Source organism: Esox lucius, chromosome 3 (assembly GCF_011004845.1).
Source record: "Esox lucius isolate fEsoLuc1 chromosome 3, fEsoLuc1.pri, whole genome shotgun sequence".
NCBI lineage: Eukaryota > Metazoa > Chordata > Actinopteri > Esociformes > Esocidae > Esox > Esox lucius.
Window position 1 is genome coordinate 9515644 of NC_047571.1, and position 72089 is coordinate 9587732.

Here is a 72089-nt window from a genome sequence, read left to right on the forward strand (position 1 = left end):
AGGACAAATAATACTTGCATGTCATTATAAAACAGAAAATCCAAGCCCATATCTATTCTGGTACAAACAAGGAGCAAATGACTACCCAAATTACATGCTTATGCGATTCAAATTTGGAACTGGGGACAATGCAACTGAGTTTAGAGACAGATTTCATGCTGATCTAGACACAGAGAAAAAATCAGTCCCCTTGACGATCCAGAGACTGCAGCTGTCTGACTCTGCTGTGTACTACTGTGCTCTGAGGCCCACTGTGACAACAGGATATACAACCCCATACAAAAATGTACATCAGCCATGTCACTACAGTAGTATAGAGAATCAGGCAAGCTGAACTTTCATAGTGTTTGAAATAAGCAGGGCGGTTCATCTCAAACTGACACACAAAAGAATATAGAGACAGTGAAGATGGAGGATTCATTCAGTGTACTGACCATGCATATTTTTTCTGCAGGTAAACAACTTTTAACCATTTAAATAGTTTTTTGCACAGAGTATTACACATTTTTACGCAATGAAACAACCTGGATTCATGCTCACAATAAAAATGTGACATTTGATTATAGATAAAAATTTTGTAACTTCTCTCAATGTTGTAACTCGCTCCTCCTAATAATGACTTATCATTTTATATGTATTAGGGAATACACTTTAAAACACCATATGATATATACAATAGCATATAGACTTGTTTACATCATGTTTTTCTGAACCTTTATATCATGTTTTTCAAGAATTGAAAAACTGTGGGGGAATTTCTCTTCCGGATGATCTAGAAAAGGCTCAGCTTATAAAGGTTAAGTAAAATGAATTAAAATACCTAATTGTAACTGTTAAAATATGTTCATTATGTCCTCAGTTGCATATTAATAATGTAATCCAGTACTGTTCTGTATTGTGCATGAGCCACAAGGGGGCACTAAGGTGCAGGCTAAAGAGGACGCGTTTGCATTATTGTTTGTTTGTCCCAAATGTTTTACCCTAATGAAAACTGAAGGCTGTCTGACCATGAGACTGATGTGTCTGCAGCTCGTGAAATAAATAAGCCGAAAACGGCTAAAGATGGCTCATCTCTATCGTCCACTCTTTTCCACCGAATGCAACGTATGCTGCAGTAATATAGTCGCATAACTCAACAGTAACCCCTTCAGAAAGAGCAACCTCTACCTTTACTGGTACCAGCAATACCCCATTTCAGATACCTCAGTACTGTATAAAGGTGCTAGAGGCAAATGGGTTGACAAATCAATATGAACGGTTAACATCCAGAATTTTTAAAACATTTGTGATAAAACAAGCAACTCTGATGTAGTTTTCCAACGCTGTGGATGGCAGAACAAAAACTGAAGTACAGATTAGTGAGTTAATTCCTTGCCTTCAGAAGGTACTTTTAAAATGAGTGTTTTATATTTTGCTGATAGGTGGAGCTGTTAAGAGAACTGGAGACACCCTAAGAGGCTGGATGGTCCCTCCAGAGTGCAGTCAATGTAAACCTGTCTCTCTAACACCAACCATGCTGGGCTATTTCACTTTACTTTTCTTAACATTTATGCAGGTATGTGAAATACATTCATCTTTAATACTAATTTATCAATGTGTAACTTCTCATTTGTATTTACTGCAGGTGACCGTTATGAAGATGGAATTATCTCCAACAATCTTGAGGAGCAGATCATTCCTGGTGGTCGTTGCAAGCTTTCCTGCAACTACACAGTATCTGGAGGAGGAAGTGTCTTATGGTATCACCAATATCCCAGATCTTCTCCCAATTTCCTACTCCTTATCTCAGTGTATTCAGCATCTGCTGACACAATAGTCACTACCATTCCACCATATTCTCGACCAGCAGTTAGCGTTGATAAAGCGGTCAAATGTGTGGATCTGGAGATCTCCTTGATGAAGTGAAAGACTCTGCTCTTTACTACTGTACCCTGGAACACTGTTCAAAAAATATCCAACTTCTGCACTGCACTGTACTGTTTTATCAACCCCAGTGACACATTGCAGTGAATTAATTGCTTTAAAATTACAGTACAACTTTGTTTGACTAAACATTGTCAGTAGGGGGAGCGTCAGTATAAAACTTAAGATTGGATTCAGAATCAAGTTATGAGACGTGATACTACCAGGAAGTGAGTTATCAGTTGATGTTGAGCATTTAGTCAGTAACTGGTATTCATGCTTCACAACTTGTCATCTACAATGTTGTTCTCTTTACTTTTACTATATTTAGAGATGATAGGTAAGTAATTACATTTTCACTTAAGACATGTTTTCTTTTTAAACTGCATTCAACATGGATTAAATATTTAATATGGGTATACAGTAGTGTATAAAATACTGTCCTTTACAGGTCTCAGTTCAGAACAGGTAATTACACCCTACACTGATGTACAACTGGCTACAGAAAAGGACAGAGTTAAACTCTCATGCAACTACACCTCTGGAGACACACTTCAATGGTATCGTCAATTTCCCCAGTCAGCACCACAGTTATTAATTATGGAACATATACCTTCTCAAACTGAAGGGATCACTCTAAACAATGACAAAAATGCCAAACGTCTGGATCTGGAGATCTCCTCTGCTGAAGTGACAGACTCTGCCCTGTACTACTGTGCAATGAGGCCCACAGTGACAGGAAACCCAGACTCACTGTAAAAAAACCTATAACATCTGATGAAGGGAAGGAGGTTATCAACAGGAATAAGAATATTTAAAATACCTAATTTTAGCCACAGCCCAAACCCTAGCTTCATGCCCAAACACAAGTAACACCTACCCACATTTAGTCAACATTCCAGATCAGCAAAACACCTATAGATTTACACCTCCTCATTCTAAAATCCTTGAGTCTGAGAATCTTGGTCAGATTGTACAGGTCATGAATAATGGCTCATAAAAGTTATAATTATTTATTAACTTGGCTTACCCAGTAATTTTACCCAACCACCCCTGACATATATATATAATGGGGTGTCCAGGTCAGTCTACTGATATTAGTTTGTGTTTCATGTTCAGATGATGTTACCAATTGTGTCCTAAATAAACCAAGGCCTCAATATTGTCAACTTTCATTGTTGCTCATCAAGATAGTTTTTAAGAATAATGAACACAATTTAAAGACGCGTCAACCATGAAGAAACAACATCCTCAGAAACAAGTCACAGATATGTAACATATCTACTGTATGTTGAGGACGGAATGAAGAGCTGTAAATGATGTAAAAACAGGCAGAAGCTTTCAGAGCTCCAGTTTGCCTCTCTTTTTCTAATATGGTGTTGCTGGATTTAATGTTGTTCCTGATCATAGTTATAGGTAGGTCAAACAAACATTTTGAGTAAAATGAACAGTTTTGTTTTATTATATAAACTACTGACATCATTACTCTCAAATTCCAAATACAAATATTTTCATTTAGAATATCTATTTGCAGAAAATAACAACTGGTCAAAATAACCAGTTGCCTGGAAGATGAAGGTGGAAGAAGATGGCCAGGAGATTGAGGTTGAAGAAGCCGGCGAAGTTGGGACCACCAGCGCCCATTTCCCCCATAGAATTTCATTTTATTGAACAGGACAGGTCTATAAAACAGTTAAAATCTCTTGCAACCAAACCTCTGCATGCATTTCCTCAATGGTATCGACAATAAATCCTATGAGCATCACAGCCTGCAAAAGGGATCAATCTACCACATGACAAATGTGTGGATATTCTGAGCCTCCTCTGTTTTAATGTGCTGTGAGGCCCATGTGGACAGGAAACTCAGAGACACTGCACAAAAATGTTTAACATCTGAAGAAAGAAAGCTTTGAAACAGGCACATGAATGGATTATGTGCAAAACATTCAATCCCAGTCCTCCAACCATAACCCTAAACTGGAATGAACTCCCCAGAATTATTTCAAACTGTTACTTCATGAAGCTGTATACTGTAATTTGAATGTAGCAAATCTCTTAAAAACTAATTACTGCATCAACTCTATGATGTGAGGATTAAATACCTCACACAGGATCCAGTATTGTTGTTTACAACCATGTGACTTTGACAGTGCAGTACATGTACTGTAAGTGGAGCTGCAGCATTTATCCAATCAGGAACACTGAAATGTTTCTGCAGAGAGATAATCAGCCATGCTTGTTTAGTGTCAGTCTTTTTTAATGTATCCAGCTATGTGGATGCTTCATTTATTTTCTCTGTCCTTGTTAGTGAGTTCTGTATTTCATTTCCCAGTTTAATCCAATCGCTATAATAAATGCGACATACTTTCAAGAAAGAAAGAGAACAAAAGCTGATTGACGGACAAATTCTTGGCAGAATTAACTAATTTATAAACATTGATGCAATATCAGAGGCTGTGAACCCCTTATGTGATTATAGACCTTTTTGGCATTAACCATGAAAGTTTGAATCAGAACCAGTCTTTTTGATCTGATGTAACAGGTTCATAGTTACCAAATCCATATGTTGATTTAGAGGAATCAAAAACTAAATGAAAAAGGAATTAGTGCAGGTGGAGAAATTGGACAACCCCAAGTGGCAATGGGTCGACTGGTCTCCTCTGGACCTGGAAGAAAACACATCAGAGGAGCATGAGGTAGACTAGGAGACTTCTCATCAATGAAGGAGCTTAAACTGGGACGGAAATGGGTCTTCAAACAAGACAACGACCCAAATCATTCAAACATATCCACCCAATAATGACTCAGACAAAAGAAGATCCCAATACCACTGAAACCCAACTCATTAGGCTGAGTTCTGTAAGGAAGAGAGAGCAACAATCCCTCAAAAATGTTGGTTGGTTAGAGGTTATAGGAGATATTTACTCCAAGTTATTGCTTCTCAGGTGATTACATATGTGTGCACACATGAAAGCAGAATGAAATAAACCACAAAACTATTTAAAAAAAGGTAACCCTTTGTATATAAACACTTAACTTGAAATAATGAATAGCAACGGTGGTGGCAGACTTTCAGAATGTTTTTATAGACCATTTAACGAATAAACAATATAAATGTGCAACAAATTTTATAACTAATCCATATCTTCTGTACACAGATTAACTTCATTATTACACAAAACTCTCATCCACTACAAATGATGAGCAGGTGTCTCCTCCTCTTAAAGGAGGTGATAGTTTCATAAACAAAACATGTCCCACATTGTACATACACAGCCTGAATATCACATATCAAAACCCACTGTATAACAGACCAATAAAACCTCTGTCCAGGCTGTATCCTGTCAGATAGACCATGATATTGATCACTTCACTCATACAGTTTTCAGTACTACTTGGTAAGTAAGTCTTATATCTTGTATATGAATGTATTCTGAACATTTTCAAATGTTTAAAACAGCATGTAGGTCAAAAGGTTTGTTATTTTTGGTGTTGTTTCTCTACAGGACTGATTGATGGGGATAGTATTACACCTGGAAATAATGAAGTGATCAGTTCAGAAGGAGAATCTGTGAATCTGAACTGTACATATGAAACAACATACACACCTTACCTTTACTGGTTCCGTCATTATCCCAACCAGGCACCTCAGTTTATACTGTGGAAAGGAGCCAGATCATCTTCGGCTGAACACATCCCTGATAAGAGATATAAATCCACGACAACTGCTACATTAACTGAACTGGTCATCCAACAACTAACCCTGTCAGACACAGCTCTCTACTACTGTGCTCTCAGGGATCACAGTGATACAAAGTCTATAAGAGGCAGAACAAAAACCTACAGACCAAAATACTTTGTTGTGGTGGGGATAAAAATGTAACACTAAACCACAATTTGATATCTTATGTCAGAGGTTTGGATCAGAGAATTGTGGTCACACCTGTATTGTGTGCACATCACATACCAGGAACTTTTCCATCTTTAAATACTGTACAGTGAGAACAAATCTCCAGTTCATGGACAAGGTCTCACAATGTACTAGAGTCCTAGACGGGCATTACAATATTGGGCTGCCTCTCAGGAAAGGGGTTATTAACATGGTTATTAACATAAACAACCACAACGATGTGGAACAGCATGCTCTTATCCTGAGAAGGAAGTTCAACATGATCCCGTTGTGTCATACAGAGGTTTCTCGATTTTTGAGTGACATCACTGAAATGTTTGGTACATACCACATTTTTGGTGAATCATTCAGCAAAGAAGATCCTGTTGGTATTTGATTGTGGGGCATTATTCTAAGGTACCACATTGTCAGATCCCACAATTATAGATGACAGTTGAGCCAATTCACCAATTGGTACAGGGACAAGATCTAACCAATACCCTGATAAATATGATCACTAGATTCAGACAAGATCTAGTTGCTTCTGATGTGGAAGCCATTTTGCACCAAGTCAAGGTGCCTGTCAAAGATTCTGACCTTCTCAGTTTTCTCTGGTTTCCAAATGATGACATCAGTTACACCAACAAGTAATAGTTAGTGGAACACTTATAAGGGTCATTGATGAAGACACAATCCCTAGAGAAAATGCATTGAGAGAACATTGGGGGGTCCTATCAGACACTTTCATGTTCAGAAGAGCAGACTATTCTAAAATGTACATTAGTTCATGAAATTTCCATAACACTCCTTTAACTCATTCATTACAGTATCAAGGCAGATTGAATTCAAAAGGCTAAACATACATTGAAAACGGACCTATGGCCTAATGACAAAAGTTTTCTGTGTGTTGTGTCACTTTATAGCAGGTGTTTGCTCCTAGTATGTGTGCCTATAGTCTTTTTCAGTACTGGATTAAATGCCAGTATATTTCTGAAAAGCAAATTATTTTATTATGGAACTGGCAGAATTGGCAAAATTAACCAGTAGATGGAAGTCATGAGATGAAATGACCCACTTTCAGAACTAGTGCAAAATGTACAGTAGGTGTGGAAAGATCATGATGATGACAAGAAGCATCAAACCAACAGAAAATATACAGCTGTATTCCTCCATATATACCTCCATATTACTCATATATGGTTGGGCAGTCAAATACCCAGCCATATTTAATGAAGAGAGGTGGCGCTACAATGAGTGATCTGACATTACAGTATAGAAGATGCCTGAGGAAATGTCAGTGATATAATCTTACTTAACACCAGACTAATCCAAGTCAGTCAGGCCCCTTAAACATGTTTTATACAATTTTATTTATTTCAATGTTCATTGGTAAGTAAAAGGGTTTGGCTTTGCATAACAGAAATATACAGTATGTCCGTAAAGAATTACAGTATATCAATTACAATATGATTAATTTATAGCATGTTTACCATTACTCCAGGTATCAGTTATGAGGAGGACATTAATCCAGTCAGGACTGAAGAACATGTTTTTGAGGGGGATGTTGATACTCTGTCCTGCAACTACACTGGATCTTATGGTAATGATACTTTAATGTGGTACCAACAACACCCTGGATCAAAACCAGAATTCTTGCTCCTTGCCACCGAAGGAATGAAAGAACTAGATAGACTTTCTGTTAGAGTAAATGAAGAGAAGACCCATGTGGATCTGAAGATCTCCCCTGTTGAAGTGACAGACTCTGCTCTGTACTACTGTGCTCTTCAGCCCACAGTAACAGGAAACCCAGAAACACTGTACAACAACCAGACAACATAAGTTTCAAATCGGTGTCAAGAGGAGGGACTATGTAATATAAGACGCACATGAAGCCTTGGAGAGGTGATTGTACAGGAAGATTCTAGTCTGTCAGGTTTTTAAGATGTTTGTTGTATCTTTTATTCTCTTATCAGTTTTAAGTGAGTTATCACATGGTTTTAAATTGCTGCTCTCATTTTTAAAATGTATTTTATATTTAAAAAGTGAAATTTCAATCATTCATATAGCTGTGTATTCTGGTAAAATATTTTTGTAGAGTATCAATTATATTGACATGAGTATGCATTTTATAACTACCATAACTATTTACATTTTGATTGTCTCAACTTTGTTACAGAATACAGTTTGGGGGATTCAATAAATCCTTTGACAACTGATAAGCTGGTTCAAGAGGGAAGGAATGTAAATCTCTCCTGTAAATATTATGGCATTTGTACAGTGGTACTGCCAATATCCCAGATCCAGAACCTATTTTTTACTGTTCATCACAACAGATGGGCCTGTAGTTCCTGCTATTTCTCCATACCCACGTCTGAAAGTTACTATTAACAAAGATGAAAAACGTGTGGATCTGGAGATCTCCTCTGTTGATGTGACAGACTCTGCTCTGTACTACTGAGCTCTGAGGCCCACAGTGACAGAAAACACAGACACACTGTAGTCAGGAGGAGCCTAGTGTAACATAAGAGTCAATATGTGGAACTGACATGGTGACAGAGGAGGTGGTACTGTTATTAATGTATGTCTTAAGAAAACAACAAAAAAAGAGTGGCAGTGATGTCAACAAAGATGGTGCATTTGACCATTAAACATTTTCATTGTAAGATACGTTGTTATTTCAACTAACTGATATCCTACGTTAACTGAAGGTTTAGGGTTTAGCCTACTATGATGGCAATTCCATTGATCAGAACTCTTTAGGACTCTGTAGGTACAGAGACAAAATTCTGGGGCCAGTTGGAAATACATTCAATACTTACACAATAATTAGTGGGGGTAAGAATCTGCATGGTCATACTACAAAAACAACATATCCCCCATTGTGTCTTCCTCTATCCTGTCCTAAAACTCATTGATCTGCCTCTACCCCCATTCTAACAAAAAGTTTACAATTCATGAATTCAATAATTAAACCAGTAATTCCTTTATACATTTGTAAAACACAAAAACACAACAGCTCAGGAACTGCCGTAACACTACTCATCCAATATTATCTACACAGACACTCAACATTAGGGTGGAAACTCATGAGAATGGAGATGTAGTAAGAAAAAAGAGATGTAACTTCGCTTTGGCAGTTTACCTTCTTTTGTAGGCTATGACTATATTACATTGATATTCAGTCCTTATGGGACACAGCGTGTTTTCTTAACTTTAGAGACCATTCCCATGTGGCGTCTTCATTCCACCACTTATCATTTCCAGATGAGAGAGAAAACACAATAAGTCAACCTTTTGAAAGCAAACCATGAGACTACATTTAACCAGATTAGAAAATTAACATTGTACAAAATCCTATTTCATCAGTTGATTATTTTCACGTGTACCAGCTAACAGCACAACACGGGATTGCAAATTTCAGTTTTGTGGAGTCGGATCGTTGGCAAAGATAGAGTGGGCCATGGCAGAGAAACACATTAACGACGCAGTGAATGCGAACAGCTCAAGTGTACACCAAACAAAGCAAAACAAAAGTTGGCATTAAAAGAATTGCCATACAACAACCTCTGTAAACACGACCAAACATACATTTAACTGGGGAATACAAATGCTCCCAATGGGAAACCCAAGTACACAGGGAAAACCAAAAGGAAAAAAAATGCATTTAACTAAGTCTATCACTAACAAATATTAACCATTACCCTGGACTGGGGTCATGATACCTCCTATGTCCTTCGGGGACTAGGGAAAATAGCGTGACAGGGGCTATGTGGACAAGGAATAGCAATGCCTCTTGCTAAACATGGGAGTGAACCTCTGGGTTCATGGGAGTGAAACATCCACCAGACAAACAGCTAGACCGCATACCTGAACAACCCCACCACAACATCTGCCCATGAATCGTAATAATTGACAGACTGCACACTATACACTCACCTAAAGGATTATTAGGAACACCATACTAATACTGTGTTTGACCCCCTTTCGCCTTCAGAACTGCCTTAATTCTACGTGGCATTGATTCAACAAGCAGCTGAAAGCATTCTTTAGAAATGTTGGCCCATTAGATAGGATAGCATCTTGCAGTTGATGGAGATTTGTGGGATGCACATCCAGGGAACAAAGCTCCCGTTCCACCACATCCCAAAGATGCTCTATTGGGTTGAGATCTGGTGACTGTGGGGGCCATTTCAGTACAGTGAACTCATTGTCATGTTCAAGAAACCAATTTGAAATGATTCAAGTTTTGTGACATGGTGCATTATCCTGCTGGAAGTAGCCATCAGAGGATGGGTACATGGTGGTCATAAAGGGATGGACATGGTCAGAAACAATGCTCAGGTAGGCCGTGGCATTTAAACAATGCCCAATTGGCACTAAGGGGCCAAAAGTGTGCCAAGAAAACATCCCCCACACCATTACATCACCACCACCAGCCTGCACAGTGGTAACAAGGCATGATGGATCCATGTTCTCATTCTGTTTACGCCAAATTCTGACTCTATCATCTGAACGTCTCAACAGAAATCGAGACTCATCAGACAAGGCAACATTCTTCCAGTCTTCAACTGTCCAATTTTGGTGAGCTCGTGCAAATTGTAGCCTCTTTTCCCATTTGTAGTCGAGATGAGTGGTACCCGGTGGGGTCTTCTGCTGTTGTAGCCCATCCGCCTCAAGGTTGTGTGTGTTGTGGCTTCACAAATGCATTGCTGCATACGGCGGTTGTAACGAGTGGTAATATCAGTCAAAGTTGCTCTTCTATCAGCTTGAATCAGCCGGCCCATTCTCCTCTGACTTCTAGGATCAACAAGGCATTTTCGGCCACAGGACTGCCGCATACTGGATGTTTTTCCCTTTTCACACCATTCTTTGTAAACCCTAGAAATGGTTGTGCGTGAAAATCCAAGTAACTGAGCAGATTGTGAAATACTCAGACCGGCCCGTCTGGCACCAACCACAATGCCACGCCCAAAATTGCTTAAATCACCTTTCTTTCACATTATGACATTCAGTTTGGAGTTCAGGAGAATTTCTTGACCAGGACCACACCCCTAAATGCATTGAAGCAAGTGCCATGTGAATGGTTGATTAGATAATTGCATTAATGAGAAATTGGCCAACAACAGGCATGGACTTTGCAGGACAAGCATCGTCAGAATAACCGTAGCTGCACTTCCAATTAAGAACATTGAAAGAAATATAGGACAATACATAAACATGTCAAAGTCAAAGTCATCAAAAACTTGCATATATGGGAATACATGTTGACACGGTCAGATCATGTTAACTTGAAGACTACTACTGTACAATGACAACTGGCTAAATATTGTAAACACATATAATATATTACTCATCTTGTTGCATTTGGAAACCAGCTGGCATGGGGCTCACAGGTAAAGAAACATCAGTAAAAGCGTGGCTGCACTCCCAATGTAGCACCGCCAAAGAAATTTAAAGCAAAACATAGACAAGTCAACCTCAAAGTCGTCAAACACATACACTTGAAAGAATGCAAGTTGACGCAGTCAGATAAAATTAACTTGAAGACTATTACAGTATATTGACTACTTGCTCAAGTTTGTAAACACATGAATTTTTAGTACTTAACTTGTTGCAATTGGCCAACAACAGGCATGGACTTTGCAGGACAAGCATCGTCAGAATAACCGTAGCTGCACTTCCAATTAAGAACATTGAAAGAAATATAGGACAATACATAGACATGTCAAGGTCAAAGTCATCAAAAACATTGCATATGAGGGAATACATGTCGACACGGTCAGATCATGTTAACTTGAAGACTACTACTGTACAATGACAACTGGCTAAATATTGTAAAACAGATAATATATTACTTATCTTGTTGCATTTGGAAACCAGCTGGCATGGGGCTCACAGGTAAAGAAACATCAGTAAAAGCGTGGCTGCACTCCCAATGTAGCACCGCCAAAGAAATTTAAGGCAAAACATAGACAAGTCAAGCTCAAAGTCGTCAAACACATACATATGAGGGAATGCAAGTTGACGCAGTCAGATAAAATTAACTTGAAGACTATTACAGTATATTGACTACTTGCTCAAGTTTGTAAACACATGAATTTTTAGTACTTAACTTGTTGCAATTGGCCAACAACAGGCATGGACTTTGCAGGACAAGCATCGTCAGAATAACCGTAGCTGCACTTCCAATTAAGAACATTGAAAGAAATATAGGACAATACATAAACATGTCAAGGTCAAAGTCATCAAAAACTTGCATATATGGGAATACATGTTGACACGGTCAGATCATGTTAACTTGAAGACTACTACTGTACAATGACAACTGGCTAAATATTGTAAACACATATAATATATTACTCATCTTGTTGCATTTGGAAACCAGCTGGCATGGGGCTCGCAGGTAAAGAAACCTCAGTAAAAGCGTGGCTGCACTCCCAATGTAGCACCGCCAAAGAAATTTAAGGCAAAACATAGACAAGTCAAGCCTCAAAGTCGTCAAACACATACACTATGAAGGGAATGCACGTTGACGCCGTCAGATAAAATTAACTTGAAGACTATTACAGTATATTGACTACTGGCTCAAGTTTGTAAACACATGAATTTTTTGTACTTCACTTGTTGCAATTGGCCAACAACAGGCATGGACTTTGCAGGACAAGAATCGTCAGAATAACCGTAGCTGCACTTCCAATTAAGAACATTGAAAGAAATATAGGACATATACATAGACATGTCAAGGTCAAAGTCATCAAAAACATTGCATATGAGGGAATACAATGTTGACACGGTCAGATCATGTTAACTTGAAGACTACTACTGTACAATGACAACTGGCTAAATATTGTAAACACATATAATATATTACTCATCTTGTTGCATTTGGAAACCAGCTGGCATGGGGCTCACAGGTAAAGAAACATCAGTAAAAGCGTGGCTGCACTCCCAATGTAGCACCGCCAAAGAAATGTAAGGCAAAACATAGACAAGTCAAGCTCAAAGTCGTCAAACACATACATATGAGGGAATGCACGTTGACGCCGTCAGAGAATATTAACTTGAAGACTATTACAGTATATTGACTACTGGCTCAAGTTTGTAAACACAGGTAATTTTTTGTACTTCACTTGTTGCAATTGGCCAACAACAGGCATGGACTTTGCAGGACAAGAATCGTCAGAATAACCGTAGCTGCACTTCCAATTAAGAACATTGAAAGAAATATAGGACAATACATAGACAAGTCAAGGTCAAAGTCATCAAAAACATGCATATGATGGGAATACAATGTCGACACGGTCAGATCATGTTAACTTGAAGACTACTACTGTACAATGACAACTGGCTAAATATTGTAAAAACAGATAATATATTACTTATCTTGTTGCATTTGGAAACCAGCTGGCATGGGGCTCACAGGTAAAGAAACATCAGTAAAAGCGTGGCTGCACTCCCAATGTAGCACCGCCAAAGAAATGTAAGGCAAAACATAGACAAGTCAAGCTCAAAGTCGTCAAACACATACATATGAGGGAATGCACGTTGACGCCGTCAGAGAATATTAACTTGAAGACTATTACAGTAAATTGACTACTGGCTCAAGTTTGTAAACACATGTATTTTTAGTACTTAACTTGTTGCAATTGGCCAACAACAGGCATGGACTTTGCAGGACAAGCATCGTCAGAATAACCGTAGCTGCACTTCCAATTAAGAACATTGAAAGAAATATAGGACAATACATAAACATGTCAAGGTCAAAGTCATCAAAAACTTGCATATATGGGAATACATGTTGACACGGTCAGATCATGTTAACTTGAAGACTACTACTGTACAATGACAACTGGCTAAATATTGTAAACACAGATAATATATTACTTATCTTGTTGCATTTGGAAACCAGCTGGCATGGGGCTCACAGGTAAAGAAACATCAGTAAAAGCGTGGCTGCACTCCCAATGTAGCACCGCCAAAGAAATGTAAGGCAAAACATAGACAAGTCAAGCTCAAAGTCGTCAAACACATACATATGAGGGAATGCACGTTGACGCCGTCAGAGAATATTAACTTGAAGACTATTACAGTAAATTGACTACTGGCTCAAGTTTGTAAACACATGTATTTTTAGTACTTAACTTGTTGCAATTGGCCAACAACAGGCATGGACTTTGCAGGACAAGCATCGTCAGAATAACCGTAGCTGCACTTCCAATTAAGAACATTGAAAGAAATATAGGACAATACATAGACAAGTCAAGGTCAAAGTCATCAAAAACATGCATATGAGGGAATACAAGTCGACACGGTCAGATCATGTTAACTTGAAGACTACTACTGTACAATGACAACTGGCTAAATATTGTAAACACAGATAATATATTACTCATCTTGTTGCATTTGGAAACCAGCTGGCATGGGGCTCACAGGTAAAGAAACATCAGTAAAAGCGTGGCTGCACTTCCAATGTAGCACCGCCAAAGAAATTTAAGGCAAAACATAGACAAGTCAAGCTCAAAGTCGTCAAACACATACATATGAGGGAATGCACGTTGACGCCGTCAGAGAATATTAACTTGAAGACTATTACAGTAAATTGACTACTGGCTCAAGTTTGTAAACACATGAATTTTTAGTACTTAACTTGTTGCAATTGGCCAACAGCAGGCATGGACTTTGCAGGACAAGAATCGTCAGAATAACCGTAGCTGCACTTCTAATGAAGAACATTGAAAGAAATAAAGGAATATACATAGACAAGTCAAGGTCAAAGTCATCAAAAACATGCATATGAGGGAATACAAGTCGACACGGTCAGATCATGTTAACTTGAAGACTACTACTGTACAATGACAACTGGCTAAATATTGTAAACACATATAATATATTACTCATCTTGTTGCATTTGGAAACCAGCTGGCATGGGGCTCACAGGTAAAGAAACATCAGTAAAAGCGTGGCTGCACTCCAAATGTAGCACCGCCAAAGAAATGTAAGGCAAAACATAGACAAGTCAAGCTCAAAGTCGTCAAACACATACATATGAGGGAATGCACGTTGACGCCGTCAGAGAATATTAACTTGAAGACTATTACAGTAAATTGACTACTGGCTCAAGTTTGTAAACACATGAATTTTTAGTACGTAACTTGTTGCAATTGGACAACAGCAGGCATGGACTTTGCAGGACAAGAATCGTCAGAATAACCGTAGCTGCACTTCTAATGAAGAACATTGAAAGAAATAAAGAAATATACATAGACAAGTCAAGGTCAAAGTCATCAAAAACATGCATATGAGGGAATACAAGTCGACACGGTCAGATCATGTTAACTTGAAGACTACTACTGTACAATGACAACTGGCTAAATATTGTAAACACATATAATATATTACTCATCTTGTTGCATTTGGAAACCAGCTGGCATGGGGCTCACAGGTAAAGAAACATCAGTAAAAGCGTGGCTGCACTCCCAATGTAGCACCGCCAAAGAAATTTAAGGCAAAACATAGACAAGTCAAGCTCAAAGTCGTCAAACACATACATATGAGGGAATGCACGTTGACGCCGTCAGATAAAATTAACTTGAAGACTATTACAGTATATTGACTACTGGCTCAAGTTTGTAAACACATGAATTTTTAGTACTTCACTTGTTGCAATTGGCCAACAACAGGCATGGACTTTGCAGGACAAGCATCGTCAGAATAACCGTAGCTGCACTTCCAATTAAGAACATTGAAAGAAATATAGGACAATACATAAACATGTCAAGGTCAAAGTCATCAAAAACTTGCATATATGGGAATACATGTTGACACGGTCAGATCATGTTAACTTGAAGACTACTACTGTACAATGACAACTGGCTAAATATTGTAAAAACAGATAATATATTACTTATCTTGTTGCATTTGGAAACCAGCTGGCATGGGGCTCACAGGTAAAGAAACATCAGTAAAAGCGTGGCTGCACTCCCAATGTAGCACCGCCAAAGAAATGTAAGGCAAAACATAGACAAGTCAAGCTCAAAGTCGTCAACCAGATACATATGAGGGAATGCACGTTGACGCCGTCAGAGAATATTAACTTGAAGACTATTACAGTAAATTGACTACTGGCTCAAGTTTGTAAACACATGAATTTTTAGTACTTAACTTGTTGCAATTGGCCAACAACAGGCATGGACTTTGCAGGACAAGCATCGTCAGAATAACCGTAGCTGCACTTCCAATTAAGAACATTGAAAGAAATATAGGACAATACATAAACATGTCAAGGTCAAAGTCATCAAAAACTTGCATATATGGGAATACATGTTGACACGGTCAGATCATGTTAACTTGAAGACTACTACTGTACAATGACAAGAGGCTCAATATTGTCAACACAGATAATATATTACTTATCTTGTTGCATTTGGAAACCAGCTGGCATGGGGCTCACAGGTAAAGAAACATCAGTAAAAGCGTGGCTGCACTCCCAATGTAGCACCGCCAAAGAAATGTAAGGCAAAACATAGACAAGTCAAGCTCAAAGTCGTCAACCAGATACATATGAGGGAATGCAAGTTGAAGCCTTAAGAGAATATTAACTTGAAGACTATTACAGTAAATTGACTACTGGCTCAAGTTTGTAAATACATGTATTTTTAGTACTTAACTTGTTGCAATTGGCCAACAACAGGCATGGACTTTGCAGGACAAGCATCGTCAGAATAACCGTAGCTGCACTTCCAATTAAGAACATTGAAAGAAATATAGGACAATACATAGACATGTCAAGGTCAAAGTCATCAAAGACTTGCATATATGGGAATACATGTTGACACGGTCAGATCATGTTAACTTGAAGACTACTACTGTACAATGACAAGAGGCTCAATATTGTCAACACAGATAATATATTACTTATCTTGTTGCATTTGGAAACCAGCTGGCATGGGGCTCACAGGTAAAGAAACATCAGTAAAAGCGTGGCTGCACTCCCAATGTAGCACCGCCAAAGAAATGTAAGGCAAAACATAGACAAGTCAAGCTCAAAGTCGTCAAACACATACATATGAGGGAATGCACGTTGACGCCGTCAGAGAATATTAACTTGAAGACTATTACAGTAAATTGACTACTGGCTCAAGTTTGTAAACACATGTAATTTTTAGTACTTAACTTGTTGCAATTGGCCAACAACAGGCATGGACTTTGCAGGACAAGCATCGTCAGAATAACCGTAGCTGCACTTCCAATTAAGAACATTGAAAGAAATAAAGGAATAAACATAGACAAGTCAAGGTCAAAGTCATCAAAAACATGCATATGAGGGAATACAAGTCGACACGGTCAGATCATGTTAACTTGAAGACTACTACTGTACAATGACAACTGGCTAAATATTGTAAACACATATAATATATTACTCATCTTGTTGCATTTGGAAACCAGCTGGCATGGGGCTCACAGGTAAAGAAACATCAGTAAAAGCGTGGCTGCACTCCAAATGTAGCACCGCCAAAGAAATGTAAGGCAAAACATAGACAAGTCAAGCTCAAAGTCGTCAAACAGATACATATGAGGGAATGCACGTTGACGCCGTCAGATAAAATTAACTTGAAGACTATTACAGTATATTGACTACTGGCTCAAGTTTGTAAACACATGAATTTTTAGTACTTAACTTGTTGCAATTGGACAACAGCAGGCATGGACTTTGCAGGACAAGAATCGTCAGAATAACCGTAGCTGCACTTCTAATGAAGAACATTGAAAGAAATAAAGAAATATACATAGACAAGTCAAGGTCAAAGTCATCAAAAACATGCATATGAGGGAATACAAGTCGACACGGTCAGATCATGTTAACTTGAAGACTACTACTGTACAATGACAACTGGCTAAATATTGTAAACACATATAATATATTACTCATCTTGTTGCATTTGGAAACCAGCTGGCATGGGGCTCACAGGTAAAGAAACATCAGTAAAAGCGTGGCTGCACTCCAAATGTAGCACCGCCAAAGAAATGTAAGGCAAAACATAGACAAGTCAAGCTCAAAGTCGTCAAACACATACATATGAGGGAATGCACGTTGACGCCGTCAGAGAATATTAACTTGAAGACTATTACAGTAAATTGACTACTGGCTCAAGTTTGTAAACACATGAATTTTTAGTACGTAACTTGTTGCAATTGGCCAACAGCAGGCATGGACTTTGCAGGACAAGAATAGTCAGAATAACCGTAGCTGCACTTCTAATGAAGAACATTGAAAGAAATAAAGGAATATACATAGACAAGTCAAGGTCAAAGTCATCAAAAACATGCATATGAGGGAATACAAGTCGACACGGTCAGATCATGTTAACTTGAAGACTACTACTGTACAATGACAACTGGCTAAATATTGTAAACACATATAATATATTACTCATCTTGTTGCATTTGGAAACCAGCTGGCATGGGGCTCACAGGTAAAGAAACATCAGTAAAAGCGTGGCTGCACTCCCAATGTAGCACCGCCAAAGAAATTTAAAGCAAAACATAGACAAGTCAACCTCAAAGTCGTCAAACACATACACTTGAAAGAATGCAAGTTGACGCAGTCAGATAAAATTAACTTGAAGACTATTACAGTATATTGACTACTTGCTCAAGTTTGTAAACACATGAATTTTTAGTACTTAACTTGTTGCAATTGGCCAACAACAGGCATGGACTTTGCAGGACAAGCATCGTCAGAATAACCGTAGCTGCACTTCCAATTAAGAACATTGAAAGAAATATAGGACAATACATAAACATGTCAAAGTCAAAGTCATCAAAAACTTGCATATATGGGAATACATGTTGACACGGTCAGATCATGTTAACTTGAAGACTACTACTGTACAATGACAACTGGCTAAATATTGTAAAAACAGATAATATATTACTTATCTTGTTGCATTTGGAAACCAGCTGGCATGGGGCTCACAGGTAAAGAAACATCAGTAAAAGCGTGGCTGCACTCCCAATGTAGCACCGCCAAAGAAATGTAAGGCAAAACATAGACAAGTCAAGCTCAAAGTCGTCAACCAGATACATATGAGGGAATGCAAGTTGAAGCCTTAAGAGAATATTAACTTGAAGACTATTACAGTAAATTGACTACTGGCTCAAGTTTGTAAATACATGTATTTTTAGTACTTAACTTGTTGCAATTGGCCAACAACAGGCATGGACTTTGCAGGACAAGCATCGTCAGAATAACCGTAGCTGCACTTCCAATTAAGAACATTGAAAGAAATATAGGACAATACATAGACATGTCAAGGTCAAAGTCATCAAAGACTTGCATATATGGGAATACATGTTGACACGGTCAGATCATGTTAATTTGAAGACTACTACTGTACAATGACAAGAGGCTCAATATTGTCAACACAGATAATATATTACTTATCTTGTTGCATTTGGAAACCAGCTGGCATGGGGCTCACAGGTAAAGAAACATCAGTAAAAGCGTGGCTGCACTCCCAATGTAGCACCGCCAAAGAAATGTAAGGCAAAACATAGACAAGTCAAGCTCAAAGTCGTCAACCAGATACATATGAGGGAATGCAAGTTGAAGCCTTAAGAGAATATTAACTTGAAGACTATTACAGTAAATTGACTACTGGCTCAAGTTTGTAAATACATGTATTTTTAGTACTTAACTTGTTGCAATTGGCCAACAACAGGCATGGACTTTGCAGGACAAGCATCGTCAGAATAACCGTAGCTGCACTTCCAATTAAGAACATTGAAAGAAATATAGGACAATACATAGACATGTCAAGGTCAAAGTCATCAAAGACTTGCATATATGGGAATACATGTTGACACGGTCAGATCATGTTAATTTGAAGACTACTACTGTACAATGACAAGAGGCTCAATATTGTCAACACAGATAATATATTACTTATCTTGTTGCATTTGGAAACCAGCTGGCATGGGGCTCACAGGTAAAGAAACATCAGTAAAAGCGTGGCTGCACTCCCAATGTAGCACCGCCAAAGAAATGTAAGGCAAAACATAGACAAGTCAAGCTCAAAGTCGTCAAACACATACATATGAGGGAATGCACGTTGACGCCGTCAGAGAATATTAACTTGAAGACTATTACAGTAAATTGACTACTGGCTCAAGTTTGTAAACACATGTATTTTTAGTACTTAACTTGTTGCAATTGGCCAACAACAGGCATGGACTTTGCAGGACAAGCATCGTCAGAATAACCGTAGCTGCACTTCCAATTAAGAACATTGAAAGAAATAAAGGAATAATACATAGACAAGTCAAGGTCAAAGTCATCAAAAACATGCATATGAGGGAATACAAGTCGACACGGTCAGATCATGTTAACTTGAAGACTACTACTGTACAATGACAACTGGCTAAATATTGTAAACACATATAATATATTACTCATCTTGTTGCATTTGGAAACCAGCTGGCATGGGGCTCACAGGTAAAGAAACATCAGTAAAAGCGTGGCTGCACTCCAAATGTAGCACCGCCAAAGAAATTTAAGGCAAAACATAGACAAGTCAAGCTCAAAGTCGTCAAACACATACATATGAGGGAATGCACGTTGACGCCGTCAGAGAATATTAACTTGAAGACTATTACAGTATATTGACTACTGGCTCAAGTTTGTAAACACATGAATTTTTAGTACTTAACTTGTTGCAATTGGCCAACAGCAGGCATGGACTTTGCAGGACAAGAATCGTCAGAATAACCGTAGCTGCACTTCTAATGAAGAACATTGAAAGAAATAAAGAAATATACATAGACAAGTCAAGGTCAAAGTCATCAAAAACATGCATATGAGGGAATACAAGTCGACACGGTCAGATCATGTTAACTTGAAGACTACTACTGTACAATGACAACTGGCTAAATATTGTAAACACATATAATATATTACTCATCTTGTTGCATTTGGAAACCAGCTGGCATGGGGCTCACAGGTAAAGAAACATCAGTAAAAGCGTGGCTGCACTCCAATGTAGCACCGCCAAAGAAATGTAAGGCAAAACATAGACAAGTCAAGCTCAAAGTCGTCAAACACATACATATGAGGGAATGCACGTTGACGCCGTCAGAGAATATTAACTTGAAGACTATTACAGTAAATTGACTACTGGCTCAAGTTTGTAAACACATGAATTTTTAGTACGTAACTTGTTGCAATTGGCCAACAGCAGGCATGGACTTTGCAGGACAAGAATAGTCAGAATAACCGTAGCTGCACTTCTAATTAAGAACATTGAAAGAAATAAAGGAATATACATAGACAAGTCAAGGTCAAAGTCATCAAAAACATGCATAAATGGGAATACATGTTGACATGGTCAGATCATGTTAACTTGAAGACTACTACTGTACAATGACAACTGGCTAAATATTGTAAACACATATAATATATTACTCATCTTGTTGCATTTGGAAACCAGCTGGCATGGGGCTCACAGGTAAAGAAACATCAGTAAAAGCGTGGCTGCACTCCAAATGTAGCACCGCCAAAGAAATGTAAGGCAAAACATAGACAAGTCAAGCTCAAAGTCGTCAAACACATACATATGAGGGAATGCACGTTGACGCCGTCAGAGAATATTAACTTGAAGACTATTACAGTAAATTGACTACTGGCTCAAGTCTGTAAACACATGTATTTTTAGTACTTAACTTGTTGCAATTGGCCAACAACAGGCATGGACTTTGCAGGACAAGAATCGTCAGAATAACCGTAGCTGCACTTCCAATTAAGAACATTGAAAGAAATATAGGACAATACATAAACATGTCAAGGTCAAAGTCATCAAAAACTTGCATATATGGGAATACATGTTGACACGGTCAGATCATGTTAACTTGAAGACTACTACTGTACAATGACAACTGGCTAAATATTGTAAAAACAGATAATATATTACTTATCTTGTTGCATTTGGAAACCAGCTGGCATGGGGCTCACAGGTAAAGAAACATCAGTAAAAGCGTGGCTGCACTCCCAATGTAGCACCGCCAAAGAAATGTAAGGCAAAACATAGACAAGTCAAGCTCAAAGTCGTCAACCAGATACATATGAGGGAATGCAAGTTGAAGCCTTAAGAGAATATTAACTTGAAGACTATTACAGTAAATTGACTACTGGCTCAAGTTTGTAAATACATGTATTTTTAGTACTTAACTTGTTGCAATTGGCCAACAACAGGCATGGACTTTGCAGGACAAGCATCGTCAGAATAACCGTAGCTGCACTTCCAATTAAGAACATTGAAAGAAATATAGGACAATACATAGACATGTCAAGGTCAAAGTCATCAAAGACTTGCATATATGGGAATACATGTTGACACGGTCAGATCATGTTAATTTGAAGACTACTACTGTACAATGACAAGAGGCTCAATATTGTCAACACAGATAATATATTACTTATCTTGTTGCATTTGGAAACCAGCTGGCATGGGGCTCACAGGTAAAGAAACATCAGTAAAAGCGTGGCTGCACTCCCAATGTAGCACCGCCAAAGAAATTTAAGGCAAAACATAGACAAGTCAAGCTCAAAGTCGTCAAACACATACATATGAGGGAATGCACGTTGACGCCGTCAGAGAATATTAACTTGAAGACTATTACAGTAAATTGACTACTGGCTCAAGTTTGTAAACACATGTATTTTTAGTACTTAACTTGTTGCAATTGGCCAACAACAGGCATGGACTTTGCAGGACAAGCATCGTCAGAATAACCGTAGCTGCACTTCCAATTAAGAACATTGAAAGAAATAAAGGAATAAACATAGACAAGTCAAGGTCAAAGTCATCAAAAACATGCATATGAGGGAATACAAGTCGACACGGTCAGATCATGTTAACTTGAAGACTACTACTGTACAATGACAACTGGCTAAATATTGTAAACACATATAATATATTACTCATCTTGTTGCATTTGGAAACCAGCTGGCATGGGGCTCACAGGTAAAGAAACATCATGTAAAAGCGTGGCTGCACTCCAAATGTAGCACCGCCAAAGAAATGTAAGGCAAAACATAGACAAGTCAAGCTCAAAGTCGTCAAACACATACATATGAGGGAATGCACGTTGACGCCGTCAGAGAATATTAACTTGAAGACTATTACAGTAAATTGACTACTGGCTCAAGTTTGTAAACACATGAATTTTTAGTACGTAACTTGTTGCAATTGGCCAACAGCAGGCATGGACTTTGCAGGACAAGAATAGTCAGAATAACCGTAGCTGCACTTCTAATGAAGAACATTGAAAGAAATAAAGGAATATACATAGACAAGTCAAGGTCAAAGTCATCAAAAACATGCATATGAGGGAATACAAGTCGACACGGTCAGATCATGTTAACTTGAAGACTACTACTGTACAATGACAACTGGCTAAATATTGTAAACACATATAATATATTACTCATCTTGTTGCATTTGGAAACCAGCTGGCATGGGGCTCACAGGTAAAGAAACATCAGTAAAAGCGTGGCTGCACTCCAAATGTAGCACCGCCAAAGAAATGTAAGGCAAAACATAGACAAGTCAAGCTCAAAGTCGTCAAACACATACATATGAGGGAATGCACGTTGACGCCGTCAGAGAATATTAACTTGAAGACTATTACAGTAAATTGACTACTGGCTCAAGTTTGTAAACACATGAATTTTTAGTACGTAACTTGTTGCAATTGGCCAACAGCAGGCATGGACTTTGCAGGACAAGAATAGTCAGAATAACCGTAGCTGCACTTCTAATGAAGAACATTGAAAGAAATAAAGGAATATACATAGACAAGTCAAGGTCAAAGTCATCAAAAACATGCATATGAGGGAATACAAGTCGACACGGTCAGATCATGTTAACTTGAAGACTACTACTGTACAATGACAACTGGCTAAATATTGTAAACACATATAATATATTACTCATCTTGTTGCATTTGGAAACCAGCTGGCATGGGGCTCACAGGTAAAGAAACATCAGTAAAAGCGTGGCTGCACTCCCAATGTAGCACCGCCAAAGAAATTTAAGGCAAAACATAGACAAGTCAAGCTCAAAGTCGTCAAACACATACATATGAGGGAATGAACGTTGACGCCGTCAGAGAATATTAACTTGAAGACTATTACAGTAAATTGACTACTGGCTCAAGTTTGTAAACACATGTATTTTTAGTACTTAACTTGTTGCAATTGGCCAACAGCAGGCATGGACTTTGCAGGACAAGAATTGTCAGAATAACCGTAGATGCACTTCTAATTAAGAACATTGAAAGAAATAAAGGAATATACATAGACAAGTCAAGGTCAAAGTCATCAAAAACATGCATAAATGGGAATACATGTTGACATGGTCAGATCATGTTAACTTGAAAACTACTACTGTACAATGACAACTGGCTAAATATTGTAAACAAATATAATATATTACTCATCTTGTTGCATTTGGAAACCAGCTGGCATGGGGCTCACAGGTAAAGAAACATCAGTAAAAGCGTGGCTGCACTCCCAATGTAGCACCGCCAAAGAAATGTAAGGCAAAACAGACAAGTCAAGCTCAAAGTCGTCAAACACATACATATGAGGGAATACAAGTTGACGCAGTCAGAGAATATTAACTTGAAGACTATTACAGTAAATTGACTACTTGCTCAAGTTTGTAAACACATGAATTTTTAGTACTTAACTTGTTGCATTTGGCCAACAGCAGGCATGGACATTGCAGGACAAGCATCGTCAGTTTCTGCGCAGCTGCAATTCCAATGTAGAACCTTAATGAAATGTAAGGCAAATAGACAAGTCAAACTCAAAAAGGCAATGAACAGAACACGTTACCGCGTAGACTAGTGCTGTATAATGACAACTGGCTGTACAATGACAACTGTGTTTGTACACACAGGTAGATTTTCTACCTATCTTGTTGCAAAAGCATGGCTGCACTTTCAATTTAGAACCTAGAAAGAAATCTAAGACAATACATAGACAAGTCAATTTCAAAGTCGTCAAACATACATATGAGGGAATGCACGTCGACACCGCCAGATAATGTAACTTGCTGTCAGACAATGTTAATGTGTAGAACAGTGCTGTTCTATGACAACATGCTCACGATTGCTAACAGAAGGAATTGCACTTGTTTAACGGCTGGCTTGGTGTTTACAGGACATGCATCGTCAATAAGCGTAGCAGCCCTCCCAATGTAGAACTGCCAAAGATAAGTCAAGCTGCAAGTATTCAAAAACATACCTATGAGGGAATGCACATTGAGGGCGTCAGATATTGTTAATGTTTAGACAAGTGCTATACAAAACTTCTGCCTCAAGACTGTTAACAGAGGTCATTTTAGTACTTGTTGCACATGGTCAACAGCTGGCATGGTGTTTACAGGACAAGCACTGTAAGTATTAACCTAGCTGCACTCCCAATGTAGAACCACAAAATACATTTAAGAAAAACATAAACAAGTCAAGCTCAATGTCTTTAAACACATCCATATGAGGGAATGCACATTGAGCCCGATAATGTTAATGTCTACACAAGTGCTGTATAATGATTACTGGGTCAAGACTGTTAACAGAGGTCATTTCAGTACTTTTAACTTGTCAACAGCTGGCATGTTGTTTACAGGATAGGCATGTATGTCTCAGTCATTCTCAGCATAGCTGCACTTCCAGTGTAGATAACGATTATCCTGGGGAAGCTTGTCAGAATCTTCTATGGCATGCTACATACTGCAAGTACTTACTTCGCAGATGATGGTGAAGTAGTATTGTTTAGTATATAGTAAGCTGGTATGCCAGTATTGGGACAGATTGGGACTACTAACTCATAATCAAATTGCATCTAAACATTAGATGACTTTTTCCCGCCTTAACTTCACGTCTGAGTATTTAGCCAAACATCACTTAAGCTATGTGTTGACTATGTTTCTTATTAAGTTTACATTCACCACAAATAGCATCTATGAACTGTATGGCTTTTGCCACTGGCCGTTTTCATAGCTTATTAGCCTGTAATAGGCCAACTAAATCTTACTACTTGGAATGGTCATAAGAATTGAGCGATTGCTAGCGCAACTGAAGAACTTTACACTGTCAAAGCTATTTAATTGAGTACAACAACTTTCGTTTTCATTCATTCATTGAAAACGATTTAATAACGATCAATTCAGGTGACGATAACAGACTTCGTGGTCAAGTGAAAAGACGAGATAATATAATGTCTAATATGCGATTTCTCAGTTCCTGCACTTACTTTATCCCAAGTCAAGCGCTGGTTACTACTAACCTTATTCGATCTTGGTGGGCCAATATCTTTGTGCTGATTTGTTTTCATTTCACTTTGGCTAGGTAGTCCCATACTTACATGTATTTAATCTACGGTACACTATATTAGACTAGTCGTAAAACGTTCCTCTGCGGAAAATGTTTCTTCGGTCTTTCGCTGTGCTGTTATTTGTTTTTAAAAAGCAGCACAGAATGAATTTTTCAATTCCCTGGGATAACGTCACAATGACGGCAAGTGCGTCATAATTATGTGGCAGATGCGCGTTGAGTGTATCCTACAACAAACAGCTGTATGTTACAGTTTATTCACCCTGAATGAGACTAGGATATAGACTTAAGTTGTAAATGTTGCACAAAGCCTAATTTAATTGTATCTGTACCTGGCTATATGCTTATATGTGTCAGTGTTTCACCTGATTTTGCTTAGCCTTGAAAAGCGATGAACTTTTAGTAAGCTTACACTTTAGTTATTCACATTAATTCGAGGCGTGGCGTCATGTAAGTCTTTTAAGACTGATTTAGTGTTATGAGCTGTCCATCAGCACCACAAAGTCCTTCTCAGACCCCTTGTGGGAGTGTCCAAATGTGTTCCTTTGTCTTCAGAAAATGGCAATATCTCATTGTCACAAAAATAATGTGTTCTCTAATATTATGAAAAATATGAAAAAATTTAAAACTGCTCTGTACTGTTATCCTTGCAAAGGGAGGTTGCACAACATACTGAAGAAAAATGGGGCCAATAATTTTACCACTATATTTTGGATAAAACACATTATTATGATTATTGAAATGTGTAATTTTGTTTATTCACTGAATGGTTTTAATGAAGTGCAATATTTGTATCTTGCCCTGGAAGGGACTACGTTGGAGTATTTCAACACCTACAAAAATCTTGCTTAACTGCTCACTCTCATTTAACACCATATCACAGACCTGCAGTCTGAAGTTGAATCCCAAATCAGCCCTTGCCCTAAAAGGCAGCCAGTGTAAAGAGGCTAGTACTGGAGTAATGTGTCTACATTTTTAGTTCTAGTTAGGATTAGCCATGTTCAGCACTAGTTGAAGTTTATTTATTAATTTATGAGGGTAACCGGAGGGAAGAGCATTACAGTAGTCTCATCTAGAAGTAACACCAGCCTGGATACGTTTTTTGATAAAAACGTTCTGATTTTTGCAATGTTCCCGAAGATGGAAACAAGCCTCTTGAGATATATTTTATATGTTCTTCAAAAGACAGATCATGGTTGAGGGTAACGCCGAGGTATCTCACAGTTTTTTGGGATTTGACTATACAGCCATCAGGTTTCACTGTGAGAATTGCCAACAAAACTCTTTGTTTCTTAGATCCTACAACAAGCATTTCTGTTTTTCCTGAGTTTAAAAGCTAAAAGTTCTCTGTCATCCAATTCCTACTGTAATGTGCGTAGAAAGAGGAGGAAAAGCACCAGGTGCCGAAATAGCTACCAAACCGTTTATAGTACCATTAAGCAAACAGCACACTACATGGCAAAAACACACAACACAACGCACAATAACCCTCGAGGGGAAAATAGAAATCAATGCAACCTTAAGCAATGGTAAACAACAAAACGAGACACAGGTGTAGGGAAGGGGAGTTGCTGCCATCGTTCCCGTGCCGGTGCTTCTCCATGTTTCATTGAAATATACAACTGTGTGTCATCAGCATAACAGTGAAAATTCACAATGTGATTCCAGATGACATCAACCAGAGGCAGCATAAATATTGAAAATAATATTGGGCCCAAAATCGAGACTTCAGGTACACCCAAACATCTTTGATTTGTCAGAGGACATGCCATCCACACATACAAACCTATATCTTTCAGACGAATAAGATTTAAACCAGGCTAGAATGCGTCCGAATAGCCCAATATGGGTTTTTAATCTCTCTAAGAGAAGGGAGTGATTAATAGTGTCACTAAGATCACAAAGCAACAGGACAGATGTGGACCCTTTGTCTGAGGCCATTAGAAGGTCATTTGTTACCTTCACAAGTGCAGTCTCAGTGCCATGATGGGGTCTGGAACCAGACTGGAGCATTTCATAAATGCTTTTCATTAAAGTGGACAGAAAGCTAACATCCTCTTTGTGGTACTGTCATTTTATATATTACTTGTTGGCTTACAAAATACTTACACAGAACTGTAATAATGTTTAATTTATATTAAGCCATTGCAGTTTTGATGTGGTAGCTCTAAGCCTAGAGTTCTGAGCATGCTCTGCCCAGCATTTTTCCTTTCCTTCTCAACACTCTTCTTTAGATTTATGCATATGCTATGCTGTTTTAATATTCAATGTCTTACAAATATAGTTCAGAATGAATCTTATGTGATGAGTTGAATCCCACCTGTTTTAGATTTTCAGGTGTTAACTAGATATTTTCAGTACCAGTAAAAAGTATGGACACAACCACTCATTCAAGGGTTTTTCTTTATTTCTACTATTTTCCACATTGTAGAATTATAATAAAGACATCAAAGCTATGAACACATGTAATCATGTAGTAACAAAAAGTGTGAAACACATTTGCCTTGATGACAGTTCTGCACACTTTTTGCATTCTCTCAACCATGCTTTCTCTCAAAATGCTTTTTCAACAGTCTTAAAATGAGTTTCTTCACATGATGAGCACTTGCTGGATGCTCTTCCTTCACTCTATGGTCCAAATCATCTGAATAATTTATTTAGGCTGCAATCTGATGCAGTTAATTGCCCCTTTATGAGGCTTGTAACTAATGAACTTATCCTCTTCAGCAGAGATAACTCTGGATAATAGACAGGTCTTTCCTGAGGCAGTCCACATGAAACCCAGTTTCCTCATAGTGCTTAAAGAAACTTTCAAATTCTTTATGTTTTACGGGTTGACTGATTTTCATGCCTTACTTTAATGATGGACTGTTGTTTCTCCTCGCTTATTTGAGCTGTTCTTGCCATAACATGGATTACTACAATAAATACATAATGATGGTCTGTATATAAATTCAGCAAATGAACTTGGCACACCTGTTAATTAAAATGCATTCCAGTTTACTATACCATGAAGCTCGTTGAGAGATTGCAAAGAGTGTGCAAAGCTGTCAAATGGTGGCTACTTTGAATAATCTACAATAGCTATTGTGTTCTGTATCTGTTTAACAGTTTTGGTTGCAAAATTATTCCATATGTATTTCATAGTTTTGATGTCTTCACTATTATTTTAGGACACTTTGTAAAATGTAAAAAAACTGAATGCAATGATATGCAAATAATTTAAACCCTAAATTCAACACAAAATAGTACAAAGACAACATTTCAAATACTGAAACTTAGACAATGTTTCTTGAAAAATGTAAGCGCACTTTGAATTTGATGCTAGAAACACATTTCAAAAAGGTTTCAACAGAGGCAACAGAAGACAGGAGAAGTTGAGTAATGCTAAAAAACTAAACCTGGTGGAATATCACAGCTAGTTAGGTCAATTAGCAACAGGTCAGTAACATGGTTGGGTAGTAAAAGATCATTCCAGAGAAGATGGGTCCATCAGAAGTGAGGATGGGGAGGGGTTCACCACTCTGTAAAAGACTGTGGACAAATAGTGCAACAATTTTAGAATAACATTTCTGATGAGGGACCTTCTGGCTTGTTATCAGAGGACAGTTCAAAAGCGTGCATCTGTAGCTGGTATGGGGACGTTAGTGCACATAGCATGGGTGACTTACACATCTATGAATGCAACATTAATTCTGAACAGTATTTACAGGTTTGGGAGCAACATATGCTCACCCAGACAATGTCTTTTTAAAGGAAAGCCCTTAATATTTCAGCAAGACAATTCCAAACCACATTCTCCAAATATTACAACAGCATGGCTCCGTAGTAAAAGAGCCCACAGTGCAGTCCTGTCACTCATTGAAAACATTTATAAGAGGGTGTGCACACTCAACCTGCAACCAGGTTATTGTAAGGCCTTTATTTTTCATTTTCCTCCCTCAAAGATTTCAGTTTGTTTTTCAATTGAATTGTTCATGTTATAGGTTACATTAAAAGTGAAAACATTTCTGACATGATTTATCTTTGTCTCATTCTTTTACATCACAAAACCTAGCATTTTAACAGGGGTGTGGGTTATCCATTGTAGGTCGAAAGGTTTATTTTTTGTGTTGTTTCTTTACAGGGCTGACTGCTCGGGATAGTATTACACCTGGTTATAATGAAGTGATCAGTACAGAAGGAGAATCTGTGTCTCTGAACAGTACATATGAAACAACATACACAACTCCTTGCCTTTACTGGTATCGTCATTATCCTAACCAGGCACCTTCTGACCTTCTGTTCTGACCTTCTCAGTTTTCTCTGGTGGCCAAATGATGACATCAGTTACACCAACAAGTAATACAAGTTAGTGGAACTCTTATAAGGGTCATTGATGAAGAAAATACATTGAAGAGTACAGTGGTGGGTCCTAACAGACACATTCAAGTTGAGAAGATCAGACAATTCTAAAATGTACATTAGTTCAAGAAATTTCCATAACACTCCTTAACCCATTCATTACAGTATTAAGACAGATTGAATTCAAAAGGCTAAACATAATCTGCATTCATTGAAAAAGGACCTATGGCCTAATGACAAACATTTTCATGTGTATGGAGCCTTCATCTGTGTTTGGGGGGTTGACTGGGGGCTTTACATGGATCCATATCTGTCTGGGAACACATGACCATGTATGTTGGAGCCAGGTACTGCCTAGCTGTGTCTGCCGTTCAGTAGTCATGTAAACTCTTCAGGTCACCATACATGCATGTCTACCACCAGTTCATACCAGTCCCTGAGGCTGCACATGCCTGGAGAGGTCTCATTAACTAAGGAAGATAATGGTTTAGCAATGCTACATTTAATGTTCAATGTGTCCTTGACCAATGTATGTCTATATTCTTTTGAATTACATTGTAGGTGGCTCGTAGGCTTGTGTGTAGTAAATTGTAGCTTATGTTAGTTGATGGTTGAGAGTCTATGTGCTGTGAATCTTCTGCTTTTACTGTGTGTCTACTGGGCTATAGTACTTTCCATACTGTGTATTGTGTCACTTTATAGCAGGCGTTTGCTCAAACTATGTGTGCCTATAGTTTTTTCAGTACTAGATTAAATGCAAACAATATATTTCTGGAAAGTAAATTACTTTGTTATGGAACGGGTGTAATTGACAGAAATAACCTGTAGATGGAAATCATGAGCTGAAACCACCCACTTTCAGAACTACTGAAGAATGTACAGTAGGAGTGGAAAGATCATGATGATGACATGAAGTAACAAACCAACTGAAAAGATACAGCTGAACTCAAATACCCAAACATTTACTGAAGAGAGGTGGAGCTACAGTCAATGAGTGGTCTGATATTACAGTATAGAAGATGCCTGAGGAAATGTCAGTGATATACTCTTACTTAACACGAGATTAATCCAAGTCAGTCAGGCCCCTTAAACATGTTTTATACAATTGTATTTCTTTCAATGTTCATTGGTAAGTAAAAGAGTTTGGCTTTGCGGAACCGAAATATAGAGTATGTCTAAAGTATTACTGAACATTAATTGCAATATGATTCATTTATAGCATGTTTACCATTATTTCAGGTATCAGTTATGAGGAGGACATTAATCCAGTCAGGACTGAAGAACATGTTTTTGAGGGGGATGTTGTTACTCTGTCCTGCAACTACACTGGATCTTATAGTTCTGATACCTTAATGTGGTACCAACAACACCCTGGATCAAAACCAGAATTCTTGCTCCTTGCCACTGAAGTAATAAAGGAATCAACCCAAAATAGACTTTCTGTTAGAGTAAATGAAGAGAAGAACCGTGTGGATCTGAAGATCTCCCCTGTTGAAGTAACAGACTCTGCTCTGTACTACTGTGCTCTTCAGCCCACAGTAACAGGAAACCCATAAACACTGTACAACAACCAGACAACATAGGTTTCAAATCGGTGTCAAGAGGAGGGACTATGTAATATAAGACGCACATGAAGCCTTGGAGAGGTGATTGTACAGGAGGATGCTAGTCTGTCAGGTTTTAATGCTTGAAATCTGTCTTTTTTTCAAATGTTAAGATGTTTGTCATCTCTTTTGTTCTCTTATCAGTTTTAAGTGAGTTATCACATGGTGTTAAATTGCTGCTCTCATCTTTTTAATGTATTTTATATGAAGTAAAATTCCAATCATTCATATAGCTGTGTATTCTGGTAAAATGTTTTTTATGGCATGTATATTTTAAGAAATTAGAATGTATTTTATAGCTACCATAACTGTTTACATTTGGATGTCTCAACTTTGTTGCAGAAAACAGTTTGGGGGATTCAATAAATCCTTTGACTACTGAAGAGCTGGTTCAGGAGGGAAGGAATGTCAATCTCTCCTGTAAATATGATGGCAATATCTACAATGTACAGTGGTACCGCCAATATCCCAGATCCAGACCAGATATTCTCCTGTACATCACACCAGATGGGATTGTAAATCATGCAGATTCTCTGGAATGAGATGCAGCAATTCAATTGAGTCAGGAGGAGCCTAGTGTAACATAAGAGTCAATATGTGGAACTGACATGGTGACAGAGGAGGTGGTACTGTTATTAATGAAAGAAAACGACAAAAAGGAGTGACAGTGATGTTAATGAAGATGGTGCATTAGACCTTTAAACATTGTGAACTACTACTTTAATGTTTCAGTCTCCCAGAACCTCATGGATATATTGCCCCATGATTTCTGTTGGTATTTCACCTGCTTATGCGTACACGCAAGGCCTAGGGAGACGTGCACATAGTACGGACCAACAGTATGGAGGAAATGTGTGGCAGCCATCCTGCATATGAGTACAGGTACTTAGCGTGAGGTATTTGGGTCTTAGCTTTAGATTGCAGCAGAATATTAAACACATTAGAATATGCAGGATTTCAGCATGCAATAAATGAGGCTTAAAAGGAATAAACAACAAAATAAACAAAGATTTTAATGTAGAATATGTGTTTATCATCTTTTACATGAACAAAAGACTGGGTGGCGCCTGTAACAACAAAAACATAAAAAGCATAAATTCACCAATAAAGCAGGTACATTCAAAGAAAACATACTTTCTATTAGTAAACAGTAAGTTTGGCGGATTGTTGACGTACGCTGCCTGCTGTTACCTACCCGGCTACCTGCCAAACTCGAATTTACTCTGTATTAACTAATTGGTCATTATTCTATTTTAAGAGTTTTACCAACGCAATATTTTTATCTGTTGACCTCTTACCCAACTTTACTACACCGAGACTCTTTTTGGACATAATTAACGGAACTACTCACCCCTGAACACCTGAGGCTAAGTATCATTACAATGCTTTATCACTGTAATTGTTGTAGCAACAACACAGAGGAGAACTATCGTCTTGAGTTAAAGATAGCAGAGTTAGAGGCTCGGCTTCTGACACAAATGTCAGGCAAGGATTATGCTAGTGTAGAAATAGAAAAAACTGCGTCAGTGCCACCAGGAAGAAACGATAGTTTTGTTAGCCCCCCGGCACAGCTCCTGCAGCTGGGCAATAACTTTCTCTTGGTCACTGGGAAGAAATGCAGTCGACCAGTGAAACCTGAATTGTTGCTAAAACCAACTGAGACTTTCAACAGGTTTTCCCCAATGGAGTCGTAGTCAAGGCCCGAGCCGTCTTCGGAAGGGAATGATCGGCAGGCATGGTCTACCGGTGGTCTTGAAAAACTACAAATTTTTGTCATCGGCGATTCCATTACACGCAGCATTAGACTAAAGAATCAGCCGGCGATCGAACACTGTTTACCGGGTTGCAGAGCCACCAACGTAGCCGCAAATCTGGGGTTGGTGCTAGTGAAGTCTAAAACTGGCAAGTATAGAGAGTACAGAGATATGCACGTTGGCACCAACGACGTTAGGATGAAACAGTCAGAGGTTACGAAGCAGAACATAGCATCAGTGTGCAAACTAGCTAGAAAGATGTGTCGGCATCAAGTAATTGTCTCTGGCCCACTCCCAGCTAGGGGTGGTGACGAGCTCTACAGCAGACTTGCGCAACTCAATCGCTGGCTGAAAACGGAGTTCTAGTCGCAGGAGGTAGAGTTTGTAGATAACTGGCTTTCTTTTTGGGACTCTCCCAGAAATAGGGCCAGGCCTGATCTGCGGAGGAGCAACAGACTCCATTCTAGCTGAAGTGGTGCTCTTCTTTTATCTAGGAACATTGACAGGAGTCTCACTCCTATAGCTTTAACATGAGATAGGGTGCAGGTCAGGCTGCAGGCTGTTAGCCAGCCTGCTAGCATAGTGGAGTCTGTCAATAGCATAGCCAGAGTAGACAGCTTTACCTATTGCCACTGTGATTCGTTCCAGGCTGAGAATAGTTAAACAAGGTAGTGCTAACAAAAACAACCTTATTAAGATAAAGCCTTCCTCCACCTCGGTCACAAATAAAAATAAAAATGACTGTATCACTTCGCATCTCAAAATGGGACTCCTAAATGTTAGATCCCTTGCTCCAAAGGCAGTTGCAGTAAATTAATTAATCTCTGATCATAAACTAGATGTTATTGGTTCATGTGAAATGTGGCTAAAGCCTAATGAATTCACTGCCTTAAATGAGGCCTCTCCTCCTGGATATACTAGTGATCATATCCCTCGGGCATCCCGAAAAGGAGGGGGTGTTGCTAATATTTATGACAGTAAATATACATTTACTCTCTAACATATCACTGAGTTTCATTCTTTTGAAGTTTTACTCATGAAAGTTAACCAGGCCGATAAATCGTTTTACATAGCTACTAATTATAAGCCCCCCGGGCCATACACAATGTTCCTCAATGAGTTTCCAGAATTCTTGTCTAACCTTGTAGTCATGGCAGATAGTATTCTAATATTTCAATATTCATATGGAAAAGTCCAATGATCCTCTTCAAAAAGCCTTTGAATCCATAATTGACTCAATGGGTTTCATCCAACATGTCTCAGGTCCAACACATTGCCACAATCACACCTTAGATTTAGTCCTGTCACGAGAAATAGATATTGTAGATCTAATAATTTCCCCCCAAAATCCTGGACTATGGGATCACTGTCTTATTACATTTACCGTTATAACAAGAAATCCACTTGCTCCTCAAACAATGAGTTTCAAAAGCCGTACTATAAATTCTCGGACTACAAATAAATTCCTTGATATTCTTACAAGTTCGCTCATTAACGAATAAATCTGTAAACGATCAAATCGAGGATCTAAACTCAATACTGCGAAATACATTAGACACAGTTGCACCACTAAAATCCAAAGAAATACGCAACAAAAAACTTGCTCCCTGGTACACAGACAATACTAGAGCACTTAAGCAAGCCTCCAGACAATTGGAGCGAAAGTGGCGCTCCACCAAGTTGGAAGTATTCAGACTAGCCCTGGATAGACAGTACACTACAATACCGAAAATCACTCACGTCTGCTCGATCAGCTTATTTCTCCAACCTGATTGAGGTGAACAAAAACAATCCAAAATGTCTCTTTGATACAGTTGCAAAGTTAACAAAAAAGCAAAGCTTAGCAAGTGAAGTGGGTCTTCACTTTAGTTGTAATGAATACATGAACTACTTTGATGAAAAGATCATCACCATTAGAAAACAAATAACTGACACCTCCTTAAATAGTTATGGTCCTCAAAATCTCAGTTGTCCTAAAAATGTCCTGAACCTCCCTGACCAGGTGTCAATGGGGACACTTGAATTTTTTGATATCGTATTGCTTGACACATTTACTAAATTTGTAATGAGTTCTAAACCCACAAACTCTCAGCTAGATCCGATTCCAACAAAATTACTTAAGGAGCTATTTCTTGTGCTAGGTCAGCCAATGCTGAACATAATAAATTGCTCCCTTTCCTCCGGATGTGTACTAAACTCACTAAAAATAGCGTAAATTAAGCCTCTTCTAAAACAATCTAATCTGGATCCCGACATATTAAACAATTATAGGCCAATATTGAACCTCCCGTTCCTCTCAGAAATCTTAGAAAAATGTGTTTCCCAACAACTGAATGCCTTCCTAAAGACAAATAACATTTATGAAATGCTCCAATGCGGTTTCAGATCCCATCATAGTACTGAGACTGCACTTGTGAAGGTAACAAATGACCTTCTAATTGCCTCAGACAAAGATTCTGCATCCGTCCTGTTGCTTCTTGACCTTAGTGCTGCTTTTGACACTATTGATCACTCCCTTCTCTTAGAGAGACTGGAAACCCATATTGGGCTACGTGGACATGTTCTAGCCTGGTTTAAATCTTATTTATCTGAAAGATATCAGTTTGTTAGTGTGGATGGCATATCCTCTGACAAGTCAAAGGTATGCTTTGGAGTTCCTCAAGGCTCGGTTCTGGGCCCATTATTGTTCTCACTATATATGCTCCCTCTGGGCGATGTAATCCGAAATCACAACGTAAACTTTCATTGTTATGCTGATGACACACACAGTTATATATTTCAATGAAGCATGGAGAAGCCCCTAAATTAGCTACTTTGGAAGCATGCGTTTCAGATATTAGGAAGTGGATGACAGAGAATTTCTTGCTCTTAAACTCAAGGAAAACAGAAATGCTTGTTTTAGGACCCAAAAAACAAAGAGGGTTGTTAGCAGATCTCACTGTGAACCTCGACGGCTGCATGGTCATATCCCAAAAAACTGTAAAAAACCTTGGCGTTACCCTTGACCCTGACCTTTCCTTTGAAGAACATATAAAATATGTCTCAAGAGTTGCTTATTTTCATCTTCGAAACATTGCAAACATTTGAAACTGATGCAGAAAAATTAATCTGTGCTTTTGTTACTTCTAGACTAGATTACTGCAATGCTCTTCTCTCTGGTTATCCAGACAAATTAATAAATAAACTTCAATTAGTGCTGCACACAGCTGCTAGAATCCTAACTAGAACAAAAAAAAAACATTACTCCTGTCCTAGCGTCTTTACACTGGCTGCCTGTTGGGGTTAGGGCTGATTTTAAGGTTTTACTCTTAACCTATAAATCAATACATGGACTTGCTCCTACTTAACTTGTTGAAATGATCCAGCCATACATACCTACACGTAACCTTAGATCGCAAGATGCAGGCCTTTTAATTGTACCTAGAATTTCTAAACAAACAGCTGGCGGCAGGGCCTTTTCTCATAGAGCTCCACTACTGTGAAATGATCTGCCAATTAAGGTTAGAAATGCAAACTCATTGCAAACTTTCAAGTGTCTACTAAAAACTCATCTCTCAGCACGGTTTATAATTAGGTGTAGCCTGGCCTGGGGGCGTGAAGGTGACCAGTAGGCTTGATACTGTCCACCCTTGCTGTCTTGCCAGGTGGGCTCTCGTCGCCACTGGGATGCCCTCCCTCCAATGCCTTTTGGGGGAAGAGTCACTGGCTTGTTGTTGACTCTCTGTTGCGCACTTGTGCAATTGGGCTGTACGCGGCTGGCAATACTCTGCCCTCATTCAGGGGGGTTGCAGTTGGTGGGTGTCCCTTTGGTTGATGCCAGGCAATGTGGGTGGATTGATTTCCTGCCTGTTGGGCCCTGTCCGGGGCCTCCACCGGGTAGGACCACAGTTTCGCTGGACCCCCCCATCTCAGTTCCAAGGTGTTACGCTGTTATATTATTGTGCTGCGGGATATGAGGAATGCACTTCTAACTTTTCTCAGTTTCCTCCAGTTTTAAATTTTAGGAGGAGATGAGGTCCTGGTCCACACCTGCGGAGTACCTGGTTTGGGGGGCTCGTTGCTGTCCCTGTCCTTGTCCACCTGGTCATACTTGTGACCCAGTCTAAAATCAAATAGCCTCTGGATTTAGCCCAGAGAAATGTATTTATTATTCCAATTGGACTCTTAATATCTCACCCGGCACAGACAGAAGAGGACTGGTCACCCCTCTGAGCCTGGGTCCTCTCTAGGTTTCTTCCTAAAATTCGGCCTTCTTAGGGAGTTTTTCCTAGCCACTGAAATCCAACACTACTGTTGTTTGCTCCTTGGGGTTTAAGGCCGGGTGTCTCTGTAAAGAACTTTGTGACAACTGCTGTTGTAAAAAGGGCTTAATAAATACATTTGATTGATTGGGATGATTGATGATGTCGTTCTTTGTGGGCAGCTGTCGCCAACAAAAAGAAAACCCTTGAAACACAGTACATAAAATGTCCAACTTCTACACTGTCACCAACTTCTATGTTGTAACAACATCCAGAGTGACACATACAGTTACACATAATTCAGGAAGTAGACCTGTCAGGATTGTGTTAAACTGATTAACATTTCTTCTTACATTTACCTCCACCACAAAAAGCATCTATGAACTGTATTGCTTTTGCCACTGTTCGTTTAACAGCTTATTAGCCAGTAATAGGCTTATTAGTATCTACTAACTTCCTAGGAATAATCATAAGAATTGAGCAATTGCTAGCGAGACTGAAGATTAACTATTCCATACCAGAAACAGTCACAATATAATCGTATACAGTTTCAGGTTTCAGCCAGCAAATAATAATAACTATACAACTATACAACTGTAGTGCAATGTAAATGTGACAGATGTGCATGATATAAAGTGACAGGTGTGCATGGATCATGGATGGAAGGGAAGTTCCCCAGTTTAGCAGCCTTACAGCCTGAGGAATGAAGCTGTCCCGTAGCCTGTTTGTTTTGGACTGAATGCTCCTGTACCTTCTGATGGCAGCTTAGTAAAGAGTCTGTTGCATGGGTGGCTGGGATCTGTAATGATCCATTTCCTACTCGTCTCTGTGTAGAGATCTTGCAGGGATGGCAGGTCACACCTTAAGATGCTCTCTGCTGTTTTAATCACCCTCTGAAGTGCTTTACGGTTGATGGCAGTGCAGCTGCCATACCAGGCGGTGACACAGCCGGACAGGATACTCTCGATAGTGCATCTGTAAAAGTTGGTGTGTATCCTGGAATCCATGCCAAATCTCCTTAATCGGCGTAGGAAGAAGAGCAGTTTCCTGGCCTCCTTCACCACGATATTAGAGTGATGAGACCAGATCAAGTGATCACTGATGTTGACCCCAGGGACCCTGATGTTGTGAACTCCCTCTACTACAGACCCATTGATGTGTATGGGGGCGTGATCTCCCTGCCACTGCTTCCTGTGATCAACAATCATCTCCTTCGTTTTGTTGATATTGAGCTGGAGGTGGTTTTCCTGACACCACAAAGTCAGTGACCTTACCTCGTCTCTATAGGCTGACTTATCATTGTCAGAGATCAGACCTATGATGGTGATATCGTCAGCAAACTTAACAATGGTGTTGGAGATGTGAATTGCCAGGCAGTCATGGGTGAAGAGAGAGTACAGGAATGGGCTCAACACAGCCTTGAGGGGAATCAGTACTGAGAGTCCATGAGGAGGAGGTGGCATTGTTCATCTACACCACCTGGGATCTGCCCGTCAGGAGGTTCAGGATCCATCTGCACATAGAGGGGTCGAGACCCACATCCCTGAGCTTAAACGCCAGCTTGTGGGGCACAATGAACAGCATTCTCATATATGTGTTCCTTTTGTCCAGATGAGAGAGTGCCCAGTGGGGGGTCAGAGGGATGGCGTCCTCTGTGGATCTGTTTTGTCTGTAGGCAAACTGTAGCGGGTCAAGTGTTGCAGGCATGGAGTCTGTGATGTGTATTTTAACTAGCCGCTCAAAGCACTTCATGATGATTGGTGTGAGTGCTACAGGGCGGTAGTCATTCATGCAGAGGTAATTTTTGCTTTTTAGGCACAGGAACAATGATGGACTTTTTGAAGCAGGTGGGACCACTGACTGACGTAGCGATAGGTTAAAGATATCAGTAAAGACATCAGCCAGTTGGTCAGCACAGACCTTGAGAACATGGCCTTAGATGTTGTCTGGTCCAGGAGCCTTGCGGGTGTTAATCCTTTTTAGGGCTTTACAAACATCAACCTGGTCATTTGGAAAAGGCAGCCGTCCTGGTCCATTTGAGTATCCATGCTCGGGATGATGTTCTCAAAGCGAGCATAGAAGGAGTTCAGTTCCTCTGGGAGAGAAGCAGACACCTCCCCCACACTATCTGTATTGCCTTTATAGTCAGTGATGGTTCTCATACCACTCCACATGTTCCTGGTATTGGAGCCCTGGTAGAGAGAATCTACTTTGACTCTGCATTGACTTTTTGCATCCCCAGCGTTGGCTTTGGGGGGAGGTACACAGCTGTTAAAATTACTAATGTAAACTCCCAGGGTAGATAGTAAGGGCGACATTTAGTTGTAAGATGCTCCAGATTAGGAGAGCATACAGAAGAGATACAGTACGCCTCCAGACACCAAAGACTGTTTACCATGAAGCAGACCACCAACCCCCTGCTTTTTCCGGACTCTGCTGTTCGATCCTGCCGATGATTGGATAGCCCTTCCAGAACAATGGCCACATCTGGGATTGAGGGCTCCAGCCATGTTTCAGTGAAAACCAGTACGTTACAGATCTTAATGTATTAGGCAGTGTCATTTACAGTACCCTTGCTCTCTGTGCACACACACACACACACCTCCAGCCTCTGCCAGAGACAGTCTCTATCATTTCTATGCTTTGTCAACAAAATATTTTAATATGTATCATACTGGCCTAATTGATCAGTTTTGGGTCTACATCACCACTTTTACAACCAATGGCCATAAATCCTGGAAAAGATCTTTAATAGCTGCATAATGAACCAAACTATTTAGGCCTTGGATGACCACCAATAACTAAATCGGGTCCGGCCTTTTCGCCAACTGGTTCTGACCGGTTTGAATTGAGATGGGATCCTTATTCAGAAGGGTCCAATAGTAAAGAGTTCAACATGAGGTTTAATTCCAGGCTGAGAATGCAGCTGTCTGAAACTCTTTAGACTCTAGAGAATCTTTCATAAGCTCCGCCTCAGTGCTCCCTAAGCCAGACTAACAGGATTTAGAGAGGTGGTTTAACCTCCTAGGTCTGAATCTGCGGATCTGCAGATTTTGCTCATTAGCTTAAATTAGCATATTTATACCAAACAATTTTAATCTCAAATTGTTTTTTTATTTTTTACATTTAGACATCAACATGAGGCATTCATTTTGTGTTCCTATGGGAATCGCTGCCTGAGGGGCGACTGGAGAGGCACACCAAAACTTACTGAGCGCACATTTCAATAAAATGTTATTACTACAATCATCCGGTTGAATTTTGCACATATCTATATATTATAATGAAGCTATTTGGACATAGATTGTGTTATATGGGGAAAACAGCCTGCCTGAGAGAAATAGTAGAGCATAACCAACTTGGAAATCGAATTTCTTTTATAATGTTTTATTTCTAGGTAGAAGAACCACATTATTTGGGCTGCCTATATTTCTTACCTTCTTTAAAAAAAAAACATTAGTTTCAACCCAATACAGTGTAATTTGACAGTAAAGGCATGAAAATATGATGGAATACCATTGACACAAAACTTATTAATGCTTTCAAAAAAATATTGTTATGCTGAATAGCAGAAATGTTTTCTGATTCTTTTTTTTTGCCTTTCCAGCAGATTAGTTTTCTAAATGGTGACCCAGAAGTCTGTTTTTATGTGTTTTTATTGTAGCCAATGGGGTTTTGATTACCAGGATATATCATAATAGGTTGTATTGTCACGTCCCGGCTGTGCCCCTAGCCATCTCTGCGCTGGGCTCGGGGCATAGCCGGGACAGGACAGGAGGTGGCATTTAGCCACCTCTACTCCTTTTTTTGGTTTCCCCAATTGGAGGCAGGTGTTAGTTATTGCCTCCAATTGGGGACCCTATTTAAGTTTAGTTTGTTAGGCCCCAAGGCGTGGTTCATTTTGGTTTTGTGTATCCTGTGTAAGGAAGACCCACGTCACTGGTTGCTGCCTTTTTGTTTGTTGGAGTCCTTCTTTCTTTTGTTTGATTAAACATGGATTACCTTCCCTACCTCTACTCTGCGCCTGTGTCCTTTCCACCCACGACCGTGACAGAATGAACCACCACCAAGAGACACAGCAGAAATGGACGGTAGGGGAACTCCTCGGTTGGCCGGACAGCGACACCGAGGAGGAGGAGAACCCCTACTGTCCTCTGCGGCACACCAGGCCTCCACAGCATCCACCCCGGAGGAGACGTCGACGGAGGCGACGTAAGCAAACCTCCGTGTGTCCGCCCCAAGAATTTCTTGGCAGGGTGCTGTGGGGGCAGGCGGAATGGAAGGACGCGGCCGTGCCACCCGTGCTCACGTGTGGGGTAGTCCAGGTGCCCCAGCCCTGCCCGGTGCCAGCTCCTAGGCGTCGGGCAACAACGCCGGGGGGGCCTATGAGGGCTTTCCCTGGTGTAGGGAGATGTGAGGACTGGTGGGGCTATCGGGACCCGCCGTACCGGTTCTCGCAGCCAGCGCCCCCCGCTGCCCGGGAGCCGCAGCCAGCGCCGCCAGCGCCCCACGCTGCCCGGGAGCCGCAGCCAGCGCCCCACGCTGCCCGGGAGCCGCAGCCAGCGCCCCCCGCTGCCCGGGAGCCGCAGCCAGCGCTCCTCGCTGCCTGGGAGCCGCAGCCAGCGCCGCCAGCGCCCCCCGCTGCCCGGGAGCCGCAGCCAGCGTCGCCAGCGCCCCCCGCTGCCCGGGAGCCGCAGCCAGCGTCGCCAGCGCCCCCTGCTGCCATATCTATATATTATAATGAAGCTATTTGGACATAGATTGTGTTATATGGGGAAAACAGCCTGCCTGAGAGAAATAGTAGAGCATAACCAACTTGGAAATCGAATTTCTTTTATAATGTTTTATTTCTAGGTAGAAGAACCACATTATTTGGGCTGCCTATATTTCTTACCTTCTTTAAAAAAAAAAACATTAGTTTCAACCCAATACAGTGTAATTTGACAGTAAAGGCATGAAAATATGATGGAATACCATTGACACAAAACTTATTAATGCTTTCAAAAAAATATTGTTATGCTGAATAGCAGAAATGTTTTCTGATTCTTTTTTTTTTGCCTTTCCAGCAGATTAGTTTTCTAAATGGTGACCCAGAAGTCTGTTTTTATGTGTTTTTATTGTAGCCAATGGGGTTTTGATTACCAGGATATATCATAATAGGTTGTATTGTCATGTCCCGGCTGTGCCCCTAGCCATCTCTGCGCTGGGCTCGGGGCATAGCCGGGACAGGACAGGAGGTGGCATTTAGCCACCTCTACTCCTTTTTTTGGTTTCCCCAATTGGAGGCAGGTGTTAGTTATTGCCTCCAATTGGGGACCCTATTTAAGTTTAGTTTGTTAGGCCCCAAGGCGTGGTTCATTTTGGTTTTGTGTATCCTGTGTAAGGAAGACCCACGTCACTGGTTGCTGCCTTTTTGTTTGTTGGAGTCCTTCTTTCTTTTGTTTGATTAAACATGGATTACCTTCCCTACCTCTACTCTGCGCCTGTGTCCTTTCCACCCCACGACCGTGACAGAATGAACCACCACCAAGAGACACAGCAGAAATGGACGGTAGGGGAACTCCTCGGTTGGCCGGACAGCGACACCGAGGAGGAGGAGAACCCCTACTGTCCTCTGCGGCACACCAGGCCTCCACAGCATCCACCCCGGAGGAGACGTCGACGGAGGCGACGTAAGCAAACCTCCGTGTGTCCGCCCCAAGAATTTCTTGGCGGGGTGCTGTGGGGGCAGGCGGAATGGAAGGACGCGGCCGTGCCACCCGTGCTCACGTGTGGGGTAGTCCAGGTGCCCCAGCCCTGCCCGGTGCCAGCTCCTAGGCGTCGGGCAACAACGCCGGGGGGGCCTATGAGGGCTTTCCCTGGTGTAGGGAGATGTGAGGACTGGTGGGGCTATCGGGACCCGCCGTACCGGTTCTCGCAGCCAGCGCCCCCCGCTGCCCGGGAGCCGCAGCCAGCGCCGCCAGCGCCCCACGCTGCCCGGGAGCCGCAGCCAGCGCCGCACGCTGCCCGGGAGCCGCAGCCAGCGCCCCACGCTGCCCGGGAGCCGCAGCCAGCGCCCCCCGCTGCCCGGGAGCCGCAGCCAGCGCTCCTCGCTGCCTGGGAGCCGCAGCCAGCGCCGCCAGCGCCCCCCGCTGCCCGGGAGCCGCAGCCAGCGTCGCCAGCGCCCCCCGCTGCCCGGGAGCCGCAGCCAGCGTCGCCAGCGCCCCCTGCTGCCTGGGAGCCGCAGCCAGCGCCGCTAGCACCCCCTGCTGCTTGGGAGCCGCAGCCAGCGCCGCTAGCACCCCCTGCTGCTTGGGAACCGCAGCCAGCGCCCCCCGCTGCCTGGGAGCCGCAGCCAGCGCCCCCTGCTGCCTGGGAGCCGCAGCCAGCGCCGCCAGCGTCCCCTGCTGCCTGGGAGCCGCAGCCAGCGCCACCAGCACCCCCTGCTGCTTGGGAGCCGCAGCCAGCGCCCCCCGCTGCCTGGGAGCCGCAGCCAGCGCCCCCTGCTGCCTGGGAGCCGCAGCCAGCGCCGCCAGCGCCCCCTGCTGCCTGGGAGCCGCAGCCAGCGCCACCAGCACCCCCTGCTGCTTGGGAGCCGCAGCCAGCGCCCCCCGCTGCCTGGGAGCCGCAGCCAGCGCCCCCCGCTGCCCGGGAGCCGCAACCAGCGCCCCCCGCTGCCCAGTGGCCGCAGCCGCCAGCTCCTCCCGCTGCCCAGTGGCCGCAGCCGCCAGCGCCCCCCGCTGCCCAGTGGCCGCAGCCGCCAGCGCCCCCCGCTGCCCAGTGGCCGCAGCCGCCAGCGCCCCCCGCTGCCCAGTGGCCGCAGCCGCCAGCGCCCCCCGCTGCCCAGTGGCCGCAGCCCAGTGGCCGCAGCCGCCAGCTCCTCCCGCTGCCCAGTGGCCGCAGCCGCCAGCTCCTCCCGCTGCCCAGTGGCCTCAGCCGCCAGCTCCTCCCGCTGCCCAGTGGCCTCAGCCGCCAGCTCCTCCCGCTGCCCAGTGGCCTCAGCCGCCAGCTCCCCCCGCTGCCCAGTGGCCTCAGCCGCCAGCTCCCCCCGCTGCCCAGTGGCCTCAGCCGCCAGCTCCACCCGCTGCCCAGTGGCCTCAGCCGCCAGCTCCTCCCGCTGCCCAGTGGTCTCAGCCGCCAGCTCCTCCCGCTGCCCAGTGGCCTCAGCCGCCAGCTCCTCCCGCTGCCCAGTGGCCGCAGCCGCCAGCTCCTCCCGCTGCCCAGTGGCCGCAGCCGCTAGGTCCTCCCGCTGCCCAGTGGCCTCAGCCGCCAGCTCCTCCCGCTGCCCAGTGGCCTCAGCCGCCAGCTCCTCCCGCTGCCCAGTGGCCTCAGCCGCCAGCTCCCCCCGCTGCCCAGTGGCCTCAGCCGCCAGCTCCCCCCGCTGCCCAGTGGCCTCAGCCGCCAGCTCCTCCCGCTGCCCAGTGGTCTCAGCCGCCAGCTCCTCCCGCTGCCCAGTGGCCTCAGCTGCCAGCTCCACCCGCTGCCCAGTGGCCTCAGCCGCCAGCTCCTCCCGCTGCCCTGTTTTCGCCGCCGCTAGGTCCTCCCGCTGCCCAGTGGCCTCAGCCGCCAGCTCCTCCCGCTGCCCAGTGGCCTCAGCCGCCAGCTCCTCCCGCTGCCCAGTGGCCTCAGCCGCCAGCTCCCCCCGCTGCCCAGTGGCCTCAGCCGCCAGCTCCCCCCGCTGCCCAGTGGCCTCAGCCGCCAGCTCCTCCCGCTGCCCAGTGGTCTCAGCCGCCAGCTCCTCCCGCTGCCCAGTGGCCTCAGCTGCCAGCTCCACCCGCTGCCCAGTGGCCTCAGCCGCCAGCTCCTCCCGCTGCCCTGTTTTCGCCGCCGCCAGGACCCGCCGTGGACTGGCCGCCGCCCGGGCCCGCGGATGACTGGCCGCCGCCGCCCGGGCCCGCGGATGACTGGCCGCCGCCGCCCGGGCCCGCGGATGACTGGCCGCCCGAGGCCGCGGATGACTGGCCGCCGCCGCCCGAGGCCGCGGTTGACTGGCCGCCGCCGCCCGAGCCCGCGGCTGACTGGCCGCCTTGTCCCGCAGCGCCTTCACCTGCCCAGGAGCCCCCCCATCATCCCACGGCGCCCTCGCCTGTCCCGGCCTCAGCGGCGCCCTCGCCTGTCCCGGCCTCAGCGGCGCCCTCGCCGGTCCCGGTCTCAGCGGCGCCCTCGCCTGTCCCGGCTCCCCCGTCTCCTGCTCCCCCGCCGGCCGTCAACCCTCCGCCGGCTCCCCCGGCTCCTGTTCCTCCGCCGGCTGCCGACCTGCCGCCGGCTGCCTACCTGCCGCCGGCTCCTATTCCCCCGCCGGCTCCCCCGTCTCCTATTCCTCTGCCGGCTCCTATTCCTCCGCCGGCTCCCCCGGCTCCTACTCCTCCGCCGGCTCCCCCGGCTCCTACTCCTCCGCCGGCTCCCCCGGCTCCTACTCCTCCGCCGGCTCTTCCGCTGGCTCCGGACCCACCGCCGGCCCTTCCGCCGGCTCCGGACCCTCCGCCGGCTCCCCCGGCTCCTTCTCCTCCACCGGCTCCTACTCCTCCGCCGGCTATTCCGCCGGCTCCGGACCCTCCGCCGGCTCCCCCGGCTCCTGCTCCTCCACCGGCTCCTATTCCCCCGCCGACTCCCCCATCTCCTGCTCCTCCGCCGGCTCCTACTCCTCCGCCGGCTCTTCCCCCGGCTCCGGACCCTCCGCCGCCTCCCCCGGCTCCTGCTCCTCCGCCGGCTCCTATTCCCCCGCCGGCTCCCCCGTCTCCTGCTCCTCCGCCGGCTCTTCCGCCGGCTCCTGACCCTCCGCCGGTTTCCCCGTCTCCTGTTCCTCCACCGGCTCCCCCGGCTCCTGCTCCTCCGCCGGCTGTCGACCCTCTGCCGGCTCCCCCGGCTCCTGCTCCTCCGCCGGCTGTCGACCCGCCGCCGGCTCTCCTGTCGGCTCCTGTCCCTCCGCCGGCTCTCCCGTCTCTTGAACCTCTGCCTCCCCGGCCTGTCCCTGCGGCTCCGCCTCCCCGGCCTGTGCCGGCGGCTCCGGGCGCTGAGCCTCCGCCGGTCCGTGTGTGGTCGTCCCGGTCTTGCGGTCGGGAGCCCGCGCCTTTGGGGGGGGGGTACTGTCACGTCCCGGCTGTGCCCCTAGCCATCTCTGCGCTGGGCTCGGGGCATAGCCGGGACAGGACAGGAGGTGGCATTTAGCCACCTCTACTCCTTTTTTTGGTTTCCCCAATTGGAGGCAGGTGTTAGTTATTGCCTCCAATTGGGGACCCTATTTAAGTTTAGTTTGTTAGGCCCCAAGGCGTGGTTCATTTTGGTTTTGTGTATCCTGTGTAAGGAAGACCCACGTCACTGGTTGCTGCCTTTTTGTTTGTTGGAGTCCTTCTTTCTTTTGTTTGATTAAACATGGATTACCTTCCCTACCTCTACTCTGCGCCTGTGTCCTTTCCACCCCACGACCGTGACATGTATATTTTACAGAAATGAATCTAGGATCTAAAATGTCCAAGTAGTGAAATCCGTCCGAAATTCCCTCGGACCATGGAGGGTTGTTAACAAGCCCATGACATGTACCAGTGTATCTCACAGTAGACACAGTAAAATGCTTGCTGCATTTTGTTGTGGAATGAAAAATGAATCATTTGCTTTTGTAAATTTCCTTTTTATAAAAAAATTATATTGACTGTTGCACTAAATATACTGTTTTCCAATTATTTAATTAGTATGGCTATAAAACATAACCCTTGTCATTCCTCTCCAGAATGCAGAGGAAACAGTGTGTCATAGCCAATAGAAGAGGTGACTGCCACTGAAGGAGGACAAATAACACTTACCTGTAGTTATGAAACAGCCGCCAGCTCCTCCCGCTGCCCAGTGGCCGCAGCCGCTAGGTCCTCCCGCTGCCCAGTGGCCTCAGCCGCCAGCTCCTCCCGCTGCCCAGTGGCCTCAGCCGCCAGCTCCTCCCGCTGCCCAGTGGCCTCAGCCGCCAGCTCCCCCCGCTGCCCAGTGGCCTCAGCCGCCAGCTCCCCCCGCTGCCCAGTGGCCTCAGCCGCCAGCTCCTCCCGCTGCCCAGTGGTCTCAGCCGCCAGCTCCTCCCGCTGCCCAGTGGCCTCAGCTGCCAGCTCCACCCGCTGCCCAGTGGCCTCAGCCGCCAGCTCCTCCCGCTGCCCTGTTTTCGCCGCCGCCAGGACCCGCCGTGGACTGGCCGCCGCCCGGGCCCGCGGATGACTGGCCGCCGCCGCCCGGGCCCGCGGATGACTGGCCGCCGCCGCCCGGGCCCGCGGATGACTGGCCGCCGCCGCCCGGGCCCGCGGATGACTGGCCGCCCGAGGCCGCGGATGACTGGCCGCCGCCGCCCGAGGCCGCGGTTGACTGGCCGCCGCCGCCCGAGCCCGCGGCTGACTGGCCGCCTTGTCCCGCAGCGCCTTCACCTGCCCAGGAGCCCCCCCATCATCCCACGGCGCCCTCGCCTGTCCCGGCCTCAGCGGCGCCCTCGCCTGTCCCGGCCTCAGCGGCGCCCTCGCCGGTCCCGGTCTCAGCGGCGCCCTCGCCTGTCCCGGCTCCCCCGTCTCCTGCTCCCCCGCCGGCCGTCAACCCTCCGCCGGCTCCCCCGGCTCCTGTTCCTCCGCCGGCTGCCGACCTGCCGCCGGCTGCCTACCTGCCGCCGGCTCCTATTCCCCCGCCGGCTCCCCCGTCTCCTATTCCTCTGCCGGCTCCTATTCCTCCGCCGGCTCCCCCGGCTCCTACTCCTCCGCCGGCTCCCCCGGCTCCTACTCCTCCGCCGGCTCCCCCGGCTCCTACTCCTCCGCCGGCTCTTCCGCTGGCTCCGGACCCACCGCCGGCCCTTCCGCCGGCTCCGGACCCTCCGCCGGCTCCCCCGGCTCCTTCTCCTCCACCGGCTCCTACTCCTCCGCCGGCTATTCCGCCGGCTCCGGACCCTCCGCCGGCTCCCCCGGCTCCTGCTCCTCCACCGGCTCCTATTCCCCCGCCGACTCCCCCATCTCCTGCTCCTCCGCCGGCTCCTACTCCTCCGCCGGCTCTTCCCCCGGCTCCGGACCCTCCGCCGCCTCCCCCGGCTCCTGCTCCTCCGCCGGCTCCTATTCCCCCGCCGGCTCCCCCGTCTCCTGCTCCTCCGCCGGCTCTTCCGCCGGCTCCTGACCCTCCGCCGGTTTCCCCGTCTCCTGTTCCTCCACCGGCTCCCCCGGCTCCTGCTCCTCCGCCGGCTGTCGACCCTCTGCCGGCTCCCCCGGCTCCTGCTCCTCCGCCGGCTGTCGACCCGCCGCCGGCTCTCCTGTCGGCTCCTGTCCCTCCGCCGGCTCTCCCGTCTCTTGAACCTCTGCCTCCCCGGCCTGTCCCTGCGGCTCCGCCTCCCCGGCCTGTGCCGGCGGCTCCGGGCGCTGAGCCTCCGCCGGTCCGTGTGTGGTCGTCCCGGTCTTGCGGTCGGGAGCCCGCGCCTTTGGGGGGGGGGGTACTGTCACGTCCCGGCTGTGCCCCTAGCCATCTCTGCGCTGGGCTCGGGGCATAGCCGGGACAGGACAGGAGGTGGCATTTAGCCACCTCTACTCCTTTTTTTTGGTTTCCCCAATTGGAGGCAGGTGTTAGTTATTGCCTCCAATTGGGGACCCTATTTAAGTTTAGTTTGTTAGGCCCCAAGGCGTGGTTCATTTTGGTTTTGTGTATCCTGTGTAAGGAAGACCCACGTCACTGGTTGCTGCCTTTTTGTTTGTTGGAGTCCTTCTTTCTTTTGTTTGATTAAACATGGATTACCTTCCCTACCTCTACTCTGCGCCTGTGTCCTTTCCACCCCACGACCGTGACATGTATATTTTACAGAAATGAATCTAGGATCTAAAATGTCCAAGTAGTGAAATCCGTCCGAAATTCCCTCGGACCATGGAGGGTTGTTAACAAGCCCATGACATGTACCAGTGTATCTCACAGTAGACACAGTAAAATGCTTGCTGCATTTTGTTGTGGAATGAAAAATGAATCATTTGCTTTTGTAAATTTCCTTTTTATAAAAAAATTATATTGACTGTTGCACTAAATATACTGTTTTCCAATTATTTAATTAGTATGGCTATAAAACATAACCCTTGTCATTCCTCTCCAGAATGCAGAGGAAACAGTGTGTCATAGCCAATAGAAGAGGTGACTGCCACTGAAGGAGGACAAATAACACTTACCTGTAGTTATGAAACAGGCAGTCCAAGCCCATATCTATTCTGGTACAAACAAGGAACAAATGACTACCCAAAGTACAAGCTTATTCGTCACAAAATTTTTAACTGGGGACAATGCCACTGATTTCAAAGATAGATTTCATGCATATCTTGATGCCAAGACACACTCTGTCCCTTTGATGATCCAGAGACTGCAGCTGTCTGACTCTGCTGTGTACTACTATGCTCAGAGGCCCACAGTGACACCAGGATTTACATCCCCCTTACAAAATTGTATATCAGACTGTACTTTCAGCAAATTCAAACCTGGTGTTTCTGTTTTTGGTGCTGATCGGTGGTTTGCATCTTCCATTGTAGCTTTTGTCATTCTGATGCCGAAGTCATCTGCAAAAAGTAAATTGTGACACTTTCCACTTAGCATTCACAAGGTTGTTGGTGATTTCAGCAAATACTTCTGTCAACTGCTGTTGTTTTCATTTGCTGATTACTGAAGACACCAGTGGTTTCTTTCTCTTTCTGAATGAAATTCCAAACTTTTGATTTGGCTTTGCCCAACTTTTGTGAATTGTGAAAGTTATCCTTTGTTGAAGTGGCAGTTTCTGCACTGTACTATAATACTCTTCAGGCCTCAGTGACAGGAAACACACCAAAACTCTGTAAAATAAACTGATAACATACATTCCACATTAGTGTCAAGAGGAGGATCTGTACATTAAATGATCCAAATGGAGCCATGGGGAAGTTATTGTTTAGGAAGAAGCTAGTCAGTCGGGTTTCAGTATTTGTCCGTCTCTTTGTGAAAGTAAGTCTGTGTCTAGTAACATGTTGATCCTTTCACTTATTCTCTTTTCAGCTTTGTTAAGACAGTAATTACATGGATTTAATTGAATGTAATATCAAAGTAAAATAACAAACCTTATTATATATACAATACATACAGCTCCGGAAAAAAAATACAACACATTGCCAGATTTGCTCATTTAAATTACAATTAAAATGAAATGTTTTTATACCATTCTTCATGCAGGAGTCAGTTCTAAGGACTGAAAGAAATCAGGAAAGAAATCAGGAAAGAAAATATGTACAGTACTGTGCAGAAGACTTGGCACCTGAAAGTCAAACTAAAGCCATTTATTTGGATAACAACTGTTTCTTTATAAAATATATAGTATATATATTATATGTTACAAATGAACACTTGCTACCCATATACAATCCTTAGTTTGACTTTCAGGGTGCCTAAGAATTTTGCACAGTGCTGTATCTACATTGAAGGGCGATCAGTACAAAGTTTGACCGGGGGTCAGATGATAGTGTCAACTGCATTACAGTGCAAAATGTATAATACAGAGAACAATGCTGGCCCAAGAATGAAATGTTAAAGAACCACTCTTGAAACAGCCAACTGTTTAGACAGAGTAGGATTTACACAGTATAAGTTCACAAAAATACTTCTAGAACAGGGCCAGGAATTTTTCAAAGAACCGAAGGCTATGTTGATTCATTTGGATGATAATAATGTTTAGTATGAATACAAAACTGTGTTAACCACTTCTGGCATAAAGAAGTTTAATCTGGAAACACCAGTACCCTGTCAAATCTCAAAGACATTGGTTCCCTTAGTTTGGTGGACTAGTATGAAATTCAACCTGAAGTGGGCAGCATATCCAAACCCTGTGAATAAGAAGATACTGTACAGACATGCCATTCAGACAGACACCTCCTTATGGTCTTCCACTGAATACAGTACAGAACTACATGAAGCATCAACAGTAGGACAGATGTTGTCAGAGCTCTGTGACAGATACATAAACCCTGTTCTAATTCTTAACTGATACATTACAAACTGACTGACTGGTTATGATAAACTGGCTGATCCTGCATATTCTGGCTGCATGCTGCTTTGGTAAAGTATAGCTATTTTTCTGTCTCTGAATTTCTTCATTTAATTTACATTATTTAACTTACTTATTGCCGATGTATATTCATGTTATTTGCAGGTAGCAGAGCAGAAGACAGTGTAACACAGCCAACAGAAGATGTGATGGCTGTAGAAGGACAATCAACAACACTCAGTTGTAATTTCACAGCAGATCAAACACCCTATCTGTTCTGGTACAAACAACAAGGGAATAGCAACCCTGTGTTCATGATGAGAAGGGACCAATATTCAAGTGGAGAAACTGATGGTGAATTCGAGAACAGATTTCATGCCCATCTGGATGTCACTACAAAGTCAGTCCCCTTGACGATCCAGAGACTGCAGCTGTCTGACTCTGCTGTGTACTACTGTGCTCTGAAGCCCACTGTGTCAACAGGATATACAACCCCCTTACAAAAACATACTGTAGGTCTACACAATGTACGCCACGGTAACATTCTCAATGCCCCCCTGCCACTATCAAGTGGTAAAACACGATGATATGATAGAAAAAGCAATATATTGATGATGCCAGTAATGATTAAAGACTCCAGCCAGAACACAGAGTGAGTTAGAGTAGTCTGGGCAGACAGAGAGGCGGTTCTAGGAATAAAACAAAACCCAAATAGAGCCCTTTCTAAAGAGAAAGAGTCTGGACCACTGGATGAAGCCTGAAACTGGAAGATGCTGGGGGATGTGGACCATCTGGAATCAGGGTTAAAAGACTGTAGTAATAAAGTCCAACTCTCTATGCTGTCTACTTTGTGGTGTTGACAGTGTCTTGCTGTTGATTCGTTTTATTGTGTGACAGCAGTTAGAGCCGAGCAGCTCATCACTACATTTCAACGTGTACTTAAAATGATTTTGTTTAGATTGTACCCCTTATTAGAAAGAAAAGAGAATAAACCCATGATACAGATTCATTCTTGCCTGTCACCTGGTATACTGTCCGATTGACAAATTATAATGTGTTTATTATTTGGAATGTTTTATTAAGGGGTATTTTCCAAAGGCATAGCACAACTATAGGTTTCTCCCATACTACTCCTATTTCTTCTTCTTATTCCTCCAGCTCTACAACCTAAACAGTAAAGCTAAAAACACGAAATCAACTCCCAAATGTCCCAAATGCTCTAACTCGGGTTGCTTGAGCAGATACTTTTCATAGCAATTATACTTTTTAAACTATATACATATTTATATGAGCCACCAATGTATTTCAATGGGAAAAAAGTCTTCATAGACTTGAATGGTAAAAAGTCAAAAATTCTAGAAGCATCTCCTCCTACATTTTTTAAGCTATCAAGTCCAAACCAATGCCAAGATGTTCAGTCTGGCACAACTCGAGTTGCTTGCATTCAGATTTTTTATACTATGTTTACTTTTGTAATTATTAACATTCAAAACATGCATAAATTAACATGTGTTTCAATGACGGCCAAAGAATACAGGTTTAAATTCCAAATTCCATGCTTCATGACCAATCAACCTTTGATTTAAAGGTTTAAAAAAAAAATATTACATGTTTATAAACAATTCACTGTTTAATTGCTAATTTACACCATTAGGATACAACTGAGAATGACTCTATTGATTTTACAGATGCTAATTAGCATAATTAGTGTTATTTAACTATTAGGCTACATCTTTTGAACCGTTTGAGCTACATCCACAAAACAAACTTTGTTTCACTAGTTTAGGCTATCTCAACTCCATATGATGACACGATTATTGGTATCTTTGAAACCTGTATCTTTAAGGATGTTAATTAACATAATTACCTTTATTATCTATTAGGCTGTATGTTTTGAACCGTTTGATCTACACACACAAAACAAACTTCATATCAAGAGTTTAGCTATTCTTACTTCAAATTAGGAAAGATTTTTGATTTTACATATGCTAATTAGCATAATTAGCACTAATTAACTACTAGGCTGTAAGATTTGAACCAGTCAAGCTACAGACACGAAACTGACTTTCTTTCATCAGTTTAGGCTATCCCTCCTTCAAATTAGGAAAAGTTATTTGATTCTACATATGCTAATTAGTGTTAATTTACCATTAGGTTGTATCTTTTGATCCGTTCCGAGCTACAGACACAAAACTAACTTTGGTTCACACGTTTAAGCTATCCCCACTGCAAACTTTGAAACGGATATCGATTGTACGTATGCTAATTAAAGTAAATTATTGTTAATTAACTGCTGTATATTTTGAACCGTTTGAGCTACAGACACAAGATCTGTCATTGTTAACACTTTTATGAGCTTTTACTATGTCATGTATGCTCATTTATGCTAATTACCCTTATCAACTGTTTCTCTTGAACCTTAAAAAATATAGATTGCAAACTTTGGTAAACACTATTTCAAACCATAAATACTTTTTAAAAAGCTAGCAAACACACCACACTTTTGTTAAGAATTGGGTTTGTTGCAAAATCACGTCTGGGTGCATCCGCTCCAACTGAATCCAATGATTGATTACATTTGGTTAATGGATTGATTGTGTAACTAAGGGGGAAATAAAAATGTTCACAGTTGAAGAAGGACAACTGTTTTTCTTAAACAAAAATTTTAAGTGAATTATTGGGTTCTGTTTGTCTTGTATTGCATTTTGTATGAAGATCTGACACCATTCAGTGTGACAAATATTAGAGGAAATCAGGAAGTACCATTTTCATGGTCCTGTATATCAATTTATCGGATAAGCGGATGAAGATGAGAGATGAGAGAGATGTATATCAATTAATTCATTGCAGAAGTCAAAAATAAAAGTTTCATGAGGTTTTCTTAGTTCACTTTCTTTCTGTGCAGCTTATGTTGTCACACAAACATGAAAATATGATTGAATGCTATGCTGTCATGGCAAATAGTGCGCTACAACAGTATGTGTTTCTGTGTTTCTTCTCTCTTGTAAATTCATGCACACCACTTTGTAGGGAAACATACCAAAAACCTCACTGTTTTGCCATTGGGTCTGGGTCACAAAGCATTTTGGGTTCAAATCTATGTAACTTTCAGTCAATTCAGAAAGTCCACATTTGTCTGTGAAAAATTCATTCAAAATGGAATGTCTGTGGATGTATTTTGGAATTAACAGGAATTGGAATTTTACAGTATATCTTTAGGCACACCATCATTTATATGGTATAATTGAGAATGTATTGTTAAGTTATTGTGAAAAGGTTCAATATTGAAGACACCTGGTGCCACACTCTAATTAGCTAATTAACTCAAAACACCTGCAAAGGCCTTTAAAAGGTCTCTCAGTCTAATTCTGTATGCAACACAATCATGGGGAAGACTGCTGACTTGACAGCTGTCAAAAAGATTACCATTGACACTTTGCACAAGGAGGTCAATACACAAAAGGTCATTGCTATAGAGGCTGGCTGTTCACAGAGCTCTGTGTCCAAGCACATTAATAGAGAGGCGAAGGGAAGGAATAGATGTGGTAGAAAAAAGTGTACAAGCAATAGGGATAACCGCATCCTGGAGAGGATTGTGAAACAAAACCCATTTAAAAATGTGGGGGAGATTCACAAAGAGTGGACTGCAGCTGGAGTCTGTGCTTCAAGAACCATCACGCACAGACGTATGCAAGACATGGGTTTCAGCTGTCGCATTCCTTGTGTCAAGCCACTCTTGAACAAGACACAGCGTCAGAAGCGTCTCGCCTGGGCTAAAGACAAAAAGGACTGGACTGCTTCTGAGTTACGTTCTCTGATGAAAGTAAATTTGGCATTTCCTTTGGAAATCAAGGTCCCAGAGTCTGGAGGAAGAGAGGAGAGGCACAGCATCCACGTTGCTTGAAGTCCAGTGTAAAGTTTCACAGTCAGTGATGGTTTGGGGTGCCATGTCATCTGCTGGTGTTGTTCCACGGTGTTTTCTGAGGTGCCAAAGCTACCAGTACCTGGTTTAAGGACCATGGAATCCCTGTCCTTGGTATCCCTGTCCTTAACCCTATAGAAAATCTATGGGGTATTGTGAAGAAGAAGATGTGATACGCCAGACCCAACAATGCAGAAGAGCTGAAGGCCACTGTCAGAGCAACCTGGGCTCTCATAACACCTGAGCAGTGCCACAGACTGATCGACTCCATGCCACGCCACATTGCTGCAGTAATTCAGGCAAAAGGAACCCCAACTAAGTATTGAGTGCTGTACATGCTCATATTTTTCATGTTCATACTTTTCAGTCGGCCAACATTTCTAAAAATCATTTTTTTGTATTGGTCTTAAGTAATATTCAAATTTTCGGAGATACTGAATTTGGGATTTTCATTAGTTGTCAGTTATAATCATCACAACATTTGGAATATATCAGTCTGTGTGTAATGAATGAATATAATATACAAGTTTCACTTTTTGAATGAAATTGCTGAATTACTTTTTGATGATATTCTAATTATATGGCTAGCACCTGTATTGACAATTAAAAAGATATGGATGAGAAAAAACACTCAAGAGAAAAAACACTTTTTTTTTAACTATCGTTACCTATATTGATACAGTAGTTATTGTATCAATGTAATTCACGAATGGCTAATAAGCTGTTAAAACGCCCAGTGGCAAAAGCCATAGAGTTCATAGATGCTTTTTGTGGTGGAGGAAAACTTAATAAGAAACATTACTCAATTTAACACAATAGTTAATTGTGTCTAACAAAATATTCAAACTTGGTGTGATGTAAATGAGCGACAAAATTAGATAATGTCAAGAGGCTATACAGACACCTACAGCTCTGTGGCGTAGTAGTTAACGACACAGCCTTTCATGTGGGCGACTCAGGTTCGGATCTCGAGTGGGCAACACCTTCTATTGCGGGCCGGCTGAACTAGGCTTGCCCGGTTTCATTTCTACATACAATAACAACACAGTTGTTCCATCTAGTGGTAAAACCTTGAAATTGAATCATGAAGAAAAAGTTACTCATGACAGGATTCAGGAAAAACTAATTGAATGATCATCAATAATTGAAATGAAGCATGCGGTAAGTCAACAACTGACCAAACTAAATCAGCCTGAGAATGACAGAACGTCCCAAGACATCCTTATTACAGATCAACTAAACAATTGAATACATGCAGTAGGCTCCTATTTGGTACTAGAAATACAGTTATTTGTGCCATACCAAGATATGATAAACATTTCATTTTAATAACAACAATGCATGTCTTGACTTATAAAACGAAATAACTGTTTTGTAATATTTCCCTCAATATAAATTGGGTCCCACATGAACAGGTATAAACTCAATAGAGATTATTCTTGTAAAATGACTAAAATCACACTTTGAGTCTAAGAAAAAAGGGCATACTATAAAAACTACAATTCGTAATAATAATCCAAATAAAGGACACAAACAAAAACATATGATATATTTTCATTGTTAATTTAACATAAGCAGTTTACTTAAAAACACACATTTCATGCTAGCAAAAATATGTGAACCCTTTCATTAAACAGCTTATGGCACCTTCATTAGTAGAGAGAACTTTGAGTAAACGTCTCCTATACGCACTAATCAGTATCTGACATCATTTTGAGGACTTACATGACTCAGGCCCATTTGTGACATAATTTTGTGCTGCTCCACCTTGACTCAGGCCCAATACCAATGTCCCCCCTAAACCCTGAACCCTTGCAGACTAAACTGACTTCACCTGGTAAGTGATTGAGTGCAAGGGCTCAAAATGCTATAAATAGTTATGGGACAGCACTTTGCCACTTTATCATGTTACCTTGACAACGATGAAACATGTTGCACACTATTGTGGGTTTGGGAGGTTTTGCCTAACGTTTTTTACTTCGCAGCCAAGGCACTTAATAGACTGACTGTCTGATTTATATGTCATGCAGGTTCTTGCCCTACAGAGTGGACATGAGGTAATTGTCAATAATAATCTATATTTGTCAATAATCAATGTATTTTCTTTGGTCAAAATAGCATTGTTTAGCAAAAACTTAAATAAATAGTTCAATAAACTAGTTGTTTTATAAGATGATTGCATTCCTCTGGTTTCATGTGTTCTATGTGCCATCTCAAATCCTTGTTAATGTAGGCCTAGTGTAGTTGTGTAGTTCACTTTTTTCTCTTATAAGGCGGTTTTGCTGGGGTTTTCCTCTCTCTTCTGGGCTTCCCCTGGTAACCCCTGTGTTTCACATCACAACACTATGACCTGTGGGTAATTCCCTCAGGCAAAGTCTGCAGAAATACAGACATTTCCGAAAAGGGTGCATAAAGGCCTCAAAATGTCTGTGAGAGATCCCCCGCGCACTTGATGATTTGACAGTGGTACAGCCCTAAGCCCTCACTGACTTACAGAGAACGCGCTTCAGAGTCTGTGAGTGGACATTGGGATTGGGCCTCAGTCTATTCAGTGAGGTTTGAGGCGTGTCTGGCATGTACTGCCCTCTACAGGTTCTGACACAGCATCTCCATTGGACTAAGGTCAAGATTTGTACTTGGCCAATCCAAAAAACAAATCTTCTTTCTCCTGAGCCAGGAGTACACAAGTGTAAAAGGTCCCCAGTTTGTCATGGAGGAATTTGTAGAGTGGACTCGGAACCTGAACGCCATGTTTCCCCCTCACTGATTTCCAATAAAATCCCCTTCACTTTGATTCCTCACCTATCTGGACTGAGTGTACTTGGTGCCTGTATAATAACACATGCCATTCAGTGTTGTGTTGTACTCAATGTCACTGAGGCTCAAGCTCAATAGGGAGTGTCATTTACAGTTCCCTTGCTCTCTGTGCACACACACGCACACACACACACACACACTCCTCCACCCTCTGCCAGAAACAACCTCCAGAATATATATTCTTTGTCAACAAAATATTTATAATGTGTATCATGCAGACCAAATTGATCCGTTTTGGGTCTACCACACCACCTTTACAACCAGTGGCCATAAATCCTGGAATGAATCTTTTATAGCTGCATAGTGAACCAAACTATATACAGTGGGGAGAACAAGTATTTGATACACTGTCGATTTTGCAGGTTTTCCTACTTACAAAGCGTGTAGAGGTCTGCATCATAGGTACACTTCAACTGTGAGAGACGGAACGTAAAAATAAAAATCCAGAAAATCACATTGTATGATTTTTAAATAATTAATTTGCATTTTATTGCATGACATAAGTATTTGATCACCTACCAACCAGTAAGAATTCCGGCTTTCACAGACCTGTTTGTTTTTCTTTAAGAAGCCCTCCTGTTCTCTTCACATTACCTGTATTAACTGCACCTGATTGAACTTGTTACCTGTATAAAAGACACCTGTCCACACACTCAATCAAACAGACTCCAACCTCTCCACAATGGCCAAGACCAGAGAGCTGTGTAAGGACATTAAGGATAAAATTGTAGACCTGAACAAGGCTGGGATGGGCTACAGGACAATAGGCAAGCAGCTTGGTGAGAAGGCACCAACTGTTGGCGCAATTATTCGAAAATAGAAGAAGTTCAAGATGATGGTCAATCTCCCTCGGTCTGGGGCTCCATGCAAGATCTCACCTCGTGGGGCATCAGTAATCATGAGGAAGGTGAGGGATCAGCCTAGAACTACATGGCAGGACCTGGTCAATGACCTGAAGAGAGCTGGGACCACAGTCTCAAAGAAAACCATTAGTAACAAACTACGCCATCATGGATTAAAATCCTCAAGCCAGCTCATGTCCAGGCCTGTCTGAAGTTTGCCAATGACCATCTGGATGATCCAGAGGAGGAATGGGAGAAGGTCATGTGGTCTGATGCCACAAAATAGCTTTTGTTTTAATCTCCACTTGCCGTGTTTGGAGGAAGAAGAAGGATGAGTACAACCCCAAGAACACCATCCCAACCGTGAAGCATGGAGGTGGAAACATCATTCTTTGGGGATGCTTTTCTGCAAAGGGGACAGGACGACTGCACCGTATTGAGGGGAGGATGGATGGGGCCATGTATCGCGAGATCTTGGCCAACAACCTCCTTCCCTCAGTAAGAGCATTGAAGATGGGTCATGGCTGGGTCTTCCAGCATGACAATGACCCGAAACACACAGCCAGGGCAACTAAGGAGTGAATCCATAAGAAGCATCTCAAGGTCCTGGAGTGGCCTAGCCAGTCTCCAGACCTGAATCCAATAGAAAATCTATGAAGGGAGCTGAAAGTCTGTATTGCCCAGAGACAGCCCCGAAACCTGAAGGATCTGGAGAAGGTCTGTATGGAGGAGTGGGCCAAAATCCTTGCTGCAGTGTGTGCAAACCTGGTCAAGAACTACAGGAAACGTCTGATCTCTGTAATTGCAAACAAAGGTTTCTGTACCAAATATTAAGTTCTGCTTTTTTAATGTATCAAATACATGTCATGCAATAAAATGCAAATTAATTACTTAAAAATCCTACAATGTGATTTTCTGGATTTATGTTTTAGATTCCGCCACTCACAGTTGAAGAGTACATATGATACAAATTACAGACCTCTACATGCTTTGTAAGGGGGAAAACCTGCAAAATCGGCAGTGTATCAAATACTTGTTCTCCCCACTGTAGGTCTTGGGTGACCACCAATATATTATAACTAAACCTTGTCCAGACCAGAAGCATTTTGGCCAACTGGTTCTGACCAGTTAGCATTCACCCCTACTCAATCAGGTTATACAGGACAAATGGCTACCCAGAATTCCACAACACAGTAAAGTGACTACCTGTGAATGTGACTTCCTGTACACGGTTAAAAAGGGATGTTCTGTTTGTTACTTAAACACATTTAACTTATAACATACTGTACATTCATAGCATAATTCCACAGGTCTAATAGTAACGAGTTCGACTAGAGGTTTGATTCCAGGCCTGATTTCATGCTCTGCTCCGTCCCCTTGATGATGAAGAGACTGCAGCTGTCAAACTATTTCAGAGCTTGTTATAAAGCTATAGAGAGCCTCGTATAAGCTCCTCCTCAAAGCTTCTTAAGGCAGAAATACAGCAGTTAGAGAGGTGGTTTAACAAGCCCATGACATATCTAAGTGCTTTTTTTCTCTTCTTTATACCATCTCACAGTAGACATGGAATCTTGGCTGAAGAATATTCTGATTCTTGCTGCATTTTGTTGTGGTATGATAACTAATTTGTTTACTGACATTTCTTAAATCATACCTTTTTATTCCGGTAAAAAAACACACTATAGAGCATGTTCCGTATGATTAAATAATATTTCCTATTTAACATCAAAACACCCTTTCTTTTTTCTATCTAGAATGTGGAGGAGACAGTGTGTCACAGCCAAGGGAAGATGAGACTGCTATTGAAGGAGGACAAATAATACTTGCATGTCATTATAAAACAGAAAATCCAAGCCCATATCTATTCTGGTACAAACAAGGAGCAAATGACTACCCGAAGTACATGCTTATGCGATTCAAATTTGGAACTGGGGACAATGCAACTGAGTTTAGAGACAGATTTCATGCTGATCTAGACACCGAGACAAACTCAGTCCCCTTGACGATCCAGAGGCTGCAGCTGTCTGACTCTGCTGTGTACTACTGTGCTCTGAGGCCCACTGTGACAACAGGATATACAACCCCATACAAAAATGTACATCAGCCATGTCACTACAGTAGTATAGAGAATCAGGCAAGCTGAACTTTCATAGTGTTTGAAATAAGCAGGGCGGTTCATCTCAAACTGACACACAAAAGAATATAGAGACAGTGAAGATGGAGGATTCAGTCAGTGTACTGACCATGCATGTTTTTTCTGCAGGTAAACAACTCTTATCTATTTAAATAGTTTTTTAAACAGAGTATTACACATTGTTACATTATGAAACAACCTGGATTCATGCTCACAATAAAAATGTGACATTTGATTATGGATAAAAATCATTAAATGAATCTCCTCCTGCTTCTTTCAACATTGTAACTGGCTCCTAATAATAACTTATCATTATACATGTATTAGGCAATACAGTTTAAAATACCATATGATATATACAATTGGCAATAGACTTGGAGACATCATGTTCTTCTGAACCTCTAGGAAGAATTGAAAAAATATTTTTGGCTGCTGAAACTTGTTGAGGAATGTCTCTTCTGGATGATCTTGAAAAGGCTTAGCTTTTCCTGATTAAATAAAGGTTAAGTAAAATAAATACAAATACCTAATTGTCACCCCTTCAGAAAGAACAAAGAGTAAAATCTACCTTTACTGGTACCATTAATACCGCATTTCAGACACCTCAGTACTGTATAAAGGTGCTAGAGGCAAATGTGGTGACATTTAATGCGGTTAACATCCAGAACTTTAAAAACATTTGTGATAAAACAAGCAACTCTGATATAGTTTTCCACCACTGTGGATGGCAGAACAAAAACTGAAGTACAGATGAGTTGATTCCTTGCCTTCAAAAGGTACGTTTAAAATGAGTGTTTTATATTTTGCTGATAGGTGGAGCTGTTAAGAGAATTGGAGACACCCTAAGAGGCTGGATGGTCCCTCCACAGTACAGTCAATGTAAACCTGTCTCTCTAACACCAACCATGCTGGGCTATTTCACTTTACTTTTCTTAACATATGTGAAATACATTTATCTTTAATACTAATTTATCAATGTGTAACTTCTCATTTGTATTTACTGCAGGTGACCGTTATGAAGATGGAATTATCTCCAACAATCTTGAGGAGCAGATCATTCCTGGTGGTAGTGGCAAGCTTTCCTGCAACTACACAGTATCTGGAGGAGGAAGTGTCTTATGGTATCGCCAATATCCCAGATCTTCTCCTAATTTCCTACTCCTTATCTCAGTGTATTCAGCATCTGCTGACACAATAGTCACTGCCATTCCACCATATCATCGACTATCAGTTAGCATTGATAAAGAGGACAAACTTGTGGATCTGGAGATCTCCTTTGCTGAAGTGAAAGACTCTACTCTTTACTACTGTACCCTGGAACACTATACAAAAAATATCCAACTTCTGCATTGTCACTTAATTCTTTGCTGTTTTATCAACCACAGTGACACATTGCAGGGAATTAACTGCTTTAAAATAAATTACTGTACAACTTTGTTTGACTAAACATTGTCAGTAGGGGGAGCTTCAGTATAAAACTTAAGATTGGATTCAGAATCAAGTCACAAGACATGATACTACCAGGAAGTGAGTTATCAGTTGATGTTGAGCTTTTAGTCAGCAACTGGTGTTCATGCTTCACAACCTGTCATCTACAATGTTGTCCTCTTTACTTTTACTATATTTACAGATGATAGGTAAGTAATTACATTTTCACTTAAGACATGTTTTCTTTTTAAACTGCATTCAACATGGATTAAATATTTAATGTGGGTATACAGTAGTGTATAAAATACTATGCTTTACAGGTCTCAGTTCAGAACAGGGAATTACAGCCTACACTGATGTACAACTGGCTACAGAAAAGGACAGAGTTAAACTCTCATGCAACTACACCTCTGGAGACGTACTTCAATGGTATCGTCAATTTCCCCAGGCAGCACCACAGTTATTAATTATGGAACATATACCTTCTCAAACTGAAGGGATCACTCTAAAGAATGACAAAAATGCCAAACGTCTGGATCTGGAGATCTCCTCTGCTGAAGTGACAGACTCTGCTCTGTACTACTGTGCAAAGAGGCCCACAGTGACAGGAAACCTAGACTCACTGTACAAAAACCTATAACATCTGATGAAGGGAAGGTGGTTATCAACAGGAATAAGAATGAATATTTAAAATACTACATTTTAGCCACACCCCAAACCCTAGCTTCATGCCCAAACACAAGTAACACCTACCCACATTTAGTCAACTTTCCAGATCAGCAAAACACCTATAGATTTACACCTCCTCATTCTAAAATCCTTGAGTCTGAGAATCTTGGTCAGATTGTACAGGTCATGAATAATGGATCATACAAGTTATAATTATTTATTAACTTGGCTTACCCAGCAATTTTACCCAGCCACCCCTGACATATATATATAATGGGGTGTCCAGGTCAGTCTACTGATATTAGTTTGTGTTTCATGTTCAGATGATGTAACCAGTTGTGTCCTAAATAAACCAAGGCCTCAATATTGTCAACTTTCATTGTTGTTCATCAAGATCGTTTTTAAGAATAATGAAGACAATTTAAAGACGCGTCAACCATGAAGAAACAACATCCTGTAAGTCACACATATGTAACATATCTACTGTATGTTGAGGACGGAATGAAGAGCTGTAAATGATGTAAAAACAGGCAGAAACTTTCAGAGCTCCAGTTTGCCTCTCTTCTTCTAATATGGTGTTGCTGGATTTAGTGTTGTTCCTGGTCATAGTTATAGGTAGGTCAAACAATTTTTTTTTGTAAAATGAACATTTTTGTTTTATTCTATGAACTACTGACATCATTACTCTCAAATTCCAAATACAAATATTGTCATTTAGAGTATTCATTTGCGGAAAATAACAACTGGTCAAAATAAGCAGTTGCCTGGAAGATGAAGGTGGAGGAAGACGGCCAGGAGATTGAGGTTGAAGAAGCCAGCAAATTTGGGACCACCAGCACCCATTTCCCCCATAGAATTGCATTTTATAGAACAGGACAGTTCTATAAAAGTTAAAATCTCTTGCAACCAAACCTCTGCATGCACTCCTCAATGGTATCGACAATAATTCAAATCAGCATCACAGTAACTAATGATGGAATACAAGCCTGCAAAAGGGATCACTCTACCACATGACAAATGTGTGGATCTTCTGAGCCTCCTCTGTTTTAATGTGCTGTGAGGCCCAGAAGGACAGGAAACTCAGAGACACTGCACAAAAATGTATAACATCTGAAGAAAGGAAGAAAGCTTTGAGACAGGCACATGAATGAAATATTTCTGCAGAGAGATAATCAGCCATGCTTGTTTAGTGTCAGACTTTTTTTAATGTATCCAGCTATGTGGATGCTTCATTTATTTTCTATGGCCTTGTTTGTGAGTTCTGTATTTCATTTCCCAGTTTAATTAAATCGCTATAATAAATGAGACATACTTTCAAGAAAGAAAGAGAAAAAAATCTGAAAGAAGGACAAATGCATGGCAGAATTAACTAATTTATAAACATTGATACAATATCAGAGTCTGTTAAAAGCAAAAAGTTCTCTGTCATCCAATTCCTACTGCAATGTGCGTAGAAAGAGGAGGAAAAGCACCAGGTGCCGAAATAGCTACCAAACCGTTTATAGTACCATTAAGCAAACAGCACACTACATGGCAAAAACACACAACACAACGCACAATAACCCTCGAGGGGAAAATAGAAATCAATGCTACTTTAAGCGATGGTAAACAACAAAACGAGACACAGGTGTAGGGAAGGGGAGTTGCTGCCATCGTTCCCATGCCGGTGCTTCTCCATGTTTCATTGAAATATACAACTGTGTGTCATCAGCATAACAGTGAAAATTGACAATGTGATTCCAGATGACATCAACCAGAGGCAGCATATATAGTGAAAACAATATTGGGCCCAAAATCGAGCCTTCAGGTACACCCAAACATCTTTGATTTGCCAGAGGACATGCCATCCACACATACAAACCTATATCTTTCAGATGAATAAGATTTAAACTAGGCTAGAACGTGCCCGCGTAGCCCAATATGGGTTTTTAATCTCTCTAAGATAAGGGAATGATTAATAGTGTCAAAGGCAGTACTAAATCACAAATCAACAGGACATATGTGGATCCTTTGCCTGAGGCCATTACAAGGTCATTTGTTACCTTCACAAGTGCAGTCTCAGTGCCATGATGGGATCTGGAGCATTTCATAAATGCTTTTCATTAAAGTGGACAGAAGCTAACATCCTATTTGTGGTACTCTCATATTATATATTACTTGTTGGCTTACAAAATACTTACATAGAACTGTAATAAAGTTAATTTTATATGTAATAATTAATTTATATTAAGCCGTTGCATCAGCTACTGGTAGTAGAAAGTTGCAAAACTATGCTTACAAGTCTCTGAAGATCACAGTTTCTCTACCAAGGCTGGCCCACCAAGATTGACCAGCAGTTTTCACATTCTTTTACTGTATCTAAAATATAATGTAGATTTTTTAATAACAGGATTGGAGAAATATACAATATGGCATCAATGCTGACATGCCAACTGAACAATTGTCCACTGCCAGAGTATGTGTTTGGAGGGGAAATGGAATGGAGCAGGCATCATATGGCTTGAGCAGAGTGCCGGTTTAAAACATTTTTGAGTTGCTGCTGTCCTGTTCCAGTTTTGATGTGGTAGCTCTAAGCTTCTGAGCATGCTCTGCCCAGCATTTTTCCTTTCCTTCTCAACACTCTTCTTTAGATTTATGCATATGCTATGCTGTTTAAATATTCAATGTCTTACAAATATAGTTCAGAATGAATCTTATGTGATGAGTTTAATCCCACCTGTTTTAGATTTTCAGGTGTTAACTAGATATTTTCAGTACCAGTAAAAAGTATGGACACAACCACTCATTCAAGGGTTTTTCTTTATTTCTACTATTTTCCACATTGTAGAATTATAATAAAGACATCAAAGCTATGAACACATGTAATCATGTAGTAACAAAAAGTGCGAAACACATTTGCCTTGATGACAGTTTTGCACACTTTTTGCTTTCTCTCAAAATGCTTTTTCAACAGTCTTAAAATGAGTTTCTTCACATGATGAGCACTTGCTGGATGCTCTTCCTTCACTCTATGGTCCAAATCATCAGAATAATTGATTTAGGCTGCAATCTGATGCAGTTAATTGCCCCTTTCTGAGGCTGGTAACTAATGAACTTATCCTCTTCAGCAGAGATAACTCTGGGTAATTGACTGGTCTTTCCCGTGGCAGTCCACATGAAACCCTGTTTCCTCATAGTGCTTAAAGAAACTTTCAAGTTACTTACGTTTTACGAGTTGACTGATTTTCATGCCTTACTTTAATGATGGACTGTTGTTTCTCTTCGCTTATTTGAGCTGTTCTTGCCATAACATGGATTACTACAATAAATACATAATGATGGTCTGTATATAAATTCAACAAATGAACTTTAACAAGGCACACCTGTCAATTAAAATGCATTCCAGGTGTTGTGGAAATTTCTATATACAATGTATTCTCTCTGAGTAAAGGATTGAGTCCCACTGTTAAGATAGGTACAGGAATGTGTGGGACCTGGTATTTGCATAGGGGGCATCTATTGTCTGTCCAGATACTGTAAGAACTCTTTAAGTTGAAGAAGGTATTTATGGCGGGAAGGAGAGCTGTCCTTGGTGTGAACCTTTGGGTAAACACTACAGTAAACATTATGGCAGGAAGGATAAGGTGGGGGAAGATAGCATTTGGCTTGTGTGATAGAAGAAAGGGAATGTGTCCTGATTGATCTGGAATGTCCAGGATTTGTCACACCCCTCTCCTGTCTTTAAATACTGTCGATTGCCTGTTTTCATTTAGAAACTATCCACCGTTACTTTGTAACTTGTATACTTTCTCCTTGCAAGCAAGATTAAAACCGTTTATTGCGCAGTTGATTTCTCCTGTCTTGCCTACCATTTTCATAGAACTATTTGGAATTTGTAAATTGCCATCACACAGGTTAATATCCCATGAAGCTCGTTGAGAGAATGCAAAGAGTGTGCAAAGCTGTCAAATGGTGGCTACTTTGAATAATCTACAATAGCAATTGTGTTCTGTATCTGATTAACAGTTTTGGTTGCAAAATTATTCCATATGTGTTTCATAGTTTTGATATCTTGACTATTATTTTAGGACACTTTGTAAAATGTAAAAAAACAGATTGCAATGATATGCAAATAATTTAAACACTAAATTCAATACAAAATAGTACAAAGACAACATTTCAAATACTGAAACTTAGACAATGTTTCTTGAAAAATATTAGTGCACTTTGAATTTGATGCTAGAAACACATTTCAAAAAAGTTTCAACAGAGGCAACAGAAGACAGGAGAAGTTGAGTAATGCTAAAAAACTAAACCTGGTGGAATAACACAGCTAGTTAGGTCAATTAGCAACAGGTCAGTAATATGATTGGGTAGTAAAAGATCATTCCAGAGAAGATGGGTCCATCAGAAGTGAGGATGGGGAGGGGTTCACCACTCTGTAAAAGACTGTGGACAAATAGTGCAACAATTTAAGAATAACATTTCTCAAAGTAAAATTGTTATGAGTTTTGGGATCTCATCATCCACGGAACACTATCAATTAAAGATTCATAGAATGCAAAGAAATCTAAGTACACACAGGACCAGGCCGAAAATCATTAATATGTAGTCATGATCTTTGGGCCCTCAGGCGGCACTGTATTAAAAACAGACAAGATTCTATTGTGGAAATCACTGCATGGGCTCAGGAACATTTCTGAAAACCATTGTATGTGAACACAGTACGTTGCTGCAACCACAAATACAAGTTAAAACTCTACCATGCCAAGAAGAAGCCATATTTAAAACATTCTCCAGAACCGCTGCCACCTACTCTGGGTCCAAGCTAATTTAAGATGGACAGAGGTGAAGTGGAGTAGAGGGACCTTCTGGCTTGTTATCAGCGCACAGTTCAAAAGCCTGAATCTGTAGTTGGTATGGGGACGTTAGTGCACATAGCATGGGTGACCTACACATCTATGAATGCAACATTAATTCTGAACAGTATTTACAGGTTTGGGAGCAACATATGCTCACCCAGACAATGTCTTTATATTATATATTTCAGCAAGACAATGCCAAACCACATTCTCCAAATATTACAACAGCATGGCTCCGTAGTAAAAGAGTCTGGGTGCCTGTCTGCAGTCCAGTCCTGTCACTCATTGAAAACATTTATAAGAGGGTGTGCACACTCAACCTGCAACCAGATTATTGTAAGGTTTTTATTTTTAATTTTTCTCCCTCAAAGATTTCAGTTTTTTTTTCCAATTGAATTGTTCATGTTATAGGTCACATTAAAGGTGGAAAAAGTTCTGACATGATTTATCTTTGTCTCATCCTTTTACATCATAAGAACCTAGCATTTTAACAGGGGTGTGTAGATTTTTTATATCCATTGTAGGCCGAAAGGTTTATTTTTGGTGTTGTTTCTTTACAGGACTGACTGCTAGGGATTGTATTACACCTGGTAATAATGAAGTGATCAGTACAGAAGGAGAATCTGTGTCTCTGAACTGTACATATGAAACAACTTACACAACTCCTTCCCTTTACTGGTACCATCATTATCCTAACCAGGCACCTCAGTGTTCTGACCTTCTCAGTTTTCTCTGGTGGCCAAATGATGACATCAGTTACACCAACAAGTAATACAAGTTAGTGGAACTCTTATAAGGGTCATTGATGAAGACACAATCCCTAGAGAAAATACATTGAGAGTACAGTGGTGGGTCCTAACAGACACATTCAAGTTGAGAAGATCAGACAATTCTAAAATGTTCATTTTCAAGACATTTCCATAACACTCTCTTAAAACCCCTTGTGGGATCTTGTGTGAAGCATGAAAGTTTGAATCAGAACCAGTCTTTTTGATCTGATGTAACAGGTTCATAGTTATCAAATCCACGTGTTGATCTAAAGGAATCAAAAACTAAATGAAAAAGGAATTAGTGCAGGTGGAGAAATAAGACAACCCCAAGTGGCAATGGATCGACTGGTCTCCTCTGGACCTGGAAGAAAACACATCAGAGAAGCATGAGGTAGACTAGGAGACTTCTCATCAATGAAGGAGCTTAAACTGGGACGGAAATGGGTCTTCACACAAGACAACGACCCAAATCATTCAAACATATCTACCAAATAATGGCTCAGGCGAAAGAAGATCCCAACACCCCTGAAACCCAACTCATTAGGCTGAGTTCTGTAAGGAAGAGAGAGCAACAATCCCTCATAAATGTCAGAGGTTGGTTAGAGGTTATAGGAGAAGTTTACTCAAAGTAATCGCTTCTCAGGGGTTAACACATTTGTGCACACATGAAATCAGAATGTTTGTTGAGTAAACCACAAAAATATGAAAAAAAGGGAACCCCTTGTATATGAACACTTTACTTGAAATAATGAATAGCAACAGTCGTGGCAGACTTTCAGAATATTTTTATAGACCATATAACGAATAAACAATTTAAATGTGCAACAAATGTTATAACTAATCCATGTCTTCTGTACACAGATTAACTTCATTATTACACAAAACTCATCCACTACAAATGATGAGCAGGTGTCTCCTCCTCTTAAAGGAGGTGGTAGTTTCCTAAACAAAACGTCCCACATTGTAAATACACAGCCTGAATATCACATATCAAAACCCACTGTATAACAGACCCTTTAAAACCTCTGTCCAGGCTGTATCCTGTCAGATACACCATGATATTGATCACTTCACTCATACAGTTTTCAGTACTACTTGGTAAGTAAGTCTTATATCCTGTATATGAATGTATACTGAACATTTTCAAATGTTTAAAACAGCATGTAGCTCAAAAGGTTTGTTATTTTCTGTGTTGTTTCTTTACAGGACTGACTGCTGGGGATAGTATTACACCTGGAAATAATGAAGTGATCAGTTCAGAAGGAGAATCTGTGAATCTGAACTGTACATATGAAACAACTGACACAAGTCCTTGGCTTTACTGGTACCGTCATTATCCTAACCAGGCACCTCAGTTTATACTGTATAAAGGTGCCAGATCATCTTCGGCTGAACACATCCCTGATAAGAGATATAAATCCAAGACATCTGCTACATTAACTGAACTGATCATTCAACGACTAACCCTGTCAGACACAGCTCTCTACTACTGTGCTGTTGACACAGTGATACAAAGTGTATAAGAGGCAGAACAAAAACCTACAGACCAAAATACTTTGTTGTGGTGTGGATAAAAATGTAACACTAAACCACAATTTGATATCATATGTCAGAGGTTTGGATCAGAGAATTGTGGTCACACCTGTATTGTGTGCACATCACATACTTGAAACTTCAGTATTTTTCCATCTTTATATACTGTACAGTAAGAAGAATTCTCCTGTACTTATACAAGGTCTCACAGTGTACTAGAGTCCTAGATGGGCATTGCAATATTGGTCTGCCTCTCAGGAAAGGTGTTATTAACATGCCAGAACAACCAAAATGATGCGGAACAGCATGCTCTTATCCAGAGAAGATCTCAAGATCTCGTTGTGTCATACAGAGGTTTCTCGTTGTGTCACACTGAAAAGGTTTGGTACATACCCCATTTTTGGTGAATCATCCAGCAAAGAAGATCCTGTTGGAATTTGATTGTGGGGCATTATTCTAAGGTACCACATTGTCAGATCCCACCATTATAGATGATAGTTGAGCCAATTCACCAATTGGTTCAGGGACAGGATCTAACCAATACCCTGATAAATATGATCACTAGATTCAGACAAGATCTAGTTGCTTCTGATGTGGAAGTCATTTTGCACCAAGTCAAGGTGCCTGTCAAAGATTTTGACCTTCTCAGTTTTCTCTGGTTTTAAAATGATGACATCAGTTACACCAACAAGTAATATAAGTTAGTGGAACACTTATAAGGGTCATTGATGAAGACACAATCCCTAGAGAAAATGCATTGAGAGTACAGTGGTGTGTCCTATCAGACACTTTCATGTTCAGAGGATCTGACAATTCTAAAATGTACATTAGTTCAAGAAATGTCCATAACACTCCCTTAACCTATTCATTACAATACCAAAACAGATTGAATTCAAAAGGCTAAACAGACTGCATACATTGAAAAAGGACCTATGGCCTAATGACAAATGTTTTCTGTGTTGTGTCACTTTATAGAATGTGTTTGCTCCTAGTATTTGTGCCTATAGTTTTTTTCAGTACTAGATTAAATGCAGACAGTATA

General features: G+C 41.9%; 1 protein-coding gene across 1 annotated transcript; it reads left to right on the forward strand.

Annotated features, from left to right (window-relative positions):
- The first annotated feature begins 4493 nt into the window (after positions 1 to 4493).
- LOC117594152 lies at positions 4494 to 52678 on the forward strand. The gene is made up of 4 exons (XM_034291269.1): positions 4494 to 4598; positions 50213 to 50331; positions 52110 to 52162; positions 52257 to 52678. Exons 1-4 carry the CDS (start codon positions 4494 to 4496, stop codon positions 52676 to 52678), a joined length of 699 nt encoding a protein of 232 aa, XP_034147160.1.
- The last annotated feature ends 19411 nt before the right edge of the window (positions 52679 to 72089 follow it).

Coding starts and splice junctions, on each gene's coding strand:
- LOC117594152 (XM_034291269.1), top strand. CDS start 4,494: ATGAAAAAGGAATTAGTGCAGGTGGAGAAATTGGACAACCCCAAGTGG. Junction 50,332..52,109: donor GGAACAAATGACTACCCAAA/GTACAAGCTTAT, acceptor ACAAACTGACTG/ACTGGTTATGATAAACTGGC. Junction 52,163..52,256: donor TCTGGCTGCATGCTGCTTTG/GTAAAGTATAGC, acceptor TGTTATTTGCAG/GTAGCAGAGCAGAAGACAGT.